This window comes from Odontesthes bonariensis, chromosome 22 (genome assembly GCF_027942865.1).
Source record: "Odontesthes bonariensis isolate fOdoBon6 chromosome 22, fOdoBon6.hap1, whole genome shotgun sequence".
NCBI lineage: Eukaryota > Metazoa > Chordata > Actinopteri > Atheriniformes > Atherinopsidae > Odontesthes > Odontesthes bonariensis.
The window spans coordinates 29,532,256-29,602,471 of NC_134527.1; the positions used below are offsets into that span (position 1 = coordinate 29,532,256).

Here is a 70,216-nt window from a genome sequence, read left to right on the forward strand (position 1 = left end):
GGTCCGGGGATCGGGTCGCGGGGGCAGCAGCTTGAGCAAAGAGACCCAGACGTCCCTGTCCCCGGCCACTTCCTCCAGCTCTTCTGGGGGGACGCCGAGGCGTTCCCAGGCCAGCCGAGAGACATAGTCTCTCCAACGTGTCCTGGGTCTTCCCCGGGGCCTCCTCCCAGTGGGACGGGCCCGGAACACCTCACCGGGGAGGCGTCCAGGAGGCATTCTCACCAGATGCCCGAGCCACCTCATCTGACTCCTCTCGATGCAGAGGAGCAGCGGTTCTACTCCGAGCCCCTCCCGGATGACCGAGCTTCTCACCCTATCTCTAAGGGAGAGCCCAGACACCCTGCGGAGGAAACTCATTTCGGCCGCTTGTATTCGCGATCTCGTTCCTTCGGTCACTACCCACAGCTCGTGACCATAGGTGAGGGTAGGAACATAGAACTCCTCCACTTGGGGAAGGATCTCATTCCCGACCCGAAGAGAGCATTCCACCCTTTTCCGGCCGAAGACCATGGTCTCGGATTTGGAGGTGCTGATGGTCATCCCAGCCGCTTCACACTCGGCTGCGAACCGCTCCAGTGAGAGCTGAAGGTCACGGCCTGACGACGCCAACAGAACCACATCGTCCGCAAAAAGCAGAGACCCGATTCTGAGGTCGCCAAACCGGACCCCCTCAACGCCCTGGCTGCGCCTAGAAATTCTGTCCATAAAAATTATGAAGAGAATCGGTGACAAAGGGCAGCCCTGACGGAGTCCAACCCTCACAGGAAACATGTCCGACTTACTGCCGGCAATGCGAACCAAACTCTGACACCGGTCATACAGATATAGAGTTACCATCTGTATCTATATATAGAGCTGGAGGGTTTTTGGTCTGGCTGGAGGAACAGCTTCATTATATCTGTGTTACTGCATTAAATTACAGCAGATGCCCAGGGTTTGATTACAGGTAACTAAATAAACACACCGTATGATATAAAGTGTGCTGCTCACTATATTAAGATATTATAAATTTATCATTAAATCAGTGTTAAAATCTAACACTGATTTCTTATCAGAATTACACTGCAAAATAATATGATTTTAATTATTAACAGACACAAAATCAGCGTTAGTTTAATTTAGATTCAGTTGTTGATTTTACATCCGCTCAGTACTAAGTAGATCACACCACAACCTACACAATGTATACTGTTTGAACCAAAAAGTCAAAAGAAGTAAATAGAAATAAAAACTCACCAACAGCAAGTGGTTCCACAGTTGAAGTTTGACGTGTGTTTAATCGGGAAGGGTGGCCCTCTTTAATACTCCACTGTTTTATTGCTCTACAACTTTTTACGGTCTTATTTTCCTCTGATAAATGAACTCATTTAGATAAATAGTGAAGTTTATGATTTCTATCAGGTCTTGTTTTGATTGTGTCCTGTGTGTATACCAGCTTGAGATATTAACTCTTCATAGTCTGGAGGTTTGCGTTCTGAGATGCTCGAGCGTCTGTCTCCACCCTGTGGTTTTTGATCATGTGTCAAAGCCAGTTGGCGTCTGTGAAAGCATTTGTAAATATCTATTCCCATAGTCTCAATGAAAAAAATAGTTATTTCTAAGTTTCCTTTTCAAACCTCCAACTTTTCCAATAATTAGGGCCAAATTGTAAATCTGATGCCCTCACATTAAGAGTCTTTTACTTGTTAATAACTCCCACGTGATTCTAATACTCTGAATTCTGCTTTCATATACAGTCAAGTGCAAATATTTTCAGCCATACCCCTCATTTCTTTATATTTTCCTTCCAAGCAGCCATACTTCCTTGTAATCTTTTAAAGTGGTCTTGAGCAATAGTTCTCCAATCTTTCTGAAGGTCTTTCAAAGTTTTTCTTTTGACATTTTGTGCTTTTTCACTCATTTTCAGTCCAGTCCTTGTACCTTTTTTCTTTGTTAAGCCACTAACTCTGACCTATGAATCATTCAGGCAGAAAAAAGGCTCCTAACTCAAGGGATGAACCAGTGTTGTGTCCACACATAACAGACAACTTAGCAAAGTAGCCGTTTTAAATTGGATCTTTAGGCACTTTGTTACTAGCAGCCTGTCACAGAGACACATCATTTGTTCCCATTTCTTTAGTTTGAGCTATGAAAAATGTGGGAGAAGGATGTCATGACTTCTGGCCTAGTTACATCGTGTGCCTTGCTAACTGGTTCAGATGAATATTGTTGATAGTTAGAATGAGCGTGTTTATGATAAACTGCGAAAGCTAGGTGCCTCCAGAGAGGGCCACGTACACTTGTTATGATAAAACGGTATAAAAGGGTGTCACAAGATGAGCTCGTCGGACATTTTGTAACATTCTGTATGCATATTTGCTGTGACAGTTTGTTCAATAAACTCCCCAATGGACGGCTGACCGACGCGTGATTCGACTCTAATTTCTCCACAACATAATGGTGACCCCGAATTCGTGAGATTTTGCATCTGGATCCCGGCGGAGCGTGTCCTTTGTGCCCCGACAACCGACATCAGCTGTAAAAAGCCGGCAGGTTGGATCTTTTTCCTACCATTACGCAGCTGATTTCTGTTGGTGGAGCACGGCTGACCGCTTTTTCCGGCCTCCCCAAATCAAAAGAGCACAGTGGAGAGAGGATTCTGCGTCGGTAAGCATTTCATTGTTACCTCTGCGCAGGGGGGCTGTTGGAATTGTTTGAAATTGTGGGCCAAGGGGAGCCAAATGTTTGAATTAAGATAAAAATTGGGTGAACAGCAGCTGGTGTGAGACGTGTTTGGTAAAGCAGACAGCTGTGAGCAGCTGGTCTGGCTTGTGTTGTTGTATTTTTGTGATTAAGAAGGGCTCGCTAATGCTCAGGTAGGAAATAAATCGATGAGTTTAAACTGGAATAGTGGATACGCTTTTAGAGCGGGCAGGGTGGAAATCACCCGTTCATAGTGATGTCATAGAGCCAACGGCCGACCTTTGATGCATTGGGGGTAGGAATACCGTGGGACTATGGTTCGCATTAGTCATTAATATATGTGAAAATTAATTTCACTAGTCAAGGAGTAGACGAATGCTGGTAATTGATTGACTTGCGAACATAAAAGTTTGAAGGTGGAATCAAAACGGCAGTTCAAGAAAACTCCGAAAAAGTCAATTCCAGTTCTATACGAGCACATTTTAAGTATATATGTTTATATCATTTTATATATCTGCTTAGAACTCTTTGGAGTTATCCGAGACCTCAGTATAAAGACATTTTGAGAAGAAAATTGAAATTCGTGCATGTATTGACCACAGGAGATCATATTAAAGAGGTCACAGCTGATAAGTACACGTCAGCATTTGTTGCATTGGTCAAGAAACCATATCACAAGGCTTGTAGGGAAAACACATTTTGTATTCCATATATGCCGACACCAACATGTCCTGAAAAATTAAAAGTCTAAATGAAAGAAATTGATAATTTAAAACTGTGAAGATTTGAACGGTGACTGACACAAAACTTTGATCGACTGACTTGGTGTGAGTGTGTTGGACCGGTCGTTCTTTGTCTGTCAATGTGTGTGAAATCCCGCTGTTTTATGTGAATCAAAAAAAAAAAAAAAAAGAAGAAGAAAAGAAAAAGTTATTTGGTGTGAGGAATCAAGGTTCCAACTCATATCATCCCTTGACTTTTGAGTATTCGTAGTATTTTAATTTACACTCAGATTTGCTTCATTGTTATAATTTGCTTAATTGTTATAGTTGCCGCATTGATAGTTGGTTGAAATAAGGTGTGGTTGCAGTAATGAGATGTGATTTTTAAACGCTGCGTGCTGATTTCTTTAATATTGTGAATTTTGGTTGAGTGCATCTTATTATTATTGAATTATTGAATACTGCTGTAATTTGTGTTAGGTTTCTAAAGTTCTATTTTCAACGGACTTGTTGAAGGTGTTTGGATTTCAGGGGGAGAGCGAGGTGCTGCGCGGGCACGCTGCTGGTGTGGAGGCACGCCGCTGTCCTTGACATTTTTCTGCTTCTTCAAATGTTCGTGTGTGATCACATTTTCTTTCCTTGTGTCTTCCAGGGGCAATTTATGGTTGAACTGTAATAATTATTAGTTTTCTTTAGGTAATGTGCTAATTGCGGAGTTGTTATCAGTTGAGTGAATTGGTTTCGCAATTCTAGAGGAGAGGTTCTGTCTCTAGTCCATTTGAATGTGACATTCCTGATAAAGAAAGTTTTCGCTTATGCATTGTTTCTGTGTCTTTTGGTCTGTATTTTCCCTGTCCACAGCGTGTTAAATTGTATTTCTTTCTCTTTCTTAACAAATGCCATTTTGAGGTGAAGAATAGTGCAACTGTTATTTCTGTGTTGTTTGGTTTGTATTTTTTTTTCCCTGTCCAGCTGGAAAGTTTGTATTTCTTCCTCTTTCTTAACTTGTCACAAAAAGTGTGACAAACGCCATTTTGAGTAGGGGTGTGGTTCAATTGTTATGTTTGGGAGGAGTTAATAACAGCCTGGGAAGCGGGCTTAGTGGTGTGTTCATATTTGATTGGTTAGAATTCACGTGGTTCATTGGAGGCGGGCTTAGAGATGTGTTCATATTTTATTGGTTAGAAGTTATGTGTCCCAGACGTGTTTCATTGGAGATAGATTTAGAGGTGTGTTCAAATTTCATTGGTCAAAAAATATTTTTATTTCATTGGTCAGAATTGACGTAGCTGTGACGTGCATTGTATCATCTGGATTGGTAGAGAGACATTGTGTATGGATTGGTTCGGAAGCATTTCGCCTGAGTCACTTCAAACAGAGTAAGCATTAACTGAGCTTTCGATTAGCAATAAATTAACATTGGGTAGCATTAGTAATTCAGCTAGTACTGATTAGCAATAACTAGCGTTGTTTAGCAGTGATTAGCATTGGGTAACAAGAAAGTTAGTATTGATTAGCAATAATTAGTATTGATTAGCAATCACTAACATTGATTAGCGATAATTAGCATTGAATAGCATAATTAGCATTCGATTAACATTGGTCAACAAGGAAGCTAGTATTGATTAGCAATAAGAAGCATTGATTAGCAATAGTTAGCATTGGTTAGCATTGTTAGCATTTGTTAGCATTTTGTTAGCCATAATTAGCATTGATCAGAAATACAATTAGCATTGATTAGCAATAGCAATAAGGCAAATATTGGTTTAAATCTTAATTAGCAATAGATTAGCATTTATTAGCAACAGCTAGGAAGCTAACATCAATTGGCATTGGTTAGCAAACATTAACATTAGCAATAATAGTAACCGAACTCCAAACTAGCTAAAGTAGCTTAACATTGAATTAACATTGGTTTAATTAAAAAAAAAAAAAAAAACCTAGAGCATAAGCTTTTAAAGCTAACATAGGCTAACCTTAACAGTAGCATTGACAATATCCAATCCAATAATTAGCAGCATCTAAGCTAAATTTAGCCGAGCATTAAATTAGCATTGATTAGAGTTAGTTTAATTTAAATTGACTTTCAAGAGTTGTTTATAAAAAAAAAAAAAAAGGGGAATAAGAATAATAAATAAGGAAAATTTAGAAAATAAATAAGTAAAGAAAAAGTCAAAAGTCAATAGAAGGGAACTAAATAGGTGAAACAATGGATGTAACACCAACAATAATCATCAGCGCCAAACATCCTGAACATTCCAAAGATATTAAAAAGATATCTCAGAAATGGGAAAAACGAACAAAAAATAATGTCTCACCCTGGCCAAAAGGTGGCACTTTCAATGTAACGGCCTGTAAGATTATGGAACAAAGGATTAAAGCTTGCAAACCAAAGGACAAAAGCAAAAAGAGACAGGAAAAAAGAGAGCTTGAATTAAAAGTTTTACATTTCTTTGAAAATGCAGAGCTATATCCAACACTGCCAGGAGCAGTAAACATACAAGGAGATTCTAAAATAAAAGATCACAAAATATCTCATGAACGTCCAGAACCACAAATAGCTGCATCAAGCAGTCATGGAGCTTCTGAGCCAGACGCCGTCTGTAATTCAGATCAGGCAACGGGACAGCTCCCACAATACCAAAAATCACCCAAACTGGCACCACCAGTTCAAAAGGCATCTTCTGAAGAACATAAGAGTCCAACAGCGTCAGCACCGAGTTTGATAGAAATGACGCAGGGACAGTATGTGCCGTGGCAGACGCTCGTCCTAGGGGGGCTGGTTGCCAGACTGCCGGACATTCACACAGGTGCAAGCAAATGGATAAGAGCTTTTGAACAAGAGACTGTGGATAAACTGTTGACTGTGGGACACATTAAGGCAGTGTGGGCACTGGGTTTTGGAACTTCTACCATGGAGGGCATTTTGAGACACAGTGGCCCTCATTTATCAAGCCGTCGTAGAAAGCATCGTTGATATGAGCGGAGAACTCGTCGTACGCAGAGGCTCAAGTGAGATTTACAGAACATGCGTACCACACCAATCCCATCGTAAAACCGAGCGGCTGTTGATAAATCCGGCGGCCGAAATCCATCGTAATGATCCTAACCACGCCTTCTACAAAAGGGGGTTGAGAGGCCGCACCTCTAGAATTTGCGACATGGATAGACGAAAGGCGGCAAAGAAACGCTGTCAACGCTGTTGACAGCTGGGACGGCTGTCAACAGCGTTGGCGATGTAAATCGCAGACCGGACGAGTTATGTATTTTCCCCTACTGTGATGGTCAATAAAATGTGATAAACTCCAGATTAAATGAAATCTAAAATTGAACAATGTTTTACTTTTTCTCCAATAAGATCAGGAAGAAGTGGTCCGATATGAAATTTGCAGCTCTCCGACGCAGCATGTCACAAACGGAGGGGGGGGGGGGCGGCTCCGATCCAGGTTTGGATTTGAGTGCCTTGGAGGAGAGGGTGGCTGGCCTGATCGGAGCTACGTCTTTGCGTATGCGCAGTGTTAAAGCGCCTCTCCTGTACGGCTCATAAGCCACTCATCATTTTCCCGAAAGAAATCCTGCCGGTCCCGGAACACTCTCTCGCGCCTGATGCGCGCGTTCAGGTCCTCTAACAAAGCCAGATCTGCCATCGTTTCGCCATTACCGCGCCGCTAGAATCACCTCTTCAATAGGCGGTTGAATAATGAGCCATCACTCTTCCAATTACGGAGTTGTACTTGTTTAATTTTTTTATTTATTTAATTTGCGTTTATGTTTATATTTATGTTGAAGTCAAATAAAACATGGGCCTTCTTTGAGTGATAAGTCTGTCATTTTAACCTAGGGATTTGTTGCGACTCATGAGGCACGCACTAGTGACGCTGCTGTTTATGTATGCTATTGCAGTCACCGCAAGTCAAAATGGAAAAGTGCGTACACGGCTTCAGACCTGTCGTGGCGATTTCATCTTTCCTGCGCTTACGATGTATTTGATAAATGCCAACCTTTGCGCAGAAAAGAACGTACACACGACCTACGCATGTTTTTCGTCTTACGCAAGTTTGATAAATGAGGGCCAGTGAGAGTGACTGGATGTTAAGCCACCGAGCTGATGGAACTGACTTTAATGCATATCGAGCTGCACTCTGGAGAGCGTTACGAGCTGAGTTTCCTGTAGGAGTGGACCTCGAAGCATTAAAGGGGGAACCACTGTCAGGAACAGAGAGTCCAGCTGTGTACATTGCACAACAATTGAAGAAATGGAGACAAGAGTCTGAGGGAGAAATCGAGAAGAGCCCAGCTTGGGTGACATTGTTCAGAGTTTCCATCAAAGAGGCTCTGCCTGCCCCAGTTCAGGGGAGGCTGGAGGATGTGGTGGGGTTGAATTCAATGTCACATGGACAATTCCGAGACCACGTGGTGCATGCAGTAAACAAATACAGAAAAGAACTGAAACGGAAGGAGCAGGAGGAGGATATGCAAAGGGAACTTGCACGGTTGCAGTTAGAAGAACTGCAAGCGAAGCAAGAAGTACGAAATGAGGCCATGACAGCGGGGGCCGCTGAACAGCCATCACAGGGGCAAGTCCATCGTCGACCCTGTCAAAGGTCAAGAAGAGGTGCACCTGGAGGACGAAGGTCCTCGGAGGCATGTTGGGCCTGTGGCGAGAGGGGACACATTGTTTACAGCTGTCCGAGAGCACCGAGAAACCCGAGTGTTCGGCAGGACCGTGGCCAGTCCCTGCGGGGCGGAGCAAGTGATCGGGCAGGTCCAAGGCGTTCCTCTGGCAGAGGAATCCCAGTATTGGTTTACATTGACATATAGAGGTAAGAAGTACACTTACATCAGACGTACTCAAAAGGGTTTAAAAACCGCCCTCTGGTGTGTCATCATTACAAAACAAAACAAAGTTTTTAAGTTAAATGTGTCACTATTACTAAGTTTCTAAAACTTAAATTTAAATATGTCGCTATTACTATTACAAAACAAAACAAATTTTCTAAATTTAAAACTTAAAATATTTGTGAAATCTAAACAAAACCAAGTTTCGAATTTAAATTTTAGCATTGTTAGCCTAAATTAGAGTATCTATTTATCCCATAGGGAATTACTGATATCTCTCCATCCCACGTGGAGGGAGTAAGTAAAGCACCGTATCCAAAATAAATAAAGGTATTAATAAAATTAAAATACAGCAAGTATGATCTTCTTTTGGGAGGATTATGCAATAAAATGTGCTTCCTCTGGAAGGAATCATGAAAAATCCAAAGATCAAAGGTTGAAAGCACAACTGGAGAGGACAACCGAGGCTAAGTTAGCTTTTGAAAATTTGAAACAAAATTAGCAAAAGTCATCCAAAACGGCCAACACTAGTCTATGAGAAGCCATTTTTCTTATATGTCTCCAATAAAAACCATAAGATTTCAGAACTAATAAATCAGAGTAGGTATGTTGTGACTCAGGCAGGATGTTTGCAGGTTGTGCATCTTTTGACACGTCCAGATGTGAATACAGCAGGGTACTACATCGGGATCTGCGGATGTCATTCCACGTGAGTTTGAAGGAGAACCACATGAGTGTGTGGCAGAAGCTGTGTGGTACATTAAACTGAGACCTGACTTCGAAGCAACTCCACTTGTTCAGGCTGATGTCACTTATGTTGTGCATGGTTCATGTTGTGGGATCATTTGGGTGATCATGAGGTTTTGCAGTTCTGAAACAGGAAGGTGGAAAACTTTGTGACGGTGAAAGCTGAGAAGTGTGAACGGCCATGTTCGTCACAGTTGGCTGAACTGAAGGCACTAACGGAAGCATGTCTACTGGTGAAAGGTAAGGTTACGAATGTATACACAGATTCTGCATGTGCTCATGATATTTGCTATTTGTTTGAAGCAGTTTTGAAGCAGAGAGGGTTCAGGAGGGCAGACGGAAGTCCAGTGCGACAGGAGGTCCAAATGAAGGAGCGGATTGCAGTCATGAGAATTGAAAATTGGAAGTGATAAAGTGTCAAATAATCGTGAAGGTAACGAAATGGTCAGTAAAGGTAACAACGAGGCTGATGAGGCAGCGAAAGTAGCATCAAAGTGCCAGCTTGCTGTTTTGGCACCAATGGTGTTACTGGAGCCAGATGTCACGCCACCACAAGGATATTGGTCATACATATTGGATAAATAGTCGTAAAAATTTTTTGGTAAGAGAATTGATTCATCTGTTTGTCATTCCATCAGAGATTAGCTCAAATAATGGTTAAGTGTTTGTTTAGAAAAATGCAAGAGGCATTCTGCAGCAGCTGCGAATCAAGCAGCGCTGTGGGGCCGTTTATCATCCACAGAGTCAAGGTATGGTTGAGAGGATCAATGGAACCTGGAAAGTGAAATTGAATTGAATCTGTGCTTCGACTAAACTAAACTAGATGCTTTGCTGCTGGCACTAATGAGCTTTCGTATGCAGACTCATAGAGTCACGCACTAACACCGCATAAAATGCTAACGGGTCGACCCATGCCGGCACCTCAGTTGAGAGGTCCCTTTAAAGGGCCCCCACTTGAGCAGGTGCAAACAGAGTGGACAGCTTACATGGAGCAACTAACTGCAATCCACAGAACAATCTATCTACAGGAGGAGACCAGAGACTCAGGTCTCGAACAGCTGGTTGAGAGACCAGTGGTGCCAGTCGACCAGGTGCACATCGAAGTATTCCGAAACAAAGTGGCTTGAGCCAAGGTGGAAAGGACCGTACACAATGGTGCGAGCAACGTCAACAGCAGTTCAAGTGGAAGGTAGCAACACATGGTACCATTTGAATCACTGCACTAAGGTTCGGACTAAAGAAACAGTCGGAGTCGAGTCCGAGGGAAAGGATGAACGAAAGGAAGAGGTTAAGATTTCTGACACTGTGAGCATCCAGGTGTGGGTGTTGGCCGACAGCATGGGCTCAGGAGAACGAAGCCTGGAGATGTTGGACGGGATCCCGCAAACAGGAGAGGCTGGAAGGGTCCCGTGATGAAGCCACCCCGCAGGGAAGTAGCCAGCCTGGGTCAGATGAGTATGATGCAACAGTACACACCCACTCAGACCATGCCGCACCACAAACTTTGCCAGCAATACACACTAAAGCTAGTCGTGAAAAGGCAGATGTTAAGCTTGAATGTAAGTACGTAGCAATAAAGGTTGGTGGAAGTGTGAGGAAGTGTGAGGAAGTGTGAGGAAGTGTGGATCACGACAAGGGGCAATCTGGTAAGATCATGTCAGATCGGGTCAGAAGAAGTTGTTCACAATGGTTGTAAGATTTCTCGTGGAAGTCTAGGGGGATTTGATACCATTAGCACTACAGGACAGAATAATCAAGAACAGACGGAGTGTACATGCACAGGTAGAGTCAGGAAAACAGTGTAACTGTGGAAGATGGGTTAAGGCAGCACATGATATGTGGTATAGTTGGGCATGGTACACTACGAGGGAACTGACAGCGACGGAGTGTCTCATATGCGCAGACGCTCCAGGAGCATTGCCTGTTGTTGTTCCAGAGCCACACACCTTCAGGGACTGTGCAGTGGTCCAGCAACGGGAATGCAGAGCAGGTAGGTTCACATCGGAAGAGGATAAATGGTTATTGTTTCCTATGTGTGGTATTAAGTGCAGATTGATGTTTGGGCCGAATAAATTACATAATTGTTTTCAAAATAAGGAAGGGCCACAAATTGGAGTCTTCTTGTGTTGAATTTAATCTGAGTACATCACAGGATGGGCCTCCAACGGATTATAGAGTAGATTACGATGGTGAGTTTGAATACTTTTGGAACTCACGTAGGTAATACTACTGTTAAATGCAATGTCGCATGGGTTTTATCTTGGTTTCCACACGCAAATATGAAACCAATATTTATTAGGATTTATTTATTTGGATCAATAATGTGAAAATATAGAAATGATCATTTTAACGCTATATCTTTTTGGGGATCAGACACACCCGGTAGCTGAGAGTTACTGGATGTGTGGAGATGATGTTTTGTTGAATGTGTTACCCAACAGGTGGATAGGTCTTTGGGCACTGGTGAGGAGGAAGACATCAGTTGTGTTAGTGTATGACAAGGTAAACGAGATGCGAGGTTTGGATGTGGAAAAAGGGAGAGTTAAAAGATCTAGTGATGTCTACATCAGGGATAAGCACGTTTACTTGGATGCAATAGGGCAGCCGAGAGGGATTCCTTTCGAGTTCAAAGCACGCAGTGAGATTGCAGCTGGATTTGAGTCTATTTTGGATCACAATTAACAAAATGGGGAGTGGATTAATTACATATACTACAATCAACAGAGAATTCTTAACTACACGAGTGAAGGGTTTGCAGCCTTTTGAGAACAACTACATGAGACGAGTATGATGGCTTGGTAGAACAGACGAGTTTTAGAATGGATATTAGAAGGGTAAATTGGTGTTTGCCAGATGGTTGGGGAAAATGTTGTACATTTATCCCTTGCAGATCTGACGCTGTGACGCTTTGCGGTAAGACGTGTTGCATCACTTCCTGTTACCTTGCTTGTGCACTGTGAAATTTCTTGCTCCGCTTGGAGTACTGATAATCACTTTATTTCGATCTATAACTTACACAATTTTGCATAGTTAAACTCTATAGCTTACCGTTCTGTTCTGACACACTCCTACAGATCTTTATTCTCACTTTTTAACGGTGTGTCTGGTTCTCTAGCGTAGCATGGCTACCGGTTCTCTTCCTCCTTCTCCTGCTTTCACCTGCTCCGTGTGTCAGATGTTTAGTTACTCCTCTGCCTCCTTTAGCGATAATGGTACATGTAACAAATGTAGTCTTTTTGTAGTTTTGGAGGCGAGGTTATCTGAATTGGAAGCTCGGCTCTGCACTGTTGAAAATCAACCGGTAGCGAGCCAGGTCCCTTTTGCCAGTGTGGAGCCACCAAGCGCAGCTAGCTCAATTAGCCTCCCCCTAGCAGAACCTGAGCAGCCAGGATTACAACGTGGCTGGGTGACTGTCAGGAAGAGGCATAGCTCTAAAGTCAAGCCCGTTGTTCACCATCGACCTGTCCACGTTTCAAACAGATTTTCCCCACTCAGCGACACACCCGCTGAGGACAAAACCCTGGTAATTGGCAGCTCTATAGTCAGAAACGTGGCATTAGAGACACCAGCGGCCATAGTCAAATGCATTCCAGGGGCCAGAGCGGGCGACATAGAATCCTATTTAAAACTGCTGGCTAAGGATAAACGTAAATATGGTACAGTAGTTATTCACGTCGGCGTTAATGACACCCGGTTACGCCAATCGGAGGTCACTAAAATTAATGTTGCATCGGTGTGTAATTTTGCCAAAACAATGTCGGACTCCGTAGTTTTCTCTGGACCCCTGCCAAATCTGACCAGTGATGACATGTTTAGCCGCATGTCGTCCTACAATCGCTGGTTGTCTAGATGGTGTCCAGCAAACAACGTGGGCTACATAGATAATTGGCAATCTTTCTGGAGAAAACCTGGTCTGATGAGGAGAGACGGCATCCATCCCACTTTGGAAGGAGCAGCTCTCATTTCTAGAAATATGGATGAATTTATTTGCCACCCTAAAACATGACAACCCAGGGCTCAGACCAGGATGCAGAGTTGTAGTCTTACACACTTCTCTGCAGCTTCCCACCTGCTGCTACCCCCCCAATCGATTAACACAAAAGGAGCAAATCCTCTTGTGCAAAAAGAAATGATTAAAACAAAAACTTTAACTGAACAAAAACATCAAACTATTAAATGTGGTTTGCTGAATATCAGATCTCTCCTTTCGAAGTCTCTGTTAGTGAATGAGTTGATTTGTGATCATCATATTGATATATTTTGTCTTACAGAAACCTGGCTGCAGCAGGAGGATCATGTTAGCATTAATGAAGCAACTCCCTCTGACTGTTTAAATGTTCACGTTCCTGGAACCACAGGCAGAGGAGGAGGAGTGGCAGCTATTTTCAGATCAGGGTTACTCATCAGTCCCAGACCCAAGATTAGTTTGAACTCTTTTGAATCTCTGATTCTCAGTTTTTCCCACGCAAAGTGGAAATCACAGAAACCTCTTGTGTTTGTTGTTGTGTATCGTCCACCTGGCCCTTATTCTGAGTTTCTGTCTGAATTCTCAGAGTTTTTATCCCAGTTAGTGCTGAGTACAGATAAAGTCATTGTAGTGGGTGACTTTAATATTCATGTAGATGTTGAAAATGACAGCCTGAATATGAACTTTAATTCTATATTGGACTCTATTGGATTTTCTCAGAGTGTTCACAGACCGACTCACTGCCTTAATCACACCCTTGATCTTGTGCTGACTTATGGCATTGAGAGTGAACAGTTAACAGTGTTCCCTCATAACCCGATAATCTTATCTGACCATTTTCTGATAACCTTTGAGTTTACATTACTTGACTATACAGTTTCTGAGAAGAAATTTACGTATAGAAGGTGTCTATCAGAGGATGCTGTAACCAGATTTAAAGAATTAATTCCATCATCCTTTTCTTCACTGCCATGTGCAGATATGACAGAGGACGACTACCTAAACTTTACTCCAGCAGCACTTGACTCTCTTGTTGACAGCACTATAGTTTCAATGCGTACAGCACTGGACAATGTTGCCCCTCTGAAAAGGAAGGTAATCAGTCAGAAGAGGTTGGCTCCTTGGTATAATTCACAGCTGAGTGCTTTAAAGCAGACTGCAAGAAAGCTGGAGAGACAGTGGCGTTCCTCTAATTTAGAAGAGTCTCAGTTAGTCTGGAAAGATAGTTTAACAATGTATAAGAAAGCCCTTCGTAAAGCTAGAACTGCTTATTATTCATCATTGATAGAAGAGAATAAGAATAATCCCAGGTTTCTTTTCAGCACTGTAGCCAGTCTGACTAAGAGTCCGAGCTCTGCTGAGCCAGTTATTCCTTTAACTCTCAGCAGTGATGATTTCATGAGCTTCTTTATCAATAAAATTGTTTCTATCAGAGAGAAGATTGATGGAGTCCTTCCCACTATTATCAGTGATGTATCATCAAGTACAGCAGCTTTAGAAGTATCTTTAGAACCTGATTTGTATTTAGACGGCTTCTGTCCAGTTGATCTCTCTGAACTAACAACGGCAATAGTCTCTTCTAAACCATCAACTTGTGTTTTACACCCAATTCCAACCAGACTGTTCAAGGAGGTTTTCCCATTAATTGACACTTCCATATTGGATTTGATCAATCTGTCTTTGTTGACAGGATATGTACCTCAGACTTATAAGGTTGCTGTAATTAAACCTTTACTTAAAAAACCTACTCTTGATTCAGAAGTGTTGGCTCATTATAGACCTATATCCAATCTCCCTTTTATGTCTAAAGTTCTTGAAAAAATAGTTGCAGCTCAGCTTTGTGATCACTTACACAGAAATAATCTGTTTGAAGAGTTTCAGTCAGGATTCAGAGTGCATCATAGCACAGAAACGGCACTGCTGAAAGTTACCAATGATCTCCTCTTAGCCTCTGATAGCGGACTTGTGTCTGTGCTTGTCCTGTTGGATCTCAGTGCTGCATTTGATACGGTCGATCACAGTATCTTATTACACAGACTTGAACATGTTATTGGGATTAAAGGAACTGCATTAGGATGGTTTAAATCATATTTATCTGATAGATTTCAGTTTGTTCTTGTAAATGAAGAATCTTCCTCACACACCAGAGTAAGTCATGGAGTTCCTCAGGGTTCTGTGCTTGGACCGATTCTTTTCACTTTATACATGCTTCCATTAGGTAACATTATTAGACAGCATGGCATAAATTTCCATTGCTATGCTGATGATACTCAGCTGTACTTATCTATAAAACCAGATGAACCCAATAGGTTGGTCAGACTACAAGCATGTCTTAAAGACATAAAGACCTGGATGACTCAGAACTGTCTGCTTCTAAATTCAGACAAAACTGAAGTCGTTATCATTGGACCTGAGCGTTTCAGGGAGAAACTGTCTAGCTATATAGTTACTCTAGATGGTATTTCCTTGGCTTTTAGTTCTACAGTGAGGAACCTTGGAGTTATTTTTGACCAGAACTTATCATTTGACTCGCATATAAAACAGGTTTCTAGGACTGCCTTCTTTCACCTTCGTAATATTGTTAAAATCAGGAACATCTTGTCTCAGAGTGATGCAGAAAAACTAATTCATGCATTTGTTACTTCAAGATTGGACTACTGTAATTCTTTATTATTGGGCTGTCCCACATATTCTCTGAAAAGCCTTCAGTTGATCCAAAATGCTGCAGCCAGAGTTTTGATAAGAACTAACAGGAGAGATCATATTTCTCCAGTTTTAGCTTCTCTTCATTGGCTCCCTGTTAAATTCAGAATAGAATTTAAGATTCTTCTCCTTACATATAAAGCTCTTAACGACCGAGCTCCATCATATCTTAAAGACCTCATTGTAAGATATTTTCCCAACAGAGCACTTCGTTCCCAAACTGCAGGTTTACTTGAGGTTCCCAGAGTTTCTAAAAGTAGAATGGGAGGCAGAGCCTTCAGTTATCAGGCCCCTCTATTGTGGAATAAGCTGCCAGTAAATGTCCGGGAAGCAGACACCCTTTCCACTTTTAAGACCAGGCTTAAAACTTTCCTTTTTTATAAAGCTTATAGTTAGGTCTGTTGAATCTGATAGTGTATCTGCTAGTGTGTCTTGTTCTGCCTCCACCTCTGGCACCCTCTATACTTTCATTACCCCCTACCCGAACCAGGGTTTGAATCCCCACCCCGCTGTGACTGGTGTGCAGTTGGTGAGAGGCTGAGGTAGCTTGTGGCTGTAAAAAGATGGTTGTTGTGGTGTGAGGAGCAGATCTATATAGGGAGTATAGGGAATTACTCACTGAGTCTGGTCCTTTATTTTATTATTTATTTTTTCGTTAGCACAAGTTTCTTGTGTTTATCTTGAATAGGGATGGCTCAGGTAATCCTGAAACATCCCATAGTTAAGCTGCTATAGGCCTAGACTGCTGGGGGGCCTCATCTGTCACACCTTTCCTCACTTTACTCTCTTTATGTATATGTGATATTATTGTGGTCTTTAACTCGTGTTTCCCTGTTCCAACAGATATCTTTTGAATGGTGTTACAGTGCCGCCGCCGCTGCGGCCCTCCCCCCCTTTCTGTCTTCTCAAACCCCAGCTGGTCGAGGCGGATGGCCACCCTTCCTGAGTCTGATTCTGCCAGAGGTTTCTTCCTGTTAAAAGGGAGTCGTTTCTCTCCACAGTCGCCTCAGGCACGCTCAGGCCGGGAGATTGGACCGAAAAAGAAAAAGTTTTCAGTGCAATCTGTTGGTTTTCTTAGCTAGGAAATTGTTTTTGAATTGGCTCTATATGAACAAATTGGATTATTTTATAAATTATGATTATTATTAATTAATTGAATTCCAATTGGCTTGAATTGGACTTACTATCTAAGTGCCTTGAGATGACATTTGTTGTATTTGGCGCTTTATAAATAAAAATGAATTGAATTGAATTGAATTGAATTATACCCGGGAAGACTGCAGCTGGTGGAACGGTTACAACGGCCGTGAAGAAGTTCAGAGAACGGAGAGAGGAGCTGACGTATGATGCTGGTGGAGGTGAACGGTGGTGGACTGGTCTGTATGGGATTTTGGGAGATTGGGGAGCGATGACAGGTAAAGCGGGAATAGCAATATTGTTGATAGTGAGGATGGTTTCCCTATTGGTGTGTTGCATTACACCCATTCTGAGAAGGTGTTTGCTGCAAGTGATGTTCAAACGAACAGTGGAAGGAATCAGGAGGCAGATGACCATGCGAGACCAGGTCTGAGGACCAACACATGGGAGAGCGGGTCAACGAATGAAGGTTATCAACGGACGGTTCACAAGATTCTTTCCTCGAGGGTGGAACCAAGTTTAGTCTGATAGGGAGAAGAGATGCTGAAGATCTCTTTGATTGGGAGTGACGTACTGGCGACCTCTCCTCCCAGAGTTAGCTTAGCAGTTCCAGACCCAGCCGGACGGATGTTCGGCCAGAAGCAGATGACACCAGAGTACGGGAGATGGGACGGGACTGGAAGAGCTGCATTACATTGCTTTTTATTACTATTGGTTGTGTGATAATCAATAATTTCATGTATTGTACTTGGTACAAATCTGTGATTTACTGATTTGATGGTGGTGTATTCAATCTATGTGTATTATCAATCAGAACGGATCACTAATATGTGCATTGCCAGTTGTGTTAGTCAACTGTTCGGAGTGCGACCTTGGTAAAGTGGTCGGTCGCCAAGTGGGGTGGGGCCGTAGGTGAGTTTTCCCAGAATAAGAACATGAGTTACGAAAGTAGCAGCCGGTGGGTTTTTCGCACCTATGCACTGCGAACAGTGGACAAGTGTGATGGCAATGTTAAAATTTGTATTGTTGTTGAATTCGATATCGTTTAATTTAATTTAATCGTTTAATCATTTAATCATTTAATGTGATTCGGGTATACATATATATACTCCTTTTCGTTTATTCAAAATGGTCCCGTTGATTGATATTGTAGAATTATTAGGATAATTTAGTGTTGATTATGTTAATTAATTCTTAATTAACTATGTGGGATGATTTTATCTCATTTTAGATTATTTCTTTATTAAATCACTGATAAGTGATTTCAGGGGGGACTATGTGGGAGAGGGATGTCATGACTTCTGGCCTAGTTACATCGTGTGCCTTGCTGACTGGTTCAGATGAATATTGTTGATAGTTAGAATGAGCGTGTTTATGATAAACTGCGAAAGCTAGGCGCCTCCAGAGAGGGCCACGTACACTTGTTATGATAAAACGGTATAAAAGGGTGTCACAAGATGAGCTCGTCGGACATTTTGTAACATTCTGTATGCATATTTGCTGTGACAGTTTGTTCAATAAACTCCCCAATGGACGGCTGACCGACGCGTGATTCGACTCTAATTTCTCCACAACAAAAACAGCAAAGATAACACAGTGTGACAGACAGAAAACAAGATTTCTGCAGCAACAAGGTGATTCTGTCACGCCCAGAGACTCACGTTTTTGGTTTTCATGTTTAGGTTATGTTTGTTTTCAGTCCATCTTTAGTTTTTGTCATGCTTTAGTTTCCCTGCACTCTGTTTATTAGTTCACTCACTTCACCTGTGTTTTTTCCCTCAGCTGCACTCACTCCCCAATCACTCTCACTCCCTATTTAGTTTCCTGCCTCCCCTTTCAGTTTTGCCGGATCTTTGTTGCTGTTAGTTGTGATGCCACGTTTCCACGCCACGTTTTCATCAAAGTTAAGTATTTATTATCTATGCCATGTTAAGTGTTTTGTTTTGTTTTTCCAAGTATTTATTTAAGTCAAGTATTTTGAATCCGGCTTTGCCGCGCCTTTTGTTTTGTACTTTGTTTTTTGTTAATAAATCACCCTTTTCTTTGAAAGTCCGCATCCGTGTCCTCCCCTTCTACACCCACACTTGACAGAAAGATCCGGCCAGAAATGGACGCGGCGGACGAAGACGCATTCTGGAGGCTGGTCACAAAGTTCTGGTGCTGCTTGGCCCGGGACGGCACCGCCTGGCAGCAATTAAACGTGGCTGATGACCTGGTGGACTTCTTTTTAAAAAAACAGGTTCTCCGACACTTGCCGGATGTGGCAGACATCTGGGTGGAGGTCATGAGCGTGCAGCGCTCAGCAACCCAGGACATTTTTGGCTTGGAGCCACACGAGGTAACCATGCTGTACAGCTTCTCCTCAGCCACAGTCACCAGAGACTCAGCCGTTCCAGAGCTGGCCCCGGCCCCAGCCGTTCCAGAGCTGGCCCCGGCCCCAGCCGTTCCAGAGCTGGCCCCGGCCCCAGCGGTTCCTGAGCTGGCCCCGGCCCCAGCGGTTCCTGAGCTGGCCCCGGCCCCAGCGGTTCCTGAGCTGGCCCCGGCCCCAGCGGTTCCTGAGCTGGCCCCAGCGGTTCCTGAGCTGGCCCCAGCGGTTCCTGAGCTGGCCCCAGCGGTTCCTGAGCTGGCCCCGGCCCCAGCGGTTCCTGAGGCTTTAGAGCCTGACCACGACCAAGAGGCCACAGGGCCTGACCACGACCAAGAGGCCGCAGGGCCTGACCAAGAGGCCGCAGGGCCTGACCAAGAGGCCGCAGGGCCTGACCAAGAGGCCGCAGGGCCTGACCACGACCAAGAGGCCTCCGGGCCTGACCATAAGGCGGCAGAGCCCGACATGGACTCACTAGTTCAAGCCCCTCCCTCCCACCCCCAGACTTTGGGGATGTCTGGGATCCATCCCTTAAAGGGGGGGCTCCCCCCCCGTCGGAGCTCCGTCCGACCGTGGGACGGTCCCCACCCCCTGCTGCCACGCCACGGGATGTCTGGCCGCCCGCCAGACCACCGCCTCCTGCTGCCACGCCACGGGATGTCTGGCCGCCCGCCAGACCACCGCCTCCTGCTGCCACGCCACGGGATGTCTGGCCGCCCGCCAGACCACCGCCTCCTGCTGCCACGCCACGGGATGTCTGGCCGCCCACCAGACCACCGCTTCCTGCTGCCACGCCGACGGAAGTCTGGGCGTCCGCCAGACCACCGCCGTCTCCTGCCGCCACGCCGACGGAAGTCTGGGCGTCCTCCAGACCACCGCCGTCTCCTGCCGCCACGCCGACGGAGGTCTGGGCGTCCGCCAGACCACCGCCGTCTCCTGCCGCCACGCCGACGGAGGTCTGGGCATCCGCCAGACCACCGCCGTCTCCTGCCGCCACGCCGACGGAAGTCTGGGCGTCCGCCAGACCACCGCCGTCTCCTGCTATGCCGTCTGCGGTCTGGGCGTCCGCCAGACCACCGCCGTCTCCTGCTATGCCGTCTGCGGTCTGGGCGTCCGCCAGACCACCGCCTGTTCCGGCTACGCCGTCTGCGGTCTGGGCGTCCGCCAGACCACTGCCTCCTGCTGCCCGAAGCCGGTACCACGCCCGTTTCTGGTTCCCCGACCGGCTTCGAGCCCCTCCCTCCCACCCTTGGACTTTTTTGGGATGTCTGGGATCCACCCCTTGAGGGGGGGGCTCTGTCACGCCCAGAGACTCACGTTTTTGGTTTTCATGTTTAGGTTATGTTTGTTTTCAGTCCATCTTTAGTTTTTGTCATGCTTTAGTTTCCCTGCACTCTGTTTATTAGTTCACTCACTTCACCTGTGTTTTTTCCCTCAGCTGCACTCACTCCCCAATCACTCCCACTCCCTATTTAGTTTCCTGCCTCCCCTTTCAGTTTTGCCGGATCTTTGTTGCTGTTAGTTGTGATGCCACGTTTCCACGCCACGTTTTCATCAAAGTTAAGTATTTATTATCTATGCCATGTTAAGTGTTTTGTTTTGTTTTTCCAAGTATTTATTTAAGTCAAGTATTTTGAATCCGGCTTTGCCGCGCCTTTTGTTTTGTACTTTGTTTTTTGTTAATAAATCACCCTTTTCTTTGAAAGTCCGCATCCGTGTCCTCCCCTTCTACACCCACACTTGACAGATTCCCAAAGAGCTGTCAGCTGAAAACTTGGCATATCTCAGCATGGTGTGCAGTGTGTCCTTAAAACATTTGAGGAAACTGGACAAGTGGAGGACAGAAGAAGAAGTGTCAGGCCTAAAGAACTTTCTACAGCAGATGAACAGGATCTGAAAGTGATGTCCTTAAGAAAGAGGAAAAAATCCAGCAAAGACCTGACACAGGAGCTGAGAGATGCATCTGGACCTTCAGCTGATCCATCTGCTGTTGGCCCAAGCCTCATCAGAAATGGGCTCCATGGAAGGGTGGCTGTCAAGAAGCTGTTAAGGAAGGGAAACAGGGAGAAAAGGCTGAGCTGTGCCAAAGGACACAAGAAGTGGGATGAAAATCAGTGGCAGCAGGTCTGATGGAGGGATGAATCCTCCCCAGAGCCCGGAGCTCAACATTACTGAAGCAGTGTGGGATCATGTTGGCAGAGAACGGAACAAAAGGCAGCCGACATCCAAAGAAGAGCTTTGGGATGTCCTTCAAGAAGCCTGGAGAACTATTCCTGAAGACTCCTTAAAGAAAGGACAGAAAGCTGTCTGAGAGGGTTCAGGCTGTGCTGGAGGAGAAAGGAGCTCAGAGCAGATATTCACTTTAAAGCTCATTAGAACTGAACAAACTCTGTTTTGCCTCATATACTGTATTTACATTTATGTGTGCACATGTTTCAATATTAATCACTGCACTTATTTCCCATTTTCTGCTGGTATGTAAAGACACAAGGTGTGCGTAAGGAGTTTTTCACAATGTTCTACACTGACCCATTATCCATAAAGTTTTTGGAGTATGAATATGATATCAAGGTTTTTTAAATTTGTTGCCTTGAAGACCATAAAAATGGGCTGATGGACTAACAGTAGTCATCTTTGGGAAAATACAGCTTTGTTACTTCAGTATTGTATTTTCAAAACTAGAGAAATTGTCTGTGTATGACATGCTGGCCAACTTTCTAATCCCAGAAAATGCATATATTTGTTTATCGCTACATACTTACAGTAGTTTGCCATTTAATTTATAAATATTTGGCAAAAAATGGAAATGAGCCTTGTGTTGAATCAAAAGTTTTAGATTATCTATGATCACAATCCTTTAGCTTGAATTTGTCTTTGTAAAGATCATAGATTGGGTTAGCTGGTGATCACAAAGAGCCTGGAAAGTAAAGGTTTGGTCAAATGCAGCTCGAGGCACTTCTTCATCAGAGGGTTGAAGATAAGGCTCTAAAAGCAACACAAGAGATGAGAAAGATAAAGGTTTGTCCACACAATTGCATTTACCATGAGCACCCAGAGCCCAGACCTCCGTCCAGGCATGTTAAGAAGTTTACAGTCAAACTATCTGGTTACAGCACTGTTTAGAAAGCTTGATGGGTTGTAGGTTTTTTAAAAATCTTTTTTTATTTTTACAATCGGCAGTGTTCGGCACCCAGGCTACCCGTTCAGGGCATTAACCCCTAATCTTTACATGTTTTCACCACCACTACTGGTTTCTGGTTGCCAGAGGACACGGTGTAAATCATATCACAACAAAAAATGTTTGCCCTGAGGCCCCTCAGGCTTTTCAGGCCATGAAGACACAAATAGGAGACTTTGTTCTGAAGATAAAAAAAAAAGGTGAATCAATTTAAGGACCATATTGAGTGAGGAGTGATTGCATTAGCTTTAGATAAAGGGAAATTAAGTGTCAACAGCAGAGGGCCAGTCATGGCTTGTTTTTATGAAATCTAACAGGAATGCGCGTGAGCTCGTCCTCTCGGGGCTGAGAACTCACACACTGCGAGAGGGCGGCGCATTGAAAACAAAAACATTCAGAATCCAGCTCCAAAATGTACGCTGCTCCCTTAAACTCAACGGTAACGGTTGTTTGGTTGAGCCAAAATGGCCGCCAAGCAGCTCAGTAACAGAGTCCCTTCTTCCCCTCCCTCGGTGGGCGGGGCTGTTGCAGAGATAGTCACATGATCCGCGCAGAGCCAGGCTGACCAATTCCAATATGGTGGCCAGCTTGGCAGGTCTACGGTTCCTGTTGATGACATTGTTGTTCTGCGGGATCAGACACGGCGCCTGCAGTCTAGAAACACCGCAGATCCTGGGGCTGCGACTAGAGAATCCGGCGGGTCTGGTGTGCATGAAGGATCGGATCGTATCGGCGCCAGTAGGAGCCACGTTCAAGCTCCGTCTCTTCGGGGCTAATCTGAATGGAAGCTGGCCGTGGGTGGCGTTCGCAGGGGCAGCTGGCGGAGCGGCAGGGGCGGTTGGTGATGCACCCGACCCGTGCGGAGAGAAGTCCAACCGCCAGGAATCCGCCTTCCAGGTGACGGAGGAGTTCATCCCGGATGAGGAGTACAGCGGGCTGCTAACGGTCGAGGTGAAGCGGAGGAGCATCTCAGCGGACAGCGGGCTGGGCTACCACCACCTGTGCGTGCTGAGCGGGGGGAAGTGGGCATCTGTGGGCCCGGACAGACTGCGGATAAACACCGACAGTGGTCGGAGCGCAGACTACATCCCGCCGTGGGGTCTGGCCGTGCTGATTGTGCTGCTGCTACTGGTCTGCGGGCTGCTGAGGACGATAAACTTGAGCCTGCTGTGGCTGGACCCTTTGGAGCTTTACGTGTTCCACAGCTGCGGGTCCGAGGAGGAGAAACGAGCCGCCAAGCGCCTGGAGCCCATCCGGAGGAGGGGGAACTTCTTGGTGAGTTTCTGTGAGCAGGTGGGAGACCCACGAGCCAGCAGGGACGGAGGTGGGGACGCTCTTGTGTTTTCTTCATGCCAACACGTCTGTTTTCCAGTGTTGTATAAAGTACTGAACTCTCACACTCAAGTAAAAGTATAGGCTAGGTATCCCTCCAAAATATGACTTTGGACGTACATTACACTATTAAGAAAAAAATGAAACAAAAGAGGCTGCTACTGTTATTGCCATCATTATAAACAAAATTTAAAGAAAAAAATAGGAGAAACTGAAGCTTATCTGGCATCTGAAGAGGGAGTCCGGTTTGAAACCCCTTTTGTAAACCTTTCTAAAAAATAAATAAAATAACTCAGTACAGAAAATGCGGCCAACATCACCAAGAAAAAAAGCTGTTAGGATTACTGTACTTCACAAGCTATAGGAGGTGCACACACAACCGGTCATTATACAAAAGAAAAAAAGAATTGGGAGGGAACTGCAGCTTATCTGGCATCTGAAGAGGAAGACCGTTTTTGTAAAACTACCTTAAAACCTAAAAAAGGGGAGTTTCTGTAAGATAGAATTCCCACGTGTTTGGGCAGGCATAACATGCATGGGGTCAAAACACTGTTGCGTTTTTTCTCTCTCTCTCTTTTTTTTGTAACGAGTAACTAAACCGAAAAAATTAAAATGTATTTGAGTAAAAGTATGCAATTAAGTTGGGAAATATAGTGAAGTAAAAGTGAAAGTTGTCAAAAAATTTAAACTCGAGGAAAGTACAAAGTATTCCAAAATATACTTAAGTACAGTAGTGAAGTATTTTTACTTTGTTACTGTACAACACGTCTCTTTTCCATGCAGACATGTTCGCTGCTGTTCCTCTGCGCGGTGGGACACTCGGTTCTGGGCGTGCTGCTGTACCAGGCGCTGGGCTCCATCGTGTCCGCGGTGTTCACCAGCGGCTTCCTCGTCTTCTTCCTGGCCGAGCTGGCTCCTCACATCCTGTGCTCCGGTTACGGCTTCCACCTGGCGCCTGCTCTGACCTGGCTGGCCCAGGTTTGCATGGTGCTCACCTGCCCCCTGTCCTGCCCTCTGGGGCTGATCCTGGATCTGGGCCTCAGGAGGGACATCAGCACCTGTGGGGTCAGAGAAAGGGCCATGGAGATGATCCGCACGAGCGTCAACGACCCTTACAGGTAACAAAGGCAATCAGAAAACCTCCAGCTCTGAAAGTAAACAGCAGTATACATTTTAGATGTGAAGTTTAGGATTTTAGCTGTTCAAACTCTACAGTGGCTATTGTTTTTGCTAAAGTGTCACATTTCAAACCCAGTTAGACAGCAGCAGGACCACCGATGTACAGACTTTTTCAAATGTTCTTGGCAGAAACTCAGTTACACCTTCATTTTGTGTTTCCTTTAAAACGTCCCGTTAACATTTCCAGAAGGACCCTGTGGCCGCTTTAGTTTTAATATGAACACTTATTGATAGAAGAAGGTTGATATTTCACCTGTAAGTTGCATCACACATGCTGGAGACTCGCATTAAAGACTTAAGACTTGACTAGAACTTTATCAAATAGCACAAGATTTGAAAAGGACCCCTAAAGGCTTGACAAATTACCAGGACTGAAATTTAAAATATGACATGTACTACATGAATATGTACTTTGCCGGCTGTAGCTCAGGAGGAAGAGCAGTCGCCCACCAATTGGACGGTTGGTGGTTCAACTCCGGCTACATGTCGAAGTGTCCTTGGATTAGACACTGAACCCCATGTTGCCTAGCGATAAATCCATCGGTGTGTGAATGATTAGAAAGCACGTAGTGTGTATAGACTTATACGTGCTGTGTGAATGGGTGAATGTGGCATGTAGTGTTAGAAGCGCTTTGAGGGGTCAGCTAGACTAGAAAAGCGCTATACAAGTAAAGTCCATTTACTAGTTCAGGGGTGGCCAACTGGTCAGAGACTAAGAGCCGCATTTTTTACTGTGTTACCACAAAGAGCCACATTATTTTGAAACATGACCGAATTCTCTCCGTTCCATCCGTCTGTTCTTGACTCACTCTCGTCTCGGTCATGTGACGCATCAACGCTGATATTAAACCCATGAACCGAGCAAAATGAGTCAAAAACAGGCGTGTTTGGAAAGCTTCTTCCCAGTGAGGAGACATAAGAAGAGGCTGTGACCACTAAGAAAAAGAAAGCTGCATTTTGAAGACATGTTAAAGCGTTACCATAGCAACCAGAGAGCGTTAGGAGGCAGAAAAGATGTTATGTCAGGAGGACGCTGCTAATAAAGTTACATACAAGTACACAGTGGATTCAAGTTTATTATTATATTTACTAAATACCACAGAGTCTGTGTTGATCGTATCATTTTATTTTGTAGTATTTATCTGCCACTCCTGAAAGGCTGGTAAGTGAAAATATTGTCTGACACTAAACCGATCCATGGAGCAAAAAAGGTTGGAGACCGCTGCCGTATTGAACTCAAACGAAGCGAACGCGCACATTAAAAAAAACACAAACACAACACAGTAAAAAATGCGGCTCTTAGTCTCTGACCGGTTGGCCACCCCTGCTTTAAATAATTACACTGTACAGGCGGTTTATTATTTTGTTATTTATTTCTCATTTACGTGTATGTATGTCCTGTTTTTTTTTGGGGGGGGGGGGGGGTTATGTACCAAAGGGGGGCCCAGCAGAGAAAGTTTGGGAACCACTGCCTTGACCAGCTGTCTTAAGACTTGAGACTTGACTTGACTCAAATTAGGTGCAGACACACGACGACCAGCAGATTCGACTCTCTGATTGCTGACTGTGGTGCGTGTCGTGTGTGCGCAGTGAGTTTGTGAAGGAGGAGTTCAGCCGCGGGATGCTTCGAACGAAGACGGTGGAGGACATCCTGACTCCCCTGAAGGACTGCTTCATGCTGCCCAGCTCAGCCGTCCTCGACTTCTCCACCATGTCTGAGATCATGCAGAGCGGATACACCCGGGTGCCCATTTATGAGGAGGAGAGGTGGGAGCAGCAACACGACACTCGCACAGAAACGACTGTAGTTTGCTGTGAAAGTCCTCACATTTCTCAGAATGAAGGTTTTTATGAACTGAAGCACAGAAACTTTGGTCAGACGGGAAACTTAAGCTGTGTCTGGATGTTCAGTGATGGGAAATATCACTTTTTAAAACCACTCAACCTCATATTCACACATTTCTAAAACACTAATGTAAAACATTTCATAAGAAGTCATTTTAAAACCTGGACGAGGTTCAAGGTCTCAAAAATGTCCCAAACTACCAGTTACACGGGCTGCGTATTAGTTCTGCTTTATGAGTAAAAGCTGGTGTCCACACACCAGTGGGTATTGTATTTTAAGCTTATTCTGTGACATTATTAGCTGCTCTTTGGGATAAAAGAAGCTCAAAACATCCCAGAAAAACAGCCATGCATGAAATAAACATTTTTGTGGAGAAATTATAATATTTCCAAGGTTTTAGTTGAGTTCTGTTTGTCCCTCCAGAGCAATTACTGAAAAAGAATGTGAAGTGTTGGAGTAAATCTACACTTTAGATGCTCTGAAAATCTATTTCAACAGTCTTGTTTTTATTAGGGAAGTTTTTTTTCCTCCGAGTCATTTGATTTTGAGTATCTGCCGAGTCCCGATCTGATACTTCTACAGTCCATTAAAAAAATGAAAAACGGCGAAGAAACAGATCCAGGACGTCCCTGATTTTTATTTTTATTTTATTCACTTATTTTATCATTTAACACTTATAAACAGAGCACTTCTGTGAGGTAGCTTAAACAAAAAAAGTAATCAAGTAATAAACAAATTCTTCACATTAGAGTTTAGTGCAACAATGTCTAATATAAAAACGAGCAGCAGCTCAACCTGAAATACCTGCAGGCATTTAAACAAATAAGTGTTCTAAAGTAAGGCCAGTAATGTGCTTTAACTGCACTCCTAATTCTTCCTCTCCTCCTCTGGCTTCACAGAAGGAAATGTACGTTTTTCTTGATAAAAACCAACATCTCTACCATGTCAGGTTTCCTGTTCCTGTTCTCATCAAGGATGTTAGCCATGTCCTCGCCACCTCTTGAAATCCCAAGTTTGCATATCTCACAGTTTGCAATCGCAATGTTTTTGTCGTCCCCTTTAAAATACCTCCACACCGCGGACATTCGGCCCCCAGCTTCAAGCTGCTGCCGTGTTCTGCTTCGCTTTACAGCAGCAAAGTGACATCTTGCCGCTGCGTTGTTTCTGTGTGGAGCTGAGACCGTAGACATAAAAATTTGGGGAGTTATGATTATTGTAGTTGGGGATATACACCTTCCTCAGTCGAAATAAATGCAATGTGGAGGCATTGGAGACTCATCCAAGATGGCGGCTTTTGCTCATTTTTATCATTTCTTTATCAGAACAAACATGCACTTACTTTGGCTCATCTGGTCACTTTAAAAGTTTGGGGATTTTGATAAATATGGATTATGAACAGGCTTAAAAACCCAGATTCTTCATCCTGCCAGAGAATACGGATCAGGTCAGTGTTTAAACTTTTCTGCCACAGTTTGAACCTCCTGTTCTCGTGTTTCTTCTTCAACTCTCAGCGGTGGCGTTTAGCCTTTGTTTGGTGCAGCTCATCCTCATGTGTTTGTTCCAGGTCCAACATTGTGGAAATCCTGTACGTGAAAGATCTGGCGCTGGTGGACCCGGACGACTGCACCCCCATGACGACCATCACCAAGTTCTACAACCACCCGCTGCACTTCGTCTTTAACGACACCAAACTGGACGCCATGCTGGAGGAGTTCAAGAAAGGTAGAACTGCACGCCACGGCCCAGTTTGTGGATCTTTCTCGTTCCCTCTGAGAAAGGGATTGGAATTGATACGATTTTTACGATTCCAATTCCATTTTCGATTCTGCTTAACGATTCGGTTCTTTATCGGTTCCCTTATCGATTCTCATTTGGGAAAAAAAGGACAACAAACCGGTCGATTAGCATCAACTTTGTTTAGTTTAGAAGTAACACGAGTCATGACCTCACAAACCCAACAACGGTGAGGTCCACATTGGTCTATCCTGGCCTGGGTAATTTAACTCTTCCTGCTCTGGTGAAAGGAGAAGCTGGAGGTAGAGGTGAACTGGGGGTAGTGCCACCAGCCTCTGGCTCTGAGCCAGTCAGGCTCTGTCTCTCATGATTTCATCTAAATGTAATGCCTGAGAAGGCATTCATTTAACCTTAACCGTTACTAACAGCAGCTTTTACAATGAGGCAAATGGCGCTAACATGATAGGCAGTGTTTGTTAGTTAGTTTGTTACCTGTAGTGTTAGCCGAGGACATGCTAACGTTGCTAACGTTGCTGGGATCAGATTCACCAACGTTAGTCCGGAGCAGATCGAAAACGCGACGTTCATTCATAGTTATTGCATGTTGGTAGTATTTTCTCCCTTTGGTGAAATATTCACTTTACAAGTTGCCCTGTTGTCGTCTTTTTTAGGGATGTGTAACCAAACTTTCGAGCGTTTGTACCGCTTGGGCGCCATGTTTACTGTTTACTGCTGGCTGCACTGGACTCCCCACGCAACGTTGCGTGGTGACGTCATTCGCGCCCACTGGAATCGATAAGGGAATCGTTTGCAAAATCGCCAAACGATAACAAGGAATTGAAACATTGGGAACCGGTTCTCAACAAGAACCGGTTTTCGAATCCCATCCCTACTCTGAGAGACACCCATGTTATTAAAGGTCCTGAAGTTCTGCTGGAGGGTCGGTTTGTTTCAACTCAACCAGGAGCTCCCACTTTTAATCATTTTCAGTTATTTCTGGTGGACGATGACTCTGTGTAGTGGAGAAAAAGTATTAAAAGTATTTTTAACAGATCGCCACTTTCACAGAGAATGGATCGAATAAAAAAAAAAAGAGGACTTAGAAATGTGTTAAACCCACAGATATGTGCATATTCTGCTGGTCTGTGGACATTTTGGTGCCTAAATGGAGCCTAAAAATGGCGAAAAAGTCACGATCTATCGTTTTTCAAGGTCATGGATGTTTTCATCCTGCAGAAATTGTCCTGTAAAGATGTGAAAATGTTGTAGTTTGATTATTTAAAGAAATTTAAAAAGACAAAAGTCTTAAACCTGGTGGAGAGCAGGAGTGCAGCTGAAGGAGAAGACGGTTAAATTCAGCCCCTGATCACTTTAAAAAGTAAAAGATGGAGCATTTGTGTTCCAGTTGGACGGCTGACATCATGGGGGGGGGGGGGCAGCACACACGTAGAAGTACGATGTAATTCATAAGCAAACAACATTTTCTAGCCGTTTGGCTCGCCAGCATCTGTCCGTTTGAGGAAACTTTGACTTTAATCACAGCAAAACGACCGCGTTTCACCTGCTTTTATTGAATCACTTCCTCTTCTTCTTCTTCTTTGGTGTTGTGGTTTGGTTAAACATCTTTAATAGAGAAGAACTCCAGAAACCTGCTTATTAAATGATCCAGTCGGAGCTTTTCCCAGCGACAGCTTTGAGCTGAATCCATTCTAAATGACGACTCCCACTCTTTTATTCTGTTTTTAGTTTAAGAGATTATTCATATATCTGTCCTGATATGTGGCACCAGAGCTCTTTGATCATTTTTTAATATATTTTATTCTTTTTACAGTTTGAACCTTTTTATTTGTAACACGTTTTAGTAGATTTTATGTCGTCGTGTGATCTGTTAAATCTTCTTTCGGGTACAAAAAAACCTTAAAAATGTGATAATTTTCAGGGAAATTGAGCTTTTCTGTTTTTTTTTTTCTTTGGAATTTCTTCAGAGAATTTACAGATGCTTCATTTAAGAAAAGTCATTTTATTCCCAACCCGGTGATGCTGATCGGCACTAAAAATTAGTACAGTTTGTCTCTTTTGTAGCAACGATCAGATCCATCCAAGACGTTTTCTTTGGAAACCTTCTCAGAAGGGTTTTCATCTTTATTGTATTTCTTCACATTTCCACGTCGAACCCGTTGTCCAGGCGTGTGACTCTGAGGGTTTGATGTTCATTCAGGAAACTCTCACATGGCCATCGTCCAGAAGGTGAACAACGAGGGGGAGGGAGATCCTTTCTACGAGGTGCTGGGATTGGTCACCTTGGAGGACGTCATCGAGGAGATCATCAAGTCGGAGATCCTGGACGAGTCCGACGGCTACCGTGAGTGTCCGCGAGCGCGCTTTGCCGCTGTAGCGTGTCACGCTGTTGACTCAAACCTGCGTCTCGTCCCCTGCAGTGGACCGAAAGGTGAAGCGTCCCCTGACGCCGCTGGAGATCCCGCTGCAGCCCTGCAGCGCCCACGAGGAGTTTTCTCTGTTCAAGCCTCCAGAGGGAGAACCCAAGATCCGCACGTCACCGCAGCTCCTGCTCGCCACGCACCGCTTCCTGTCCAGAGGTGCTTACTCACGCCTGTTCACCGTGTGCCTCACCGGAAAAAAATCAGTCACGGTTTAACAGCTCATGTGTAATGATTGTGTCACTGAGGCTGAATCTGACGTTCAGACATATTTAAAACGTGTAGAACACGTATAGAATAGAATAGAATAGAATAGAATAGAATAGAAAAATACTTTATTCATCCCCCAATGGGGGAAATTCAAATTAGTCAAGTAGCTCAAAAGAATTATTAATTAATTATTAATATTAACAACAATAATAATACCAATTCTAATAAAAATACTACTAATAAATAATAATAATAATGACTAAATAAATTAAAATAAATAAAAAATAGACCACATATATGATATATCTGTCATAAAAATACCGTTAAAATGAAACCAAATTAAAGGAAAAGCTTCACAAAACCCCCCAAATATTAAAGATTTCAAATAAAATGTGATTTCTGTTCATTTAGTCATGTTTTTTCTGGTCAGAACTTTTAAGATGAAAATAGTGAAATTCCTTCATTTGTACAGCTGGAAACTTCAAATTTCCTCTATGTTTCAGCTTATCTTCTGTTATAACAACCACAATAAATATATCACTTTTCAATTGGGTGCTTAACGATTTAAACAGGTTTAAACGGTAAGAATTAAAGCAGAAAATGTTATTTAACAGTAATTTCTTTCATTCAACACAGATTAGACCAATCAAACGCAGTAAAATTATTGGCTAAAAGAAGCCACAGAACTGGTTAAACTGGGTGAATCTAAGTAGCTGATTGGTTCATTGATTCAGTGTTTGATGGTTTCTTCTATTGATTTAAATGAAAAACAATAAATATTAGATATCTCAAATTAAAACAAACCAAACGAGCCTAAAAACAAAATACTTTATAGTTCATAAAAATGAAGAAAATGCTGAGAAATATCTAAACAAAAACCCCAAAATATAAAGGATTTCAAATAAAATGTGATTTTTTTTTTTTTTTTTTTTTTTTTTTTCATTTAATCGTGTTTTTTAAGAGATCTGGTCAAAAATGGAAACTTTAAAAATAAAATAATTTGACATTTTTTATCTTTAAAGCTGAAAACTGGTTTAAAGAAACCGTAACAATGAAAACAGGTTTAAACAGTAAAAATGAAAGCAGAACATTTCTTCAATTCAACACAAATTCGACCAATATAGAGGTTATAAGAAGCTGCAAAGCTGGTCAGACTGGAAGAAAATGATAGCTTTAAGCATATAAAGCAACTCAATGCTTTTTTTTTATGTACTTAATACTCGAGTAAATGTACTTAGTTACTTCTGAGACGATGGTGTGTGACCCCCTGCAGAGGTGGAGCACTTCAGTCCGGCCCGAGTGTCTGAGAAGGTCCTGTTCCACCTGCTGCGCCACCCCAGCGTCAACCAGGAAGTCCCCTTCGACCACAACAACCGCCTGAGCCCGAGTCACTACCTGTACACCCGCAACCACCCGGTGGACTACTTCATCCTGCTGCTGCAGGTACGAGCGCACGCCGCCCCGGTTCTTATTGTTCAACCGATCAAACGAAAATAAAACTGAACGATTTGAGTTTCCAAAAGGTCGGAACATCTTTAACTCTCACATCTGCTTTAAATGTGAAGCTAGTTAATGACATAAAGGCTGTAAACAGAAATATTTCTTAGCTAAAATGTAGTGAAAACAGTTTGTGTTCATATTTATTATTTCATTCACTTAAAATCTCTTAATTCTTACACAAACATCTGCTCTAATCTGATTTAAATCGCTTGCTTTGATGCTAAGTAACCAGCAGCATCAGTGTTTTTTCTTTCATAGAAAACAGCCGAAATGAAGGAAAAAAACCTTATAATAAAATGATTTATTTGCACCTCTGATCTGTACTTTAGATTTTCTAATCAACAGAAAAATAAAATGATCATTTACAGGAAAAAAAATAAAAACTGCTGAAAGTACAAAAAAATCAAGTCGAACATTTAAATTCAGATCTTTTGTCTGAAAAACTGTAAAAATTAGTCAAATAAGTATTTTTATGACGGATTAGAGTTGGTTTCCTGCCGTTAATCATATTTCTGATGATTATTTTCTGAAATTAATTTAGAAACAGAACATAAAAGTTAATAAGCTTTCAGAGTTGGATACAGATGCTGTTTCTCAACCAAAAATTCTTTTTTATTCTAAATGATACAATTTTCATATTTTCTTTAACACATTTTTTAAAAGCACATATTACATTTAATTCGTATTCAATACGATCATTTAGTAACAGTAACGTATAACAAAGCATATTTTATTACAGTAAAAAGTAGTCTTCTTCTGCTCTAACTCATAACAGTTATAGTGTTTGTAAGAAAGTTAAGACTATCGATGATGGTTTTATGATTCATTTCTAATAATCATAATAATATTTAAATGTTGACAGCATCAGCTTATGCATTTAGCCTCAGATGTAGCAGCATCAGAGACATTCAAACGTAAACTACAGAAACTGTGGTGCATGCATGTTAAAGAGGAGAAAAAGCACCGCAGATTGCTCTGAGGAGAGAGGAGGTGTGCTGCTGGGTGTGAGGGTGGTGCAGGCTGACGGATGAGGTCAGGCAGGAGTCTCCGTGGGCGACATTGTGAGAGCCTGGAGAGGTGGAATTATGTGTGTCGATGAAAGGTGGAGATGTGAGGAGCGGGTGGGGGGGGGGGGGGTGATTGGGAGAGAGAGATGGATACACTGAATTTTTCTGTTCAGTTCAGTTTTATTTATAAAGCGCCAAATCACAATCAATATCCTTTCAAGGCTCTTCAGACATAAAGTCCAGTTCATTGTCATCCAAATTACTCTAATTCATACACTGAAACTTCTGATTGATCCAATCCCTCGTCCTGAGCGTGCACGAGGCGACTGTGGAGAGAAAAAACTCCCTTTCAACAGGAAGACACCTCCATCAGAACCAGAACCAGGAAGGGCGGCCATCTGCCTCGACCAGCGGGGGACTGAGAGGACAGAAAAAAGGGGACAACAAACACTGTAACACCAGGCCAGGGACACCTGCTGAGAGAGAGAAACACAAGTTAATGACCACAATAATGTCACATATACATAAAGAGAGTAAAGTGAGGAAAGGTGTGACAGATGAGCTCCCCCAGCAGGCTGGGCCTATAGCAGCTTAACTATGGGCAGTGGCGGTTCTAGGATTTTTCTGAAACAGGGGCCACAATGGGGCCAAATGTAACCTTCAGGGGCCAACAGTGTCACCACCATCTGATATCCAGTGATGACGCTGCTTAAATAAACATCAATTGGCGACAAGGCAATACATACATTATCCAGCAGGTGGTGAGAAAACATCATAGTCTTACTCAATTAATTTACCAATCATAGCGTCATGGTAAATAGGCTACCAACCTGATTTGGATATTTTGTTTAGTGTATTGCATACTGTAATACATCATACCTACATATTGCAATTTTTTTTTTTAAACTTACTTTTCTACAGTATACTGACAGTAAAGAACATCTATTTCTAGTCTACTATCCAAAAACAAAAAGGAATAATTCAGTATCCCTTTTGAAACTGAAATAAAAAAATCATGAATCAGTAACGTTTGTAATAATTCTTTTTTTTAAAGCAATACAATGTAACTTCTCAAAAAGCCCATTATGGAGCTCCCCCTACAGGCTTGGAGGTAATGTACGGTTACACTGTCATAAATGCAAGACCCTTTCGCTTTCACGTTTCACGTTTGTTGACGAACCGGCGAGGAGTCAGAAGGTGCAAGCTATGTCGACCGAGAAGGTAAGAGTAATCAAATGTACCTGGGAGCGTAAGAGGAGTCTATTTGTTTTTGTGGTAGGTGTGCCAGAAAGCAAGTCGAAGTACTTCCGCTCAGCTCCCGGGCCGCTACCGGGCCGCCACGGGGCCGCTCCAGCAAAGTTACATAGCGCAGTTTTTCCAACTCAGACCCCCGAAGGGCATAGGAGACAGGCCAATTGTAATATTAAAACTCATTCTGACAATTTTTTTCAAGCTGTTATTTTAAGGTAGAAATGTTACATAGTATTGCTTTAATTCAGTGTGCATTAAGGGTACATAAAACACATAAAACATAACAGCTTTTAACTGTATATACAACAACATATTAGCATTCAAAATTAGTGAATGCTGAACTGTGCCCTGACCAAAACAATCCCTATCCCTAACCTGTCAGTAAACAAATGTTTTTGCACTTTTAGTACTTTCATCAACAACAAAACATATTTATAGCAGCTTTTCCTTCTTATATTTGTTTATAGTCGCTAGTCCTAACAAGGTAGCAAAAACCATGTATACAACTGCTCAATTCCCTTTGACTTTCTTTTCATGCTGTCTGCTGCTATCTCTGCCAAAATCTTAATATTACACAAAACACAAAATCACATATCTTAATGTTAAGCGTTGAACAAGCAGGTCAAAGCTATTGCTATCCTACCAACAAAATAGCAACTTATGACACGTGCAGTGGATAACAAGTTTAGAAGCCAACCGTTTTATGTAGTCACAGTTTAGTTTAATATAAACCTAAACTTAACAACAAACAAGAAGATATGACTCACAAAATAACAAAGTCACCTTCTTAAGCTTCCAGCTCGAATTCAAGTAATTAATACGCCATGCACACTACAACATGAACACTGAAGTAAAGTGCACCATTTGAGATTTAGTACTTTTCTTCTTCTATTCAGTTGTATTGACACAACCAGCGCACTGCCACCCACAGTTTGGGGGTGGAACTGCTGCAGTGATCATTTAATTCTCCACTTGTTTTTCTCGCCAGGTGATTGACAGGACAGGGGCACTTCAGGGGCCAATCAAATTAGAGGCGGGGCCTCGGCCCCTCTGGCCCCGCCTCTAGATCCGCCCGTGACTATGGGATGTTTCAGGGTCACCTGAGCCATCCCTAACTATAAGCTTTATAAAAAAGGAAAGTTTTAAGCCTGAACTTAAAGGTAGAGAGGGTGTCTGCTTCCTGAAGCCAAACTGGCCGCTGGTTCCACAGAGAGGGGCCTGGTAACTGAAGGCTCTGCCTCCCAAACTGGCAGCTGCTTCCTCAGAGAGGGGCCTGATAACTGAAGGCTCTGCCTCCCCCATCCTACTTTTAGAAACTCTGGGAACCTCAAGTAAACCTGCAGTTTGAGAGCAAAGTGCTCTGTTAGGAAAATATCTTACAATGAGATCTTTAAGATATGATGGAGCTCGGTCATTAAGAGCTTTATATGTGAGGAGAAGAATCTTAAATTCTATTCTGAATTTAACAGGGAGCCAATGAAGAGAAGCTAAAACTGGAGAAATATGATCTCTCCTGTTAGTTCTCATCAAAACTCTGGCTGCAGCATTTTGGATCAACTGAAGGTTTTTCAGAGAATATGTGGGACAGCCCAATAATAAAGAATTACAGTAGTCCAATCCTGAAGTAACAAATGCATGGAGCAGTTTTTCTGCATCACTCTGAGACAAGATGTTCCTGATTTTAACAATATTACGAAGGTGAAAGAAGGAAGTCCTAGAAACCTGTTTTATGAGTCAAATGATCAATTCTGGTCAAAAATAACTCCAAGGTTCCTCACTGTAGAACTAGAAGCCAAGAGAATACTGTCCAGAGAAACTATATAACTGGACAGAGGATGTTGAAGATGGAGCAGGAAAAGAGGAGGTTCATGGATGTGGGGAAGGAGGACATGAAGAGGGAGATGGACGCAGAGGATTTGGAGCAGCCTAAAGAAGATGAGCCAGCAGTCCTGCCCTGTTGGCCTCTTAGTGTTGCCAAATTACGTCCCATTTATTTATTTATTTATTTATTAAGAAGAAAAAACAGCCGAACACCTATTTTTATTTAGTTCTTAACAATAAAAACAACGTTATACAGAAAAGAGAAGATAATTGGCAGTTTTTCTTCACTTCATGCAACATAATCTTTTTCTTTATTTGTCGTCAGGGCCGCGTGGAGGTGGAAATCGGCAAAGAGGGGCTGAAGTTTGAAAATGGGGCATTTACGTACTACGGTGTGTCTGCTCTGACGCTGCCATCTTCAGGTGAGAGCACCAACTGCAGGGAGATGTGGGTTTAAAGGGAAGATACCACCTTAAAAGAGATGAAACAAGCATCTTTCAGGTTTCTGTGTGTGGTGTTCACACAGGCGGGTTTCTGATAACCTAGAAATGACATAAAATAACAAAAATGTCTTCAAATGACTGTAATGATCATGTTTCAGGGTTATATGGGCTGGATGACTGCTCATGGGCTCATGAATGCACCATTATATTACTGATAATGCTCTTTATAAAGGGAGATTTTAAAGGTTTCATAGATAAATCATTCCTGCTCACGTCCAGATTATTGAACAGCGTGTGGCACAAGCATCCAGAGACGTGCATTAAACACGTTTCTGTTACCAGGTGCAAGGGTTAAACTGGGAAGGAGGAAAACCAGTGACCTTTGCTGCTGGTTTAAAAAGACTGTCTTAAAATGCATTTCTAAACATTAACCTGAACCCCACTGAAAAGTGAGTCGTAACTATGGTGTGCTAACTTTGAGCAGCTATAAAAAGCAAATATTTGATTATTAGTAAAGATGCTGCCTCATTTTATGAGTTTAACTTTATTTAACTTTAAAACTAATTGTTCAAAAGCAGAGTTTAATCATGTTAATGGTTAAATAACAATGTTTTGGCACATGCTGGTGGTGCGATCGCAGTCCACCAGTCTCCGGTGTCGACCCAGCGACACTCTCCCAGAGATCCCTTCGAGTCAACAGAGGCCACCAGCCCGTCCAGCTATTGTCCAGATTACACCGTCCGAGCTCTCACTGACCTGCAGCTAATACGGGTGAGTTTACAATCTGTATGTTTTCACATCGTTTTTTCAGCCATGAAAAAGTCAAATTATATACTGTTTTTATTCGTATACACTTACAGCATTCAAAGTGAAAACCTGTTAAATAGAGATCAGTTGATCATTATTGGGACACAGGAAACAATATACTATGTAAACAAATTCATTTCTGTCTCCAATTGCACTATTTTGTCCAATAAACTAGATAAATTTACAGATTTTGTAAAAATTGTTCAACCAATTTTAAAAATTAGTCTGGGTAAACCTTAACCTGACTCACGTCATCTGGCTGCGTTCACCAACTACACGCGGGGGCGTTCCCTTTCCTCACACAACCATCTGAGGAGCCTGGGAGTCATATGTGTTTCGTCCGATTAGGAAAATAATCAGAGCCAATCATTAATCGCTGGGTGGGACTTTGGATGAATGGCCGAGTTACGGTGCGTTCACACCGGACGCGGTCGGGCGACGCGATTACATACAAAGTCAATGCAAAGACGCGATTAGACGCGGATTCGAGCCGGTGGTGCAATGAGGGGCGGTGCGGTGAGGCGCGGTGCGGTGCGGTGAGGCGCCCATTCATGCTCCAGAGGGCGGGAGTCAGGTAAGGTCTGAGCTACGTCACGGGTTGAGTCATTGGGAGTGGCTGCAGTGGCGTGTCAGTCAAGATGACGGACAGATTCTTCATCCAATCACATGCACGAGTTTAGAAAAAATAGCCCCATTTGAAATCATGTCGGTTGTGGGCTTGTCCCAGATGGTATGCGAATACCAGAGGGCGGGAGTCAGGTAAGGTAAACCCCTGGCTAGCTAAAATTTTGCTAGTTAGGTTTTTGAAAAACAATTCATTATATTTCTTTTATTCAACTTGTCATGAATTAACTAGAGTAAAACAATTTATTCTAAATGCACATACTGAGAGTCGGAAGCTAATCTGTTGAGTAAGGCAATGTAGCTTTTAGGTAATGGGCTGTCAAAATGAGCTTTTTTTGTAACTTTTCTTTTTCACTATTTAACTAACTATTTAATGATGAATTATGTCAAATCAAACTTTATTTATATAGCATATTTTATACAAAAAAAATTTTATACAAAAAAAAGCAGCGCAAAGTGCTTAACATAATAAAATCACTACATACATAAACTCACACACAACATCACACTGAAAACCACACTGCACACGCTTCTTTTCTTTAACTTTTTTTCCAATTTAATTAATTAGTCATAAATTAACTAGAGTGAAACCATTGATTCTAAATGTACATTTACCACGTAATCACATTAAATATACTAAAAGTCAAAAGCTAATCTGTTGAGTGAGGCTATGTAGCTTTAAGGTAATGAGCTTTCAAAGGGTAATGTTTGTAGTTTTTCTCTTCCACTATTTAAGTCTTTTGTTAATAAATCAATGATGAATTTAAATTTAAAGGCAGCCTAACCACATGAAATATAATAAATCCATGAGGTAATTAGCCTAGATATGCTAGCTGTTAACTAGTTCTGTTAATTTTCTTTCTGTGGTGTAAGTCAGATTTTATCTTTCCTCATTGATTTGATAGTCAATTCCTCAGATTTTAAAGTGCTTTTAAACAGGGGAAAAAAATCAAATATGTTGAGCCAAATCTTACTCATTAGCTGCAATTAGTAAAAAGTTGTAGTTTTGTATAAAAGTCAGAATCTGGTCTAAGTTTTGACAAAAATGTGTGTAATCGCTATGTTTTGGCATCATAAAGCAGTTAGGTACATCAAATAAATTGATAATCGATGTTCAAAGAAACATGACAGATTAAAAGATGACAATAGGATTTATTTGGATTTATTTGGATTTCATGGAATTTGAATTTATTATAATTTGGCTTGAATTGGACTGTATCTTAAAGTGCCTTGATATAACATTTGGTTGTATATAAATAGAACAGAACTGGACAGAGAAAAGAAACTAAACCTTTTAAAACTAATACAATGAAATAAATAGTGGTGGTAATCTTTAATGGCTCATTTTGCTTGGTCCATGTTAAGGTGACACGTCTGCAGTACCTGAACGCTCTCAGGGCGTCACGTGTCGGCCAGAGCCCGGATCCTCCGGAGATCAAGATCCTGCCCAACAGTCAGATGAAGCTGCTCAATGACAGAAACACCACACAAGGTAGTTTACCTCAAAACGTTGTCCGACCCGCTGGGTCTGCTGCCCCGCCGACCCCGAACAATTTTCTTTGTAGTGTTTTTAGGAATGTGCTTTTCCTGTTTGCCTTCAGCTGAACTTAATTAATTTTCTCTTTCTCTTTCTTTTCCCTCCTTGCGTGCCTCCTCTCGTCTCTGGTCCATCCAGAGTTTCCTGTAAACTTTTCATTCTTTGACACCATTGAGAACTACTGTTAGTGTTTTTTTTGTTTTGTTTTGCATGAGGTAAATGAGATGCTGCCTGTTACTGACTTAACATACAGCACACGGATATGAATAATGTCCCACTTTAGGACTGTTAAGACACTTGTGTTCTGAGGCCATGTTTGTGTGTCGGTATTTTATGTTTTCCTTTGAAATCATCTCTTCTGTCTCTGTTTGACTGTAGCTACACTAGATAAACTAGTTTAAAGGAATTACAGCAATATTACTGTATACTGTTCCTAAACAAAAGAAGGCCACAGAGGGTGATGAACTGTGTCCTCTGGCTTCCATATTGGAGGTTCACATCTTTCAAATGAGACATCTTAAAGAATAATTCAGGTCTTACCAAGTCTGAACTTTTCAGGGCAAAAAGCTTGTGGCAACTATCAGTTTTTTACAGAAATCATTTTAAATAGTAAACGTTTACTGGCTGAAATAAACATGAAGTATCCTTTGAAATATATTTAGATGCTATCTTTAGCCCTTTAAAATTCATTTGAAAATATTTTCCACCAAATAAAGCCTTTTTGAGGTTTTCAAGCCTAGGACTTGAAGTGTTTATGCTAAACAATTAGCATCGGGAGATTGTTTGGCTTGTTTTTTAAAGCTTCTACCGTAGTCCTCTTATCATGTTAGAGGAAGAGCTTGTCAATTTTAGCACATTTATTATGTTTACTTGGTTAGGGGCTTTGAATTGGTAGTCACTCACCTCTCGGAAACCACTCCTTGGTTACCTCTTGGTGGGCGGTCTCAGCCAAGTGCAATCAGCTAATACGTGTCGAACTGCTGTGTCCAATTGGGAGGGCATTATAAAATAAGGGGTTATGGCTGGATCGTTAGCGTAAGCTCTCATGTTCAGCCCTTCTGGGGTAAAGACCTGCATTTCTACCTGCGCATGTCCACTGAACAAGGCCCCTGAACAAGGCAACCCTGTCCAACTTACCATATCCATGTCACTCTGACCCACCACCTGGTTGTAAAATGTGCCTCAATCCCATTCCTATTGTCACCAGTTCACGTAGGTTTCCCACAACCAAACAACACCAAAACCTTAATCCTTGGTGATATGAATATCCACCTTCACAGTCCTAACTCATCAGATTTTCTGATATTAATGCACTCATTTGAGCTCCATTTGGACCACAGTCCTCAAACTCATAAAGCTGCCAAAGAGCTAGATCTCATTTTCACAAGAAACGTGCCACAGAGGCCCTGTCTGTCACACCTCTGCATTTTCTGACCACTATTTTATCCACTTCAGAGTGAATCTCCCAGGAAGTCCCACTGCTTCCACCCCTATGGTTTACTTCCGTTGCAACCTGTCACCCACCCACTTCTCCCTTGTTGCCTCTGTTCTTCCAACCTCCAACACATTCTCCTCCCTTGATGTTAATGAGGCCACAGAGTCCCTCTGCTCTACACTGAGCTCTTGTCTGGATAGTCTGGGTCTTCTATCCACCAAATCTGCTCAATGATACCCTCCAATCGCTACGCAAATCAAAAGATCCTACAGATCTTACAACATTCTAGGCACTACTGTCATCACTCTCAACCAGTGTCACTGTTGCAAAAAAGGCTTTCTTTTTTGACAAGATTTACAATAGTACTGAAACCCATTTTCCACCCTCAAAAGTCAACTGAACCCTCCACCACCTGTTACCAATCTGATGGCAGACAACTTCGCCTAATTTTTTACTGACAAAGTGCCAGCTAGAAGCAGTTTACCAAACTGCCCACACTCAACTTCCCAAATCAAGGGTGCCACTAACTCGGCATGCAAAAGTCCTACTGCATCATTTTCTTCATTCACCCCTCTCATTGAGAGCTGTGAGTCTAAACTTCTCATATGTAGCCGTCCTCCTAAATGCCCGCAGGACCCTGTTCCTACTAATCTATTCCAATCCATAGCTCCTACGGTAACTGCAGCGGTCACACATGTGATTAATGCTTCACCGACATCGGGTACATTTCCTACCAAATTCAAGCAAGCTCAGGTAACACCGCTGCTCAAGAAACCTTTCCTGCCTCCGACTCAAGGTGAGAATTATCGGCTGGTCTCTCTCCTCCCGTTTCTGTCTAAGACCATTGAGAAGATGGCCTTTAAACAGGTCACAGAATACCTCTCACAAAAAAACCTCCTTGACCCAAACCAATCTGGGTTAAAAAGTGGCCACTCCACTGAAACGGCTCTGTTGGCTGTGACAGAAGCCTTAAAAGAAGCTTCAGACAACTAAGTCCTCAGTACTCATGCTGCTCGACTTGTAGGCTACATTTGACACAGTCAACCATGGCATTCTTTTGTCCATACCCTCTAGCATGAGATTCACAGGGAGAGCACACTCCTGGTTTGAATCGTACCTCACTGGACGATCATTCAAAGTATCCTGGCTTAGTCACACTTCTGCAGTGCACCACCTCGTTATGGTCATCTCCTGCCTTAAGTACTGCAACGCCCTCCTAACTGGTTTCCCAGCCTGTGCTGTGAAACCTCTGCAGATGGTCCAGAACGTGGCAGCACGTCTGGTCTTTGATCAGCCTTAAAGAGCACACGTCACCCCTCTGTTCATTGTGCCAGCATCAAATTGAAGTCACTGATGTTAGCCTACAAAGTGCTAAATGGAATGGCTCCTATCTACTTTAATGCAAAGGCTTATGTCACAACTCGGTCACTCCAGTCGTCAAAGGATAGTTGTCTCGCAGTGCCTACACCATGCTTAAGACAATCCAGACTCTGTTCATGTATCGTTCCACGATGGTGGAATGACCTACTGAGCACTACCAGAACAGGGGCATCCCTATCCATCTTCAAGAAACTCTTGAAGACCCAGCTTTTCAGAGAGCATCTCCTACCCTAGCACTTACCCCGTACTTCCCTACCCAGGCCTTTACTCTATTTCTACACTGTCACCTCTGACAGAGTCTGACGAGTGGTTTTCCTTCTGTGTAGCTTATTGTTAGCTTAGATGTTAGCTAGGAGTGGGGGATGCATCGCTATTCGGACGTGGAAGATTCTGAATCGATTCACAAACGTCCAAATTTCGATTATTTAGATAAAGTAACACAAGACGGTTCTAAAATGCATAACTAAGAAGCGCGGTACGCGTCATCTCTGGGACACTATGTGGAGCCCATCAGGAGCGAACACGCCGCACGGAGGAAAACAAACATGGCTGACTGCAGTTACCTACCTCGCCATGAGATCTGAACAGCTCCTTCTAATTGAAAAGCAGACCTGTGGAAACACATCGGCTTCTACAACGTTGGCGGCAGAAGCGAAGTGGACAAGAGCCATGTTATTATGACTTTTTCAAGGTGTAGTGCAGGGAAATATGATCCTCCGTGAACACGTCTTTTATTTTGTTTCTGTGCACGACTTCCCGTCCCACACGATCTGCTCTGTGCTGCTACGTTATGCTACTGCGTCCGGCAAAAATAGAAGCTCTATATCTGCTCCGGAGCGCCGCAGCTGTGACGGAGCCGGTGGAAGCACAGTCATCGATTAGAACTGAAGCGTATCAGCTCCGCTGTCATGCTGGAGCGCAGATGCAACCACACGCATCTGGTGGAATTTAGGGGTTAACTCGATTCCAACCGACGTAACTTTCCAGTTTGCACGGATTTGCATTAGTTTAATAAAATATAATGAAAATTAATTCAACTCTTGTTTCTTATTACAAATGCACTGTTTTTATGTTAAGTTATGAATGCTTATTTAGTGAGACAAAAATAAATTTTGTGAATAAGTGCATCAATATACAGAAATTAAAGACCCATCAATAATCGTTTTATAATCGAATCGTAGCCCTTGAATCGTAATCGAATCGTGAGGTGCCAAAAGATTCCCACCCCTAATGTTAGCTGTAATATTATATCTTCATATGTCAGTGGCTTTGGATAAAAGCATCTGCCAAATGCATAAACATAAACATAGTCCTCAGTTTTCTGTGACATATGTGTTTGCAAGCTTCCTTAAATTAGTTTACTGTTATTAGAATTATTTTTACCATGCTATAATAAATAAATAGGTAAATGTCGGCCTTATTGTGTCTCGCTTTGTACAGTCGAACAAACCTTCTTTCACCGCCATCTTTTGCCTCTTTGGCTACTTCTTTTTGTGGAATCGTTGAAGGTTTGCGAGACCAAAATAAACTTTTTCTTACAGTTATTTGATGATTTATCATGATGATGATAAAGATTTTAGTTAAGTCACAAATAGTTAGACAGACACTGTAAATAATTGACGATCAAATTTAAAAACTAGACCCCCTTATTATTGAGTTCTTATCTGATCAATTAGACTTCAGTATTTAGCACCTTTCCTACAGATTAAAGTTATTTTGTGACTTACAATCTGATGTATAACACAAAGACAGTTTAAACAATGTGAGATATTATAAAACTAATTAAATAATGTATTTTAGAAGTGAAAAATAAATATATAAACTAGGTACCAAATAGAAAAATATGTAGGTTTTTAATGTTAAGAGCACTTTAACCTTGCAACTGTATAAAAACACAGGAAATACATCTTCTAAATGTTTTTTCTGTGGTCAATGATACTCTGGGACTGATGGACTTTACCCAGTTTGTACATCAGCCGACCAATTTGTCTGATCATCACATCCCTGTCATGTCCCACCGACTCTTTCATTGACGCAATTTTTAATCACAATTTGATTTATCTTTTTCATCAGTCTTCAAGCTACAATTTTCTCTCTTTTATACTGCTACAAAAGTCTCTTTTGGGCACTTGACGAAAGTCTGTCAATTTGAAGATTTGTTTTTTCTTTAAATTTTACAGAAAAATTATTGCTGGCATTATTGACAGCCTGACAATGTGCCACTTCCATTGTTTCCAACTAAAGCCATAAATCTATCGTATATATTTATATATAAGTTAGCACATACACTTAAGTGCTAAAGAAACACTCTTATGCTGCTGTGGAGAGTTACGGTGTGTTTACGTATGTTACTTGTCATCAAAACCTGGATATCTGTTGTGTAATTTAATGCAGTAAACACAGACATAATGAAGTTATTTGTCCAGTCGTACGAAAAACCCTCCAGCTCTATATATAGATACAGATAGTTACTCTATTGATTCCAGAGGGAAATATTTTAGCAGTGTAGCTGTAAGTTAGCAGCAGATGCTAGCAAACAATGCTTTCTCATCAACAGTGATGGACCAAGCCGGAGATGTATCAAATCAAATCAAATCAAATTTATTTGTAGCACATTTCATGTACAAACAGTTCAAAGTGCTTTACATAAAATAAAAGCATTGCAGCAGGGAGTGTAAGAGGCATTAAAAATACTTAAAAGAATATAAATAGAAACAAATAAAATAATTTAAATGAATTGAAAAACAAGCAACAGTCTAGATAAGTTAAAAGATATTTCATGCATAGACACATGAGAACAGAAATGTCTTTAACCTGGATTTAAAAATGTCTACATTTGGTGAAAGTTTAATCTCCACTGGCAGTTTGTTCCACTTGTTTGCAGCATAACAGCTAAATGCTGCTTCTCCATGTTTAGTCTGGACTCTGGACTGGACCAGCTGAGTCCTTGGATCTCAGAGCTCTGCTGGGTTTATATTCTCTGAACATATCACAGATGTATTTTGGGCCTAAACCGTTCTGGGATTTGTAAACCATCAGCAGGCTTTTAAAATCTATTCTGTGACTGACTGGAAGCCAGTGTAAAGTTTTTAAAACTGGTTTGATGTGTTCAGATCTCTTAGTCCGGGTTAAAACTCCAGCAGCAGCGTTCTGGATGAGCTGCAGATGTTTAATGCTCTTTTTGGGAAGTCCAGTTAAAAGAGCATTAAGGCTCTAGCATGGTTGCCGCATCTGCTCGCGCGAGCGGTGTTGATGACGTCACGAGTTCGTGCCCGCCATAGGACCCTATATAGTGGCGCAAGTCGTTGCGCGAGTAGTTGCAATTTTCTCTGTCACAGAGGTGGCGCTGCTACGTGAAGGTTACCTCTACTCTACAACCACGAAAGTGGAGAAGAAAACAATGCCGCTGTCAAGAGCAAGAATACTGTAATTAATGATACTGCTGCAGTTTTCGGATCATTTTAAGTTTTTTAATTCAGTCAATAGAGGTGAAGGTTTGAAGCCCCCGGCATCAACAGAGTCTCTGCCCTCTTCTTTGCCTTCACGTATCTGTCCCGTAGCTTCTTCCACACATTCTTACAGAACTCTCCCTCTTTCCCCAAAGTTCTGCCCATCTCTGTGCAGCAGTTTTGGGAGTTTACGTGCTCCCTGTGCTGTTTCACTGCAGTTTCGTACAGCTGCCTGTACAAACGCACCTCCATCCGGTTCGTTGTGCTCGGTGCCGCCAAGTTACAAAAATCGACTGGTGCACGACACCGCGCTGCGCCGTCTTTTCAAGGGAAGCCCATGCCTGAAACGTCATTTTGACGTCACGGTGCGACACCGCCGTGACAGACGCGGCAACCATGCTACCGCCTTTACAGTAATCGAGTCTACTGGAGATGAATGCATGGATGAGTTTCTCCTGGTCTGTTTGGGAGAGGAAACCTTTAATTCTGTTGATGTTTCTGAGGTGGTAAAAAGCTGCCTTGGTGACAGCTTTGATGTGGCTGCTGAAAGTCAGATCTGAGTCTATCAACACTCCGAGGTTACCAACTTGGTCAGTGATTGTAAGGTCCCGAGTCTCAAGATATTTACCAACGCTGACCCTCTTCTCTTTGCTACCAAACAGAATGATCTGAGTTTTGTCTTCATTTAATTGTAGAAAATTCTCTCTCATCCAGGTGTTTACTTCCTCCAGACACTGACACAGTACGTCTGCTGGGCTGCAGTCGTCCGGTGACAGAGATATATAAAGTTGTATATCGTCTGCATAACTGTGATAATTGATGTTAAAATTCTGCAATATCTGACCCAAAGGGAGCATATACAAGTTAAACAGAAGAGGTCCAAGAATTGACCCCTGGGGACTCCACAAGTCATGGCCACTCGCTCAGATTCATAGCTGCCAAGTGTAACAAAATAACTCCGGCCTTCTAAGTAAGACCTGAACCAGTTAAGGACCGCTCCAGAAAGTCCAACCCAGTTTTCCAGCCTGTGCAACAGGATCCTGTTATCTACAGTATCAAACGCAGCGCTGAGGTCCAACAGAACCAGGACTGAAACATTACCAGAATCAGTATTCAACCTGATGTCGTTTAACACTTTGACCAGAGCTGTTTCAGTGCTGTGATGACATCTGAAACCTGATTGAAAGTTATCAAGACTTCCACTTTCATTCAGAAAGTCGTTGAGCTGGTTAAATACAACAATAATCTTAGATATAAAAGAGAGATTAGAGACAGGTCTGTAGTTGTTCATCATAGAGGCATCTAGAGTTCTCTTCTTTAGGAGTGGCTTAATGGCAGCTGTCTTTAGTGACTTGGGAAAAATGCCTGATGCCAGTGAGCTGTTAACTATTCGTAGGAGATCACTTTCTACTGAGGTAAAAACAGTTTTTAAAAAGTCGGATGGTATTATGTCCAGAGAACAAGTTGTTGATTTCAGCTGCCGAACTGTTTCTAGGATTTTTAAATCTACAATGTTAAATTGTGACATAACGTCAGAGTTATTTCTAGGTTTTAGACACAGATTAGTTTTCTTGTTTGTCTGTGTTGCGTGAATGTTTTGTCTAATTGTTTTGATTTTTTTGGCTAAAAAAGTTGGCAAATTCATTGCATTTCTCAGTGGAGAGGTCTGGGTTTGACTGTTTAGGAGGATTTGTGAGTTTTTCAACCATAGCAAACAGAGTTCGAGAATTGTTGACATTCTTGTTAATCATTTCAGATAAATGCAGCTGTCTGGCCTTGCACAGCTCATTGTTATAACTACGCAGGCTTTCTTTGTACAGCTCATAGTGAATCTGAAGCTTTGTTTTCCTCCATTTACGTTCAGCTTTCCTGCATTCTCTTTTCAGGTTTTTGACCGTAGTGGTGTTTCTACATGGGGTTTTCTGTTTGATCAAGGTGCTAATTCTTATCGGTGCAACAGCTTCCATTACATTAAAAAATTTTAAGTTAAAATGATCCAGCATTCCTTCAACCGACTCTGCGCTCATTGTTGGTAACATAGCTATGGCCTCCCTAAACTGAGCACTTGTTTTCTCATTGATGTACCTCTTCTTAACTGAGAAGCTGGTTGTTTGAACATTCTGAGTAATATGTAAATCAAATAAAATACAAAAATGGTCAGACAAGGCCAAATCAATAACCACAACAGAAGAAATATCAGCACCTTTAGAAATGACCAGGTCCAGAATGTGACCTGGAAGGTGAGTTGGTTCTGTTACATGTTGCCACAAACCAAACATGTCCAGCACAGAAGAAAATTCTTTGGCATTACCATCCGTCATATTATCTATGTGAATGTTAAAATCCCCGGTCAAGATAAAATGGTTAAAATCAGTCGAAATAACAGACAATAATTCAGAAAATTCATCAATAAAACTTGCACAGTATCCTGGAGATCTGTAAATGATTAAGAACAGGATTTTAGGAACACCCTTTAAAATAAAACTAAGAAATTCAAAAGAAGTCAATTCACCAAATGAGATCTCTTTACACTGGAATGTATCTTTAAATAAGGCAGCTTCTTCCCCACCTTTACCCCCATTTCGGCATTTATCCATAAAACTAAAGTTTGGGGGGGCTGCTTCATTAAGAACAGCAGCACTTGTGCTCTCTGTTAACCATGTTTCTGTCAGAAAAAGAAAATCTAAATTGTGTGAAATTATGAAGTCCTTAACTAACAGTGACTTATTGGACAGAGATCTAATATTAAGTAAGGCTAGCTTTGTGGAGTTTACACTGGTCTCTGTTGTATTCTGAGTTGTATGTGGTACCGTTAACAGATAGAGTCACCCAGGAAGATGACTGTTTTCGATTCCTTCTTTTACTAACTAATACAGGAATCCTACTGGGTCCCAGCTTGTTCTCAGAACAGCTGTCAGTAGTAGGACTACTATAGCAGGGACCCTGAACACATCATGGCATGGTATCTTTGGTTTGAACAGTACTATCTTTGTTTTGAACTCTGGGTGTTGTGCTGCTCCTTGAACACCCTGCACATCCCCTTGTGTCCTGCTCTGCCAGGACAGATAATGTAAGGGGGGGGGGTGCCCTGCGTTTCTCGGTTGATGGTGGTCGCTGGAGTCCTGGCTGGGATAGAGACATCCTTTTGAGACCTTGGGTGATGTGGAGTAAAGGGTCTGGTGAGGGGGGAGGGCTGGGGGTTGTTTGCCTCGCTGATGTGTCCTTCAGTCTAATCTGTACAGTCATGTTTGGGTTTGCCGTTCCAACAGCATGACGTAAATGTGCACCAAGTAATCTGCATCCAGTTCGATTGGGATGCACGCCATCAGCTCTGAAACGCTCCTTACAGTTCCAAAAGATATTAAAGTTATCAATGAACTTAATCCCATGGGCGATGCATGCATTTGACAACCATGTGTTCAGGCCAAGAAGTCTGCTGAAAAGTTCAATTCCTTTACCCACAGTAGGAATGGGGCCAGAAATGGAGACCCGTTGTGCTCCATAGTGACACAGTCTCTCCAACAGCAGAGAAAAATCCTTCTTCAGGATCTCAGAGCCAGTCTTCCTTCTCAGAATATCAGCAGACCCTGTGTGGACAATGATCCTCGTGCCATCTGGATGAGTAGACAGAATGGTCGGCAAAATATCTATCAGTTCCCTGACTGATGTATCAGAAAAAGTTATATTTTCCGTCTTTGCCATTCTGACATGCTGTGTTATAGAGTCCCCGATCAGAATGGTGTCTATTCCTTTTTGTGTGGAGGTGTCGATCGTTTCTGTAGTCCTCACCTTGGTTGTGGGATTTGGGCTTCTCCTGATAATGTGGTCACACCTTGGCTGAGGTTTGGGGCCATTTATTTTGTTTGTCTTCATGTTTGGGTTACATTCATCATCACAGACTCTATTTTGAGTCAACGGATCGTATCTATTATGCAATAGAACTTCAGGTGGCGGAGTGAGTGCTGGAGGTTTAGGTTTTGTGCCGGATTTACCTCTGCGACGGACAACATGAGAACAGATCCTGGCTGGGGTTGATGATTTGGGTTTGGCACCAACACTGTTCCAGTGGGAGATATCAGTCGGACCGTCCGACTGATATCTCCCACTTCAACAGATATTCCAGTGTCATTTGGACAGATCCAGGGAAGTGTGTCAGCCAGGGCTGCAGTGTGAGATTCCACATCAGCTGTGATCCCGTGTAGAAATATCTGAGTTAGTCCTTTGGCACACGAAGGCTCCACAGCCTGCACAGGAGCTATAATAGAGTCAATAAATTCCTCGTTGTTACGAATGTCTTGCAGCGTTTCAATCCTCTTCTCGAGCTGTGCTACCTTCGCAAAGAGTAGCTCACACTGTGTGCAGCTCACTGATACTGCAGGGTTAGGAGACATTGTTCTGTCCGATTCTCTTTGTAAACAGTTTACAAATATACAATTAAAAGAAAAAGAATAAAAGAATAAAATTATATCCAAGACTTGTGGAAAGAAGTAGAATGATTTAAAAGCGAATAAAGCAATAAGCAGCAGGAGGAAGCAGGAGGAAGCAGAGACACGTCTGCACTCTTCAGAAGCAGGAAGTAGTACACAGCGCAACTCGTAGTAATGCATGTGTACCGTTAATTACTGCGTTTAAACATTTTATTTATATTAACCTCATTAAACAATTGTACTTGGAGCCCTACATCTTTGTCAGAAACATGCCGATAATGTAATGTTAACACACCGAGAGGTACACAGCGTTCAATGTAGCAGCGAGAGTGAGGAGAGGACCGGTGTTGTCAATAACTCCTTAGAAGTTGCTGTACGTCATCTTCATTAGCTAAGCTGTTAGCGTTAGCTACTGCTAAAGGAAAAAATAAATCAATAAATAAACCATGAGGAATTATCTCTCAGATACTTCAATTTCCCTGCTCTGAAGTTCAGGCTCTGAGAGTTGGAACTGATCCCTCTTTGTGGCTCAGTTTCTTCAGTCCAGCGTTGAACTGGACCAAGTTGTTAAAACAGTGGGATGAAAAGTGGCTGATGCACATCCACAGTCTTTAGCCAACTCTGCTGGAACATTAGCCTCAGATAGAGTTTATGCACAGTCTTTAGCTAACTCTGCTGGAACATTAGCCTCAGATAGAGTTTATGCACAGTCTTTAGCTAACTCTGCTGGAACATTAGCCTCAGATAGAGTTTATCCACAGTCTTTAGCTAACTCTGCTGGAACATTAGCCTCAGATAGAGTTCATCCACAGTCTTTAGCTAACTCTGCTGGAACATTAGCCTCAGATAGAGTTTATGCACAGTCTTTAGCTAACTCTGCTGGAACATTAGCCTCAGATAGAGTTTATCCACTGGGCTCTGATATCCTCTGCTGGTAGATGGAAGATTTATGCTCCTCAGTACAGCTGACAGCAGAACATTTCCACCAGAAGCTCGCTTCATCCGCCTAGCAGGGTGGATGTGAGTGGCCGGGGCTTAGCAGAGGAGGTGGAGTCAACTTAAGGCGTGACATACTTTTCAAATGAAAATCAGAACAGCTCGTTAGATAAGGAACTTTTAAACAAAGGGGAGCTAAACAAATACCAGGGTTGTGTTTATATGCTCCCAGGAACAGGAAGAAGGGATTTTTACACAGTGTGTCACCTTTAAAAGGTGAACAGAAAAGAAAAAGATCACAACCTCCAATATGTCTATCTTTTGGACACATGACATCACCTGAAGTGGACTAATAGAGTGGCACAAAAAGTGATGAAAAATCTTACCTTATTTCCTCAAATAAAAACCGGGGTTCACTTAAATTCAGTGCGACTTAATGAGAGTAATAAAACACAACTTCATGTCAAGTTTTAACTGTCAAAGTTGTAGTTTAATAAATGTTTAGCCTGTTCAAAACTTATTTATCTGACTTCCCAGAACGAAGCTGACATTTTCAACGTATTTAAAGAAATTCTGGAGAGGGGAGTTCGGGGACTCCCATCGGGCTGAATCAACAGCTGGCTGACTCACGTTAGACGTGGTTGTTTCAGATTTCACTTCAACACATCAAAATATGACATCCTACTCAGAATGAGAATTAGAAGTAAAGGCCGCAAGTTTTATTTGAGGAAATGCAGATTATGAAACGATAACTTTCAACTCATCGATAAAGTTCTTCTTCTTCTTCAACTCTTCATGTTTTGTTTCATCTTTCATGTCTCTGGTTAGTTTGTTGTTCCTCCCGTTAACCTCATTCCTCACCTTAGATTTACAGTGTGTGTGTGTGCATTTTCATCTCAGTGATGACCTCATCCCTCACTCACCCCAGCTCTCCTCTCATTGGTTGGATTCCACAGGTGGTAGCAGACCCCAGGAGAGCTCCACAGAAGAGGAGGCTCATGGGTAGTGCGGTTCCATCTGTCCACTTTTTAAGTAAAAAACTAAAGAAAAACACGAACAAAACATGTAGATTTTTTGTTTGTTTGTTTTGACTCATAAATCTATGGGTGGAACGTAGTTATTGGATCAGACTGGAGTGAGAGTGATTTTATTTAAGTAAATCCACTGCTCACTCTACTCCTCTCCATCCCTCATGCCTTTATGTGATTCCAATTCAATGATTATTTTATATTTGTATGTATATAATATGTCTGTATAAATATAAATATATAGGGTGACAAAAGGAGGAATGTGAACCTTTTGGAATAAATTTGTTTTCAGGATTAATTGGTAAAAAATGGCATCTTATTTTCATCTTCAAAGACAGTTCGTTTGAACTGATAACGTACAAATTAACTGTAGTTTTAATTTCAGATAATTTAAACGTGGTGGGAAAAATAAGTGAACGTTTGACGACAGTGACATCCCCCCTGCTGGGTGAGGGGTGGTCAAGCTTCAGTGTTTAACATTTAAGGCCTTTACGCATCAAGTCTGTCATTTTATTCCAATATAGTTGAATTAATCTTATTTTGTCGTCTTTTGTCAGAACATTTGCTCCACATTTTTTCATTTAAATCCATCTTTTCATCACTATTGCATTTGGTCATTTAGTGACAAGCCAACACACTTCACAGTTTTTAAAAGACAAACACCTGACACCCTTTCACATCTAAAGACAATGTTACCTTAGTTTTAAGTCACAGACAAAAACCATTTCCCATCATGCATCTGGTGGAAACTTAACAACGATGAGGTTGACTGATAAGTGGCTTTTTGCCTCATTGCCTCACTTAGTTTTAAACGGCTTTAAGACAAAACAAAGAATACAGAGTTGTGATAGATTACAGCAGAACAGCTTGGAATTGGAAATGATCGGTAGGCTACTGATGACAAGGCAAAGGAATGCACGAAATGTACGCAGTAGTGATTTTGCTATAGGCAGCGATATGACAGCTATTTATCTCTCTTGTTTAGATTAATGTCGGTTGAGGCCGTGAAAAAAATGTGGCGTAACAACAAGCGAATTACGAATATACAAATCTGTTAGATTAATAAAACGCACTGGACTCAGTGTGCAGGTTTCTTGTCTGTAATGATTTTCGGATGATGGAAAAAAAAAAAAAGAAAACGCATCAGAAAAATACAGGCTAGGTGTGCAAATTCCTTTAGGCCGATCCACTAAGTTCATAACTTAGAGAATCCCTTCGTAGACTTAGTGGTGTTGTTTTCATTACCTGATTTAGAACAAATAATATAAATCCAAAGATGCTGCAGGTCGCCCTCTACAAACCTTCTGCCATGTTACTACAGTAGCCCAGAGGGAACAAACTAAACACTACTTCTACTGAGGGGGGGATACCGCAGTTCATGACTTTGGTTTCCAGCCCCGCACCACAGGGTGATGGCCTCTTCAACATGACAACAAATTCCCGTGTACGGCTGCACGTGCAGGGCTCACACAGAGATGTGCTTTTATGACAGTGGTGTTACACCCCACAACACTAGGAGGAGACAGAGTGCAAGAAAAATCTCTAGAGTTACTTTACAGCTGCTTCCTAACTGTTGTCCTTAAAGCTTATAGCTGTGAATTTAGCTTAACTTCAGTTATATATTCCACTTAATTAGTCAAATGTATCTATAAACTACTTTTTAACCCTGTTTAGCTTTGTGCCAAAGAAATATTGAGCAAATACAAAATGATCGATGTGTTACGCTAATTAGCTCATACTGACATTAATGTTAGGGTTTACTTTATTCCACTTTATTCCATTTGCATGGTGGTATTGGCTTAAATAATTCTTGAAAAATCATTTTAAAAAGCAGATCATTCCAGAGGGTTCACATACCATTTTTTCTAAAAATTTAATTTAGTGGTGCCTTTCTTCCAGGTTTAGCCATTCTCACTTAACTTGTTGCATTGTCATTCCTAATTTTTTTTATCCTGCTGGGTGCCAAAAACTACATGTGTTTATGTGTATGTGTGTTTTCTGTTTGCATGTACTGAAGAAACTATCCGTTTGAGACAAAAAAAACGCTGAAATTTAGTGTAAAAAAACAAAACAAAAAAACGATTTGCACATTAAATTTGTGCACTGTGTAAAATATAGTAATAGTAATTTTATGAGATGCGAGGTACGTCCAGATTTTTGTACCTTCAGATGACAAAGCTTTCACACATGAAGTTGTGTGTTTGTGTAGCTGATCGGTGGTTTATGCCAAAAATAATAATATTAGGTGTAAACTTTCTAGTTTAATATGGATCGAACCTGTATTCAGACAGATGTCTGCACAAACCTGTTTTGTTCTCAAAGCTGAAGTGAGTGGCTTCACTTCTGGGTAAATTAAAGACTTCTTTAGATTCGAAAACATGACTGAAGCTCTGTTGCGCTCACCCCTGCAGCCTTTTGGGAAAACCACTAAAACAACAAGTAACAATACTAAAACTTTGCTGGGGGTGGTTATGAAGACCAACCAGACCAAGTAAAATGTTCTGATCACCTCGTTTAAATATCCAGAGCCAGCGTAACGTCTTTTTTCCTTAATTCAAGAGAGAACGATTAAAATAAATAAAAGTTGCACTCGGTGCACTTTTTTGAATGCTAACCAAAGTTACTTCAAAATTCGACATTTTCAACTACATTTTTAAACCGCATTTCCAACTGCGTTTTCCGAACATTGTCAGGTGTTTGTAGAGCCCTCTCAAAGCAGAGTACAAATAACGTTTGTGGCATTGTTTATAAATACCCTTTTGCGTCTAGAAATGCCGGTTGGTGTTTCAAGGAGCGTTCACAAACAGCGACTTATGTCTAAATCAGTGTTTATACACTCGATTGGTGGTATTAAGTCATTGGTTTGCAGTGAAAATAAGACAAACAGTGATTCGTAAGATCTAAGTCTGAGTTATACCTCTTTTAACTGCCCTTGCGCTTGCGTCTTGCGCTTGCGTTAATGGCTCGAGACGTTTATGCTTCATTTTGCTTTGTCGGCGGTTGCGTGTGCTGCGTGGCAATTCACCGCCAGGACAGTAGGTGGAGCAGCGGGTTTTTTCAATGACAAGCCTACTACGATGAAAGGAAATTCACCGCTGGGACCTCTTCGGCAAGTCTCTCTTCGAGTGGATTCATGCTTCTTCTTCTTCTTCTTCGCTTTCTACCTTGGCGTTTGAAAACAGCGGTTTTTTATTAGGGGATGAAACCGGAAGATGAACACGCCGCCGGATGTGATGTAGATAGTGGCTTGCGCTCGCGTCTTGCGTGAAGTTTAGAAAATTGAGGTGACACACGCAAGCACGCAAGGGGGGGCTTGCAACCGCGCAAGGGCTTGCGTTGCGTCTTGCGTCACCGACCATAAATCAGGCTTTACTGTTGTTGGTTTAACGTGTATTGGTAGAAACGCTTAAAGCAAAAATAATGTGGCTCTGGAAAATCAGAGCAGTTCTTAGCTCCTCATTTTATAGGACCGCCTAAGAACTGGCTCCAGCACCAGCTCCAAACTGGGACCACTTTGGTCGAAAAGGGTTCAATGAGAACTCTTTTGGTTAAAATAAAGCATCAGTGCAGTGCAGACCCGTAGAACCAAGATGTTGGGGTTGAGGTTGTGTCACTACTAATCTGTTGGGCTGAGTTTTTTTTGACCATCCTCTTATTATTACATGAACTTTGTAACACTGCTGGTTTGGTGTTAATCCAACATGCCTGACTAACTTGCTGCGATGTGCGATCTATCCTGCCATCTGAGATGAGGTAAAGGAAATCTCTTTGAGATATGTAGATATATCTAGAGAACTAGAACATTGCAATTATATCGTGATTACAAATCAAAATTGAAAGCAAGATTTTATTTGAACCTCTTTACGAAACATACCACAATAAGGATAATAAGACTCAGCCAAAATTAAAACTTATGCAAGAACTTTCTTACAATGTCCGAGACTCATTCAGCTACCTGGTTATCCCCCTGTGATTCAAAAGAAGAGCAGCTCTATGATTTTACTTTAAGTTTCCCCTCTTGTTATGTTATTCAAATAGATTCAGAGACCTTTCCCCTTTGCAGTCACACCTGCTGGCTGAATGTTAAAATATCCTTTTGGTGTGCCAACATCTGCCAATGTCACAACTTGAAGATTAATGCAAATTGGTGGCAGTTTTGGTCTCTGTTGTGACTTCTGTGACCACACAAACGTCATTAACACAAATGTCAGCCAGCAGGTGTTATCGGTCGTTAGAATGGGGACATCGGTCTGCAAGTGCTACTGATTGTTGCTGCCATGAAACACCGGCCAGCTGGTGTCAGTGAACGTTACCATGGAAACACCCCACTGCAGGTGTTCTTTGAATGGAAACATCTGCCAGCAGCTCACACTAAGGCCAAGAATATATTTGTGCACATTCTCAGAAATGAACACAATGTGTTCGCAAGCTACAAAATGTCGGTGACCCATAGAGCCAAATTTAGGTCATAGGGTCGGTAGTGGTAAAAAAAAATTAAATAAATGTCTGTCAGTTTAGAAGACAAGCTTGTGTCTTTACATAGTGACAAATATGCTTGTGAATCTAGATGGCGAGAAAGCCGTACCATTTAGGAAACTTAATGGAGAAAAATACGAGATAAATGCAGGGTGGCGTATTTTTCCGGCCTCAATAATCTTGTGTCCTTCCTTGTGCATGAGTACATGAGTAAAGTATATTGCTGGCCTTGCTGCTAACGTGATAACTTCTAAATTCTGACTTAAAGGTGGGGTAGGGGTTCTTTTTCTGGAACATTTTTTTACATATTGCTTGAAATACTCTTCACACCCCCATTGCAACCAATTAATTAAAAGTTTTGACACAAATATGAAAAGTTTTAGTGGCCTCTAGAACGTACAATCTAGGAAAATGATTGGATACTGATGCCGTCTATCAAACTGCAATCTGCTCCTCCCTCCCCCTCCTTCCCCCTGTGCGCGTACCCTGCTCCGTGAACGAATTACACGTCCAGAAGCTTGGCAGGAAGCTAAACTAGAGCCAGCTTGGCTAGCACCTAGCATTATTAAACGTATAGTTATCATATACTAAATACTAAAAACGGCAACGATCGATGCTTGCTGTCAGAACAGCGCTCGTGCACCTTCGTGCTCGTGCGTGTTCATGTACTCTAGAGGCGTGCCTTCGGGGGGAAAGTGAAGAAAAGGGTTGGGACTTTTTACCTGTGTATTTTCAAAATGCAGCTTCGCTGGACTCAAAATCCAGGATCTCCTACCCTACCTTTAAGGCTTTTCGCACATCAACTTTTCATACCCATTCTTTAAATCTGTCCTTCAACTAAAATCGTTTCTCAAAAAACCTTTCACAGAGTCTGATGCATTTTTCTAATCTATCTTTTGCGGATATTTGCAATTTAAGACAAAATGGAGTGGTTAAGATTGAGCACGATGAAGTCGTCCACAATTAAATAAATACGTGGCCTCTCCGATCTGTTAACAAGATTCACCAGCTGCTGAAATGTTTAAGAGAATAAATGTTTCAGTGCAGATGTAACTGGCATAATGTCACATCGTATTTATTTTTTATATCAGACAACCAATATTTTAGTTTGGGTTTTTTAAAATTTGTTCAACTATTGAAGATGTAAAATAATTTAAAAGCTTTCCTGCTGGGACTCTCGGCTCTTATAAATGATGGTCAAACCAAACTCAACTTTAAAATCCAACAGAGGGTGCTATGAATCTGCAGCCTGTACTGATCTCACTCATTTAAACAGTCATATAAAATCTGGAGCTTGAAGACAGACAAACAGATAAAAGGGCAAATGGATCAGGGTTAGCTTTAACTAGCTTCAAATAGTCATATATTTGTCCAAGGAGATCAATTGTGAACTACAAAGCACCTTGTTTGTCAGTACATGTTCATGTATATTTGTCTCTGAATGTTACATTCACTATTTCACTAGTACATATCAACAAGTACGCATCTATCTTCACTCCATGACTCATACTGTACATCAACAGTCTTACATGAATTTTAAAAATCCATCGATCGTTGTTGTGTGTGTTTTAACATGTGAATTATGTCAGGAATGGTTTAAACAACCCATTTTACTTCATATTAATATTGAGGAAATGGTCAGAAACTGGTGTTTTAATGGAGGGTTTAGATTATGTCAGGTCTACCTTAAAAAGACATTCACATGCAGGCTGATAAAGTTCTGTGTTACTGTTTAGAGAATTGATTTGATTTGATTTGATTTCAACTGAGAGTGAATGGGGCTTGATGTCAAAAACCTACAGTTCTTGAGTTAAAAAAGATCAGGTCAGTTAGACACCATAACCCAACACTAATACTGATCTTTAATGATTAGTTACTATTGTGTAGATAGAATTCATCAGAAGGATGGACTGCCCCTTAGTTTGTTACTTCCTACTAACTCCATGATTCATGACATTAGAGCCCATTTTACACTGACGAATTGCCAGTTTATGAATTTTTTTCTCCATCATTTTTCATGTGATAACCCAATCCAATCCGTAATGAAATGTGAATTTCATCTCAAAAACTGATGTTGACTTGGTTTCCATCCAAATGTATAGCAAATTTTAGCCAATTTTTACATGGTTCTAATCGAACTGATTAAATAAAATGCGATTTACAAGAGTTAATTAATTGAGAACAACAACAGGATGACCTGATAAAACAGTAAAACCTCAAATAAAGATAAACTAATATGATTTGAAGCCAGGCAACGGAAAGAAAAGAAGAAAATTAATACTTTTGAACAACTAATCAAAGAGTTCTGCTCACAGCTCTTAGTGTACTTGTAAGTCATATGATTTCTGTATGTCATTTATTTGCTGAACCTGTTTCCTTTAAATGGAGTTTCATTTACAATAACAATTTACATTAACATGGGGAAGACGTCAAATACATTGTATCCAAAGACTTAGACATTCGCTTAACTTTTTAAATCCAATGAAATGCATATTTTTGCCTGAACAAGAGTATTGTGGGTTTTATTCACCATATCTAAGTGTAGCTGAAGCAGATCATCCTCATATTTAGCGTGAAGAGGGAATACTGTTGGGATTACTATATTTTACTAAGGTAGACCGGAAAAATCCCAATCAGAGCCAAAACAGCCTCACAATATAAAATGCGACAGGTGTAAAAATAAAGCATATCGTCCTTAAAGCAGCAGCAGAGTTGTTCAGAAGCTCTAAATCTGCTACATTACATTACCACCACATGTCTCTTTGTTTTTCTATTCTATGTGCATTTGATTTCGTCAGTATTATCACATATAACCATATTAAAGGAGATTTTGTTTGACAGAATGATTTTTCAGAAAATATTTTCCAATGTTTACTTTCATTTTGTTCATTGTTTTGACATCAAATGACTGAATGTAGAGAGATAATCACAGCTGTACTACTAAACTGATGAAATTTTGAGTGTGGAAGATGTTGGTGTTGAGAAACCTTGTATTAATATATGACTGCTTAGATAAGATATAATTAGAGGATTTAATTTAAAGGTAATTGGGTTTAATTTTCAGGTACAACACTGTTACTACAGGAGTTGTTTCCGCTGTCCAGGTTACATTTGTATAGAACTTCCGTTTTATGTAGTTATTTTTGAGAATGCGGTTGCGTTTGGGTGCATTGAGACTGCATTTAACACTTTCAATAATTTCTTTGGAAATAAACTCAATCTTATTCTCAAAGTGTCGTTTTTTTTGTCCGTTTTCTCTCTATTTACGAAGTCTTATCAAACAGAACGACTTCATTTCGATACGTTTTCCGTGAACTTCCCTTGAGAAGAAACAAGTGACTCACACTGACAGGTCTACATCAACGGGCCCACAGTGACAGGTCTACACCGACGGGCCCACACCGACAGGTCTACACCAACGGGCCTACACCAACGGGCCTACACAGGCAGGTCTACACCAACGGGCCTACACCAGCAGGTCTACACCAACAAGCCTTTCCAAAGACAGGAACTTGCAAGTAGAGTGCATTTATTTAGCCAAAGATACAGACCAAACATGCAATGACATTACTCCAGAGTTGACTGACTAGCTTACTCTATGGGGCTCCTCCCCAGTCTCCATCGCTTCTTCTTCTTATTATTTTTTGACTGCCTGAGACCTTATACAACATCATAAATCACCCTTTAACTTTAGCCGTGAATCATTCCATCCAGGTTGTATTTTTAAAAAGGTATTTTTTAAAAGAATGATTGTGTGCCCCCTCAGGATAGGCCTTACCTGCCCACTACCTTCATAACTCTTTATCTTTACCCCATGGTCACAGAGCCCTCAACTTCATAACTCTTAATCTTACTTCATCTTATCCTCCCACAGCCATCCTTCAACCTGCACAAGGTATGATAACCATCCCCAGAAATACCCAACAGACGTCTAATCAAGGTTGCATACAGAGCATGTGTGATTATTCTGAACTTAAAACCGTTACAGAGGATAAGCATAAAGAAATCCAGGTGTCTCACAGGTGTCTAATGTAGCGAACTCAAGTGTGGAATTAATACAAACTTAAGCCTTTGGAAGACCCAAACATTCCTGTAGGCAAGGCCGGATTAACTATATGGGCCTGCGGCACAGTGCCCAGGGGCACCAACCATTCACAGCCAGTGGGGGGGCACCACACGACAAACTTTAAAAATAGTTTTTTCATGAATGTTTGTACACTTAAAATGATTACACTTGACACTTGACATAAATATTCATATAAAATTCATTATTAAAACTAATGTGATAAGAACAGCAACAATATATCATAATTCTGAGCAATAGTGGCCTAATGTGAACATTAACCCCCCTCCCTCACCCAGTCAGTTGAGCCAGTCCACCTATGGTGAAATGTATCATGTTTTTTAAAAAACGCGGTAAAAATAAAAATAAATGGATAGACATCAATTGAGTGGTTGTGCGAAGAGAAAAATAAAAAGACTCCAGGCGTTTAGTGGCAATTAAAAATGTTCCAGTGTTAGATCGTTTCTTTATAAAAACATCGACAACTGCTGACAACCAGCTGGCTATTGCTAACGGTCCCACCATCTACCACAACCGGGCGGCTAAATATGCAGCATCAGCACGGCGGTAAGAAAACCAGGTTTCTTACAAATGATCTCTTCCAATGCCAGCTGCCGAACAAACAGTCAGTGTCTAGAGATTGGCTAATATATTCCCCTTCAACCGGCATGGTGTATTGTTTTGCGTGTAAATGCCTGGCCGGGCAGCAAAATGCTTTCACCGAGGGGTACAGTGACTGGAAACACCCGGACAGAGTCACAGCCCACGAGAAGAGCGCAAGCCACCGCGAGTGTCTGCTCTCACTTCTCAGGAGGTCACGGAATGCGGTACGGTTGATGTTGTTCTCAGACAACAAAAAGAGGATGCGGCGAAGTATTGGAGAAAGGTGTTGCGACGCATTGTGGCCGTGATTAACAGGGTGCTTGCGCCAGTCTTGAAAGTCTTAATAAGTATGGAATTTTGAAGCACTGTTTTCCAGACCTTGAAAAGTCTTGGATTTTGTGTGAAAGTCTTAATAAAGTATGGAAAATAAATGTATGGTAGAATTTTACAGTATGCTCAAAGGCATTGTGAAATGAGAAATAGGAAGGTAGGCTATAAAACTATAATTTTACTAACTGCTCACGTACTGTATCAGCCTAATGGGATGAGATGTGAGTGAAGAGACTGAATTCTACATGCATTCATTTTTATATAGTTTTTGTGACACTTGTTTGATGTGAAATTCATGTACTTGGGATTTTCATGTTTTGAAACGTTTTCATCAGTAAAAGCATAATTTACTGTGAATAATGCATTTGTTCATTGAATACTAGCCTGTGAAAATTAACATTTCTAATAAACACAGTTGATACAATCTGAAGTAGGCAGTAGGCACACAAGTTACAACAACATAAAGTTAAGGTCTTGGGGAAAAAAAGTATCAGTTTTAAAAAAGTCTGAAATTTTGATTTGGAAAAAGAGCAAGCACCCTGATTAAGTTTTTAAGTGTGCGTGGTTTGGCATTCCGGGGAGACAACTTATGGTGCTCTGGGACGGCTGTGGCAATGACGTCCCCCTGGATAATAGGAGTGTTGTTAGTGCTGCATAGGTGGATGCTCTTTGAATTGATAATATATTTCAATATAGACAAATGCTCTTCGAATTGATACACATTTTGAATCTGTACATTTTAATATATGAATGCTGTTTGGATTGATAGTGAATTGAATTGATTGGTTTTAAATGGAGATATTTGAATAATCCTACATACTGTATATAGATGGATGCTGCTTTAATTGTTACTGATTTTGAATGAATACGTTTGAAAATGTAGCCTAGGGGCACTTGAGGTTTAGTGCCCAGGGGCACCACATTGACTTAATACGGCCCTGCCTGTAGGGGATGTTTTTCTGTGTAGGGACCAGATGGGGGACTTCTACACAAATGAAGAGACTGAGATCGCCTAATTTACAACAATCTTCGGCCTATGAAAGTATTTGGGAGTGTCTTTGGCACAGACCTGCGCCATAAACTTATGTGGGATGCATTAACAACTTGGCGCTAACTAAGCTGAACAAACAAAGGACCCTCTTAGGAGAACATTGGAGAAAACCCAGACTAACCTACTCCCTACCTTATCTGGACAAAGTATATCAAAGGTGACATCTACCCTCATCAGCCAGAGAAACAGACACCTAAATGGAACCCTGAAAATGACATTACTCAGATTCACTTTCAGTCGAATCTTAAAACTTTATTAAATGTGTTTTATATCTTTGTACAAGTTCTTTCAGGTTCTCAGTGAACTCACAAGTTGCATTTTAAGACCCTTTTCACGATTGTACTTGGAAGAATGATAAAGAAAATAGTATTTGGGAAAATGACTAACCTGTCTATGGAACCACATTGCCCCTTAGTTGTCAGTAGTATTGAATAGTTGAATCCAAATGAAGTCAGTAAACTGGATATTTATATGAATTAATGCAACTGTTAACCGATGTCCCTGCCGTTTCTTTTTGTATTCCATAGTTAACACAGGAAAATAACATTGTTTGGTTCGTTATCCACATGTCAACTTTACAGATATCCATCTGAATTTTGAGACTCAATCGTTACCTTTGTCATGTTATGTGTTATTTGATGTCTTTATATCATAAGTCTATGTTATATCTTTAATCTTAACAAGTTGTGGCGTTTTCAGAATTATCGAGACAAATGTTTTATGAGACGGAGGAATGGAGAAATAGAGTTTCGTTGTTTTATTCAAAATCTCTAACATTAGAATTAGATCGCATTACAAACACGCCCAGGCAGACGTCACAACAGTTTCAGGCATATCATTGGCTGAAAGTGTAGCGTAAGCCTACGTCATGCCCCGCCTCCGCGAGTCAAACCCCGGAACCCGCAATCCAAAATCCAGAGAGAAAAAGAAGAGAAAGAAAGAAGAGAGAATGGATACGACACGATACGATACGATAATACTTTAATGTCAGTTTTCATTGAAATTCATTTTGCATCTCTGAACAAGGCTCGTTTAAGGAAGGACAAGACAAACATGTAACATCACAGGACTATTGCACAATATTGCGCATTACATACATACATCGCATACATACAGACTAGGGCTGTCACGGTTACCGGTGTACACGGTAACCGCGCTAAAATATTTTGACGGTGAGATAACCTTCTGAATTTCAAAACACGGTGTTATCTCGGTGGGTTACCTTACCGCACACCGGGAGAGCTTTCATTTCCCTAATACTCCCACGGTTACACTGTATTACACTGTTACTGCGCTAAATACTTTGCATTTCAAAACATAATGTTATCTAGGTGCGTTACTAGAGCTCTACACCGCACACGTGACACTTTCGAACGTTCGCGGGCGCCACTAGTCCGAGGTTCTTTTCTCACACTCTCTCACGGGCCATTTCAGACCAGGGCGGCAAAGCGTGGCGGAACGGAAGCGATTTTCACCGGCGGAGGTGAAAATACATGGAAACAGATCTGTCCTTGCACACCGACGCGGCGGTAGTCGGGCGGTAGTTGGGCGGTAGCGGCGCGGAGACACCTCCGTCCCGCGCTGCTTTTGGAAAATAGAACTCGAGCGGAATTTGGACGGCAGCGGCCGGCGGCGGCCGGCGGTGTCCCGTTGAAATGAATGGGGAATGCAGACAGGGCTGGAGCAGAACTACCGCGGCCGCGGACTGTCCGGTGTGAAAAGCCAAGTTGAACACACTGCCTGATAACCGGCGTAAGACTGCCGTCATTTCGCTGCCGCCACGCCACGCTCTGGTCTGAAATCGGCCTAAGCATGGCAGCAGAAGAAGGAAGCCGCGATGGTACCATTTTTCCACCTTCTAAGGCCCATTTCAGACCAGGGCGGCAAAGCGTGGCGGAACGGAAGCGATTTTCACCGGCGGAGGTGAAAGTACATGGAAACAGATCTGTCTTTGCACACCGACGCGGCGGTAGTCAGGTGGTAGCGGCGCGGAGACGCCTCCGTCCCGCGCTGCTTTTGGAAAATAGAACTCGAGCGGAATTTGGACGGCAGCGGCCGGCGGTGTCTCGTTGAAATGAATGGGGAAATTAAACCAGCTATGTATTCATGTCTTCGAACTTTTTATTGAAACGGTGATGACCACCCACCGGTTTTAAGGAGCGCTGCTGCTCTTCTTCTGTCGAAGTAAACACGCTGAAATGAAGTTATCAACAATAATAAACCAATATTGTAAAACTTCACTGCGGAGTTATAAAATAGTCAACTCGGAGAGGCAAAGACAAAACTTATCCATTTTGCTGAACAAGTCTCTGGTGATAACTGTCGGCGTTTTCAACAGTGGCCAGATAGATTCTGTCTCAGAGACACCTCCCCCAACCCCCTCTTAGAAAACAACAACGAGCAACTTGTAGGCCTAAAGCTACTATTATTATTATTATTATTATTATTATTATTATTATTATTATTTTATTATTATTATTGTTATTGTTATTGCATCTATATGCGCAGTTAAGTCTGTGGGATTTGGAGACAGGGCTGGAGCGGAACTACCGCGGCCGCGGACTGTCCGGTGTGAAAAGCCAAGTTGAACACACCGCCTGATAACCAGCGTAAGACTGCCGTCGTTTCACTGCCGCCACGCCACGCTCTGGTCTGAAATCGGCCTAAGCGCACAAAATCGGAAGTGTGGTCCTACTTTGGATATTTCAAAAACTCTGAGGGGCAACTGGTGGAGGACGGTGCCCCCGTGTGTAGGACATGCCGGCGGAAGGTATCGGCGAAAGGGAGCAACACATCCAATTTGATCACTCACCTACGAGACCATCACCCGCAGCTGCACAGCCAGTGCAAGGTATTGTTGAGCAAATCTGAAGTTTTATTGTAAATTAGTGCTAAATGTATTCTTCAGGGTCTAAGCTTTCAAATGCACTGTTCCTGTGTTTATTACACCACGTGTATTATAAATGATTGCGCAATGTAAGACAACGTTGTTGTTCGAGGTCTTCGGATCGGTACCTGGTCACCTTAATGTTAACACTAAGAAAAAAAAAAAAAATTACCGAGATAATATCATAAACCGTGGTAATTTTGGACACAATAACCGTGGGCCGAAAATTTCACACCGTGACACCCCTAATACAGACATACATAAAGTGAGGACAATTTTCCATGGGGTGATTGTACTACATACAGCTCTAAGACTGCAGATTCAACAAGAGAATAGATTGATGTATGAAGGAATGTTTAAGTCTGTTGCGGTTGTAGAAGGGAACTCTAAAACGCCTATTTGAAGGTAATAATCTATACTCTTGGTGTAGTATGTGTGTGATGTCAGTGGAGATGCATGTGGCCAGTCTGAGCATACTTTTGTTGTGAGCTTCTTGGAATAAGTGTGACATGGGCAGCCCAATGATCTTAGAGCAGATTTTGATTTGATGTTGAAGTTTAGCTTTATCTTTGACACAAACAGATTTGACACAATTAACAACAGCTTGGCTGTTATACCAAGCTGTACTGCAGTAAAGCATGACGCTCTGGATCACAGATGTAAAAAATAAAAAGATTATTTGGGCACTGGCACCAAAGGATCGTAACCTTCGCAGGAAATAGATGCGCTGTTGAATTTTTTTGCATGTGAAGTCTATGTGGTCAGTCCATGTCAGATTTTGGTCAATCATTACACCTAGATATTTGTAGGTTGAGACCTGAGTGATGTCTGAGTCATGGATTTTAACTGGGGGTAGTTGGAGATTGTGTGGTTTTCCAAAAATTACCTCCTCTGTCTTCACTGTGTTGATGATGAGGTAGTTATCATCACACCATTTAATTAACCAGTCCACATTGCTTTGGTACAGAGTGTGGTCATCAGGTTTTGTTTTTGTTTTTGTAAAAAGAGTCACTAACGTGGAGTCGTCTGAGTATTTCAGAAGATATTGATTAGGTATTGGTGGTGCAGTCAGAGGTATACATGGTAAACAACCTGGGAGAGCTTATGCAACCCTGGGGAACTCCAACATTGGTGGTAATGGGAGAAGATAGTGTGTTGTTTACCTTAACCAGCTGGATCCTGTTTGTGAGGAAAGAAAAGTACCAGCGAATAATATATGGGTTTATCTCAAACACAATCATTTTGGACAGAAGTAAATTTGGCTGAATGGTGTTGAACGCTGAAGAAAAATCAAGGAAAAAAGCCCTGGCATACGTGTTGGGTTTGTCCAAATGTTTAGATATTATGTGAACCAATGAAACCACTGCATCCTCTGTGCTACGGCCTTAATGAGAATTAAATAAGAACGATAATGTAGAATGGGTCAGATGAAGATGGAAAGACTAAGACAGATAGAAAGATGACAGGATAAAAAGATGAGGAAAGAAGAAGATCCGAGCAAAGAAAGAAACAGAATGAAGTAGTAGAAAGATACACTTTTTTTTTGTTCTTGTTTTTGTTCGTCCATCGTCATCCATGTCTTTTTACGTCACACGTTTTTAACCTCCGCTGCTGCACACGTTACATAGTTTTTCCTACCAAGAAAGCCAGCGTCAAGCTTGTCAACTTTTTGTTAATATTTTGTGAATTTAAGTTCACCTCATCGGTCAGCAACCCAACCAACTGGTCAGCATTGGTCAGCAACCCAACCAACTCCGACATAGGGGTGGGCGATATGGGCAAAAAAAAAATATATCGATATTTTTTAGGATTTTCACGATAAAGATATTTTGACGATATTTAAAAAAAAAATTAAAACTTGCATTAAGATCACAATAAAATGAACACAAGCATGCAAGTCTAAGCACACACGGCCGGTAGGCTACAATGAAACTGTGAATGGCTCATTAAATCAGTTATGGTTCCTTTGATCGCTCTACTGTTACTTGGATAACTGTGGAAATTCTAGAGCTAATACATGCAAAACGAGCGCTGACCTTCGGGGATGCGTGCATTTATTAGACCCAAAACCCATGCGGGTGCCTCTCGGGGTGCCCCGGCCGCTTTGGTGACTGATAACCTCGAGCCGTTTCTCAGGCTACTTCTCCCTCCGGAGAGGGAGCCTGAGAAACGGCTACCACATCCAAGGAAGGCAGCAGGCCTAAAATTTTTTTTTGCCTATATCTCGATATTGCAAATTACTCATCGTCAAAACAACATTCACGATAATTTCGCAAACGATACATATCGCCCACCCCTACTCCGACACTTGGACAATTTTGTCATTCTGTACTATGAAGTCCTCGGTGCCATCCATTTCCGTCTCCTGATGTAGAAAAGCGACCGTCCAGGCCACTTGAAAGTCCACGAAAGTCATCCACAACCAAGGAGGGCCCTGAGACGCGGAACCGAGAGAAACCCACTTGGATCCCGCTGGCAACCACCTGGTGTGTTCAGAGCTGACCAACAGGGCTAAAGTGTCAACGAAGAAGTAAGGTTGGCCCGTTTTGACCTTTCCGATGATGGGTGTCGAGAGATTTCACTATTAAAATGATAAATGACTCCAAGATGTCAGTCTTTAACTGCAAATAGTAAACAAAGCTAGACTATTAATCCGGTATCTCTCCATTCCCCATAGTTCTTTTTCAATTCACTAAGTGTTTTATATAATCACCCATATTCAACGCATTTCTCCTGTTTGTTTTAAGGTTCATGTCTTAGGTCATATCGTTTTAATAAATAGTTCATATATATCGCATCCAGTTTAAGACTCTGGTGCTGGCCTACAGTGCAGTGGAAGGAACAGCTCCTTCATACCTCCAGGCTATGGTCAAGCCCTACACCGACCACTTCGCTCTGCGGCCACCAGGCGCCTGGCTGCCCCGTCACTCAGGGGTCCCTGCGCACGATCGACACGGTCACGGCTTTTCTCTGTTCTGACACCCCGATGGTGGAACGATCTCCCGACTGATATCAGGACAGCTGAGTCGCTGCCCATCTTTCGCCGCAGGCTGAAAACCCACCTCTTCAGGAAACACTATCCTGATCCGTCCTAGTTCCTTACGCACTTATTGTTTCCTCCACCACTGGCACCCTCTATATTTTCATTACCCCCTACCCGAACCAGGGTTTGCATCCCATTCCCGCTTTTCTTACCTCTTTTATTTCTTCCCCTACCCGAACCAGGGTTTGCATCCCCACCCCGCTGTGACTGGTGTGCAGTTGGTGAGAGGCTGAGGTACCTGACTTATCGCACTTACTCTAGCACTAGTTTTGCTCTTAGCTGTTTGGTATTGGAAGGAAATGCACTTATGATTTCTGGTGACCTGAAATTCTTTTGCCTACCGATGTTGAACGCACTTATTGTAAGTCACTTTGGTTAAAAGCGTCTGCAAAATGACCGTAATGTAATGTAATGTAATGTAATATATATATATATATATATATATAATTAACAGGTTGCGTTGTATGTTTTCTTTACGTAATGTCTGTCAAACCAAACGAGAATTCACAGAAGTAGCGCGATATGAGACATTGAAATATTAATTTGACATACCAGAATCGTAAGATTCTGTCTTTTTCCTCATTTGAAGGTTTATTTAGATAGTGAGAACTTCTTGTAAATCCTTATATTTGATCAAGTTACGCTACACTAAGCAACAGCAGGTAAGAGTTGTCCAGGTGTCTCCATCACAAACTACACAGCATGGTCTCTTTTTGGCAACGTGTTTTGCTAGAATGTGATCTTTAAGACTCAACGTGCTTTGTTGATAACAAAATCCACATCAACAGTAACAGCAGTTAACTTTGGTTTTGTCAAAATAACCATTTGTCAGGGTTTTTAAGAGGAACTTACAATTCAAAATCTTTTACGTTATCGTAGATAAAAAAAATCTGTGGCATTAGGAGGAACTTTCGTTAACGTGTGAATTTTACAGCCTTAATTCCTATAAAATTACGTTCCAAGCATCACTCTCAAGCACCACCCTCTTGTCCAAATATGGTCACTTTGGCTTCAAAATTACACTTGCACTCAGCTTGGC

At 41.9% G+C, this 70,216-nt stretch overlaps 1 protein-coding gene across 2 annotated transcripts; it reads left to right on the forward strand.

Moving 5' to 3' along the window:
• The first annotated feature begins 22,898 nt into the window (after positions 1 to 22,898).
• cnnm3 (cyclin and CBS domain divalent metal cation transport mediator 3) lies at positions 22,899 to 60,432 on the forward strand. 2 transcript variants are annotated; one of them, XM_075455813.1, is made up of 12 exons: positions 22,899 to 23,615; positions 24,456 to 24,790; positions 26,442 to 26,618; positions 28,262 to 28,419; positions 30,650 to 30,793; positions 30,870 to 31,028; positions 32,353 to 32,522; positions 36,984 to 37,080; positions 37,742 to 37,872; positions 39,898 to 40,024; positions 40,208 to 40,284; positions 52,653 to 52,715. In XM_075455813.1, exons 1-11 carry the CDS (start codon positions 22,917 to 22,919, stop codon positions 40,255 to 40,257), a joined length of 2,247 nt encoding a protein of 748 aa, XP_075311928.1. In that variant the 5' UTR covers positions 22,899 to 22,916; the 3' UTR covers positions 40,258 to 40,284; positions 52,653 to 52,715. The 2 variants fall into 2 exon arrangements, with proteins under 2 accessions (XP_075311928.1, XP_075311927.1); XM_075455812.1 differs by lacking the exon at positions 40,208 to 40,284 and having other exon boundaries at positions 52,653 to 60,432.
• Positions 60,433 to 70,216: the final 9,784 nt, after the last annotated feature.

What these genes read in the sequence shown, in the direction of transcription:
- cnnm3 (XM_075455812.1), top strand. Translation starts at nt 22,917, where the DNA reads ATGGTGGCCAGCTTGGCAGGTCTACGGTTCCTGTTGATGACATTGTTG. An exon ending in GCACCGCTTCCTGTCCAGAG is followed by an intron (nt 31,029 to 32,352) that starts GTGCTTACTCAC and finishes GACCCCCTGCAG; the next exon opens with AGGTGGAGCACTTCAGTCCG. An exon ending in TGACAGAAACACCACACAAG is followed by an intron (nt 40,025 to 52,652) that starts GTAGTTTACCTC and finishes TGGATTCCACAG; the next exon opens with GTGGTAGCAGACCCCAGGAG.